Source organism: Ananas comosus, linkage group 2 (genome assembly GCF_001540865.1).
Source record: "Ananas comosus cultivar F153 linkage group 2, ASM154086v1, whole genome shotgun sequence".
Taxonomy (NCBI): Eukaryota; Viridiplantae; Streptophyta; class Magnoliopsida; order Poales; family Bromeliaceae; genus Ananas; species Ananas comosus.
Window position 1 is genome coordinate 11,133,174 of NC_033622.1, and position 72,089 is coordinate 11,205,262.

General features: G+C 32.9%; 4 protein-coding genes across 6 annotated transcripts; 2 read left to right on the top strand and 2 right to left on the bottom strand.

The window, feature by feature from the left end:
* Positions 4,247-7,986, top strand: LOC109723545 (F-box/kelch-repeat protein At1g57790-like). The gene is made up of 2 exons (XM_020251965.1): positions 4,247-4,340; positions 6,740-7,986. The coding sequence occupies exon 2, from the start codon at positions 6,762-6,764 to the stop codon at positions 7,872-7,874; it is 1,113 nt and encodes a 370-aa protein (XP_020107554.1). The 5' UTR covers positions 4,247-4,340; positions 6,740-6,761; the 3' UTR covers positions 7,875-7,986.
* Positions 12,853-13,641, bottom strand: LOC109727644. Its single transcript, XM_020257809.1, has one exon. The coding sequence runs from the start codon at positions 13,639-13,641 to the stop codon at positions 12,853-12,855; it is 789 nt and encodes a 262-aa protein (XP_020113398.1).
* On the top strand, positions 23,266-27,852 carry LOC109706790. Of its 2 annotated transcripts, XM_020227780.1 has the most exons (4): positions 23,268-23,541; positions 24,253-24,405; positions 26,688-26,863; positions 27,240-27,848. In XM_020227780.1, exons 1-4 carry the CDS (start codon positions 23,386-23,388, stop codon positions 27,334-27,336), a joined length of 582 nt encoding a protein of 193 aa, XP_020083369.1. In that variant the 5' UTR covers positions 23,268-23,385; the 3' UTR covers positions 27,337-27,848. The 2 variants fall into 2 exon arrangements, with proteins under 2 accessions (XP_020083370.1, XP_020083369.1); XM_020227781.1 differs by lacking the exon at positions 24,253-24,405 and having other exon boundaries at positions 23,266-23,541; positions 27,240-27,852.
* LOC109705297 (LRR receptor-like serine/threonine-protein kinase ERECTA) lies at positions 30,327-56,862 on the bottom strand. Of its 2 annotated transcripts, XM_020226030.1 has the most exons (28): positions 56,849-56,862; positions 38,429-38,893; positions 37,504-37,642; positions 37,322-37,393; positions 37,050-37,121; positions 36,809-36,880; positions 36,653-36,724; positions 36,512-36,583; positions 36,303-36,374; positions 36,146-36,217; positions 35,987-36,055; positions 35,763-35,834; positions 35,495-35,566; positions 35,020-35,091; positions 34,862-34,933; positions 34,698-34,769; positions 34,547-34,618; positions 34,288-34,359; positions 34,119-34,190; positions 33,973-34,044; positions 33,796-33,867; positions 33,628-33,696; positions 33,448-33,519; positions 33,255-33,328; positions 33,017-33,145; positions 32,434-32,826; positions 31,522-31,892; positions 30,327-30,856 (listed from the first exon to the last, which is right to left on the bottom strand). In XM_020226030.1, exons 2-28 carry the CDS (start codon positions 38,526-38,528, stop codon positions 30,488-30,490), a joined length of 3,009 nt encoding a protein of 1,002 aa, XP_020081619.1. In that variant the 5' UTR covers positions 38,529-38,893; positions 56,849-56,862; the 3' UTR covers positions 30,327-30,487. The 2 variants fall into 2 exon arrangements, with proteins under 2 accessions (XP_020081619.1, XP_020081626.1); XM_020226037.1 differs by lacking the exon at positions 56,849-56,862 and having other exon boundaries at positions 32,434-32,778.

Sequence of the window (72,089 nt, forward strand, 5' to 3'; positions counted from 1 at the left end):
CCTCCAAACGATTCTCTGAATTCATTTGGCATGTGGAATGCTGCGAAAGTGCCATCAAGAATGGTGCTGGAGAGCAGAGACACTCGAATGAGGCGAAGAAGACAAAGAAGGGTGGCGGTGATGATAGAGGTCGCAGCAACAGCAATGGCGTTGGTGGCGATCGTGTTGGTGGCCTCAAAGAATAAGAGATAAGCGTCATGTTCAAAGCAATGAACCCCGGCTCTTTCTTTAAAAATTTCTTTCGTTCTCGTGAAACTTTCCACTCCAACGCTCTGTTTTGTTTTCCTCTTTTCCTTTTTCTGTCTCTTTTAAAGGGGAAAAATGGGCTACATGTATGCGCTGAGTGGAGAATGGGCTTTGTAATCGTTTCCGAAATGCTTTGGGATGAAAGAATCTAATTTAGAATGAATAGAGTTCAAATTTTATTTAAATTATTCATAAATCAATCAACGAATTAATAAATTTTATGAGTTTTTTTAAAAGATTTTGATTGATGATATATTATAATTAAATGGGCTACATGTATGCGCTGAGTGGAGAATGGGTTTTGTGATCGTTTCCGAAATGCTTTGTGATGAAAGAATCTAAATGCTCCGTAATCAAAGAATCTTTCTGGGCAAACAATGATTGCCTAATGCACCTTAGGTAGCATATTTATTCTTTTTTAAAAAAAATTATCTAATAGTAGAAGACAAAGTGGCTTGTTTGTTTTATTCCTTGTAGATGCATGACTAGATTTAATACAAAGCTAATCTTATCCATTTGATTGTACTATTACCTGATTGTGCATAAAGTACTTTGTGATTATTGGGATAGAAAAGGGATTATTTGTAGAAACTAAAAGTCGAAATCTGAAAGCCAGGATCAATTCAATAGTTCTTGATCTGATGCAGCTTCAATTCAGAGGACCATGTGATGATGATTATTCAGCACAATTACTACTAAAAAGGTTTGTGGACCTTATCATGGTTTATTCGATTCGAATGTATGATAAAACAAAAAGATAGTGATTTGTGTGTGCATGTTATTAAGGGACCATTTTGTGTGGACAGAGATAGGATTGAGAGAAGTATAAGTTGAATACATCTAATTGAAGCAGCATTAATGGATTCTCTGTTTAAATCTCTTTCATGTAGTTTCGCACTAAAGGCATAAATAATAGTTTTTCATTGCAGATATTATTTTGCACTTGTTACTTATGTCGGAAGCCGCAATTTTTCTTTTTATCTCAAATAAATGACTTCTGAATTTTGAGCAGCGAATATTTTTGAAGAACTATGCCATAGACTCAAAGAGGCAGTTAATATGCATCGGTGCATTTTTTTAATTTCTTCCGCTTAATGAGTATTAGTAGATAGAATAGAATATATCATAGTTTTGACAATTATTTATTTTGTTAACAATTCATTAAATTAGAAATTCAAGAGGACAAATTATTTGTGTATCTAAGTATGAAAAAAATACTACAATGCTGGTCCTGCCTGAAAAAAAAAACTCCAAGGCGTCGGGTCAGGAGGCACGGTGCTGCAGCTAGCACCAATGCCGGTCCGGCCTGGCCTGAGCTTCCGGGTCACGTTGTGACTCCCTGTTTAGGCCCAATGCCCGGGCACAACCCGGCTGGAAACCCGCTTGGGCCATGTCAGCCGGTCCAGCTTGCTCTACACCCAAGGAGCTCTCACTCCCACTCCCACCGTCTGCAGTGGCTGCAAACCTTGAGAATAGTTTTTGGTCCAATGAATCAAATAATTTTTATCCATTAAATCAAAATTACATTTTTTTTAAAAAAATAACACTATATATAATAATAATAATAATAATAATAATAATAATAATAATTTTATTATTTTATGATTATTTTTATAAATTTTAAATTTTTTAGTCAAAAATATTAATGTAAATAAGAATAATTTATTGTTCTTAGTTTTAAAATTTTATATTTTTTAAAAATAAAAATTATAAAATTAAAAGTGCCGGCCTGGATCATGGCCCGGCCCGATATGGCCCGTGCCTTTCGGCTTGGAGGGCCGTGCAAGGCCGGAGGTTTGCAAGCGCAGGTGTCGATGAGCCAGACTAAAAAGTAGCCTTTTGCGTTTTTATTACTTGGCCCTGCTACATTCCGCTTCTTTCGGAAACTTTATTACTCGGCCCTGCCACATTCCGCTTCTTTCGGAAACTTTATTACTCGGCCCTGCTGCATTCCGCTTCTTCCGAAAACAATCAAAGAAGGCCCATACAGAAGAATTGATCAAAACTTGTTTGCTTTTAGGCTCGTCTAGCATATTAATGACCTAATAATTGTCGTATGCCATTATTATCTTTATCTTGAATTATAACACCATAGAATTTTAAGATTTTTTAAATCTAATCAACAAAATTACAGATAAACTAGAAGTTAAACATACATCTCTTAGAAATTAGATTACAAGAGAATAATATGTTATATACTGTTTTTGTTACGACAAACGCACAAAAGAAAACAAAATGACGAACACAAAAACAATCAAACCACAAGCAGAAAATAAAGAGACACAGATTTACGTGGAAAACCCTTTTGCAGGAAAAAATCACGGGCGAGTGAGGAGAGGACTTCACTATGGAACAAAAAGGGAATGCAATGTTCTTCAGATTACAACCAACCACGATCACACGCCTCTAGGGCATAAACGATAAACGAAAAGAAAAACTCATAACGGATTTCGGATCCGATCTGTACCGCAGGGTTTTTTCTCCATAATTTTCTTTTCCAAATTGGTCGCACCGCGAAGCTGTCGGCGAGTCATAAACCCGAACCTAAATCAATAGTAGATTTCGAGTCACATCTAACAGTTTTTTTTCTAAACAATTAAAATAAAGCTTCAAATCCTTCCCTGAATATATATATAATATCTATATAGTATATATAATATATATATACTATATATATATATTATATTATATAATATATATATATATTATATATGATTTAGAAGAATAAGAATGGTAATGAATACACCTTTAATATGTTTGGAGACCCCTCACCTAAGGCCGATTTTAATGGCTTTCTTAATTTTATTATTATATATTTTTTAATTGAGACTGTCTTAACTTTATCTTTTCAAAATTAGTTAAATTTAGTTTCATCAAATTTAATTATTTTAATTATTTTTTAGTAAATAGATATAGATCATTAATAATTATTAGAGTCAAAAAAAAAAATTTAATTTAAATAGTTGAACTAGATACGATTTAGGGATGGGTAGAATCCTAATCTAATTGGACTAGCGTAATTGAAATCGCTGGGCGTTTTTTTTTGCTGAGTCCTATTCCAACTATACTATAATTTGTCTTTCCGATTAGGAGTCTAATTAAGATAATAATGCATCTATATATAAAATATAGACTTTAGATCCACGGGGATTGTGAAATTTAGCCGTGGTCCGTATACATCGAGAGTCGAGGCGGGCATTACCATCAGAGAGAGTCGAGCCACGTGCGAGTTTCTGTACCTAGTCCCTATTTTCGTTCCGGCTTCGTCTTTGGATATTGTTTTGGTCAGTACTTGAACCATAAAATTTTTACTTAGCTTTATTCTCTTCTTTCTTTCTTTCTTTCTTTCTTTTTTTCTCTCTTTGCCATGCACAATTTGTCGCTAGGTAAATATTTCGTTTTCCAATTTGGTCCTAAGGTAATGTGTATATTTGGATTTGCCATGCTTATTAAAGTGTAACATCGTATTTGTTAATAGCATACGTGAATGTAAGTAATGCAATATTTGATGGTTGTGTGTGTATATATATACAAAAAATTATGTTTGAGATAGGGTTTGGAACTTAAAATTTGAATTTGACTTTGGAAATTGAACTTGAATTTTGTGTTTCAAATTTTGAAATCTAATTTTGATTTCCTGAGTCAAAATTGACCTTAAATTTTTAATTTCAAATTTAAATTTAAATTTGTAACTTGAATCTAGAATCTAAATACTTAAAATTTTGGACTCATTATTTTGTAATTTAATCCGATAGAATTTTAAGATTTTATAAATCTAATCAATAAAATTACAGATAAATTAGAAATATCCTAACAAATCCTAATTAGAACGAATCCTATTAACATAGTTAGTTAATTCGCGAATTATTCGCGAATTTTTGAAATTCCGAATAAAACGTCCGTTTTCGAATTTTTGGAAAAAATTCAGAAAAATCACGTTTTATTGTATTTGCGAATTATTCGCCGAATCCAATTGGAAGCCCTCCTCTTCAGAAATCGAAGATCGAGTTCTTCACTCTTCAGAAATCAAAACCCTCGGCCCTCCTCGTCGCCTCTTCCTCTTCCGCTTCCGCTATCCAACGATATATAGATCGGTAATAAGGTGGTTCTTTACAAACCAAGTACGATTTGACTTTTCATTCTTTAAAGCAAAAATTGGAAGCTTTTAGTCCATCTGATGGATACTTTTTTTATACACAAATGCTTCGAGTGCTTAAATTGAATGTGTCCCTTCTCTGTTATGCACCTTAAATTGTTAAGAACTTAAGACCCAATTAACCTAGGGACCAGGAACTCTTGTATTATACCTAATCAATTTCATGATCTTGTCGACACTTGCAAAAGAAAAATTTTGTTGTGGTCTTTCATGGAAAATTTTGTTGTGGTTAAATCAAGAGTCGGAGTTCGCCGATTATAATTACTAAAACTTTCTGTGTTTGTATGCTCTATATTTATTCAAGCTTTTATGTATGTTTATATGTGGAATTATAAACTTTATGTATATTTTATTTGTTTACTGTTTAGACTTTAGAATTTAGATATGCTAGTATGCTGTTATGCACTATGCAAAGTGCCTGTTTCATCTTGGATTTAATTTCTAACTATGCTTGTATGTGAATCTTTTATATTTTACATTTAAATATGGACTATCTTGATCTCTTATTTGCTTAATTATTTATTTTTTTTTAGGCATAATATAGTTTATTATTTTTTTTTTTAATTTTGTAGCTCTTTATTCTTATATTCTTAAAAAATATGAATATTTATGCTAATAGCATAAATCTTGAGAGGAAACAAATTTAATTTAATAGCCGAATTTTTGATCCCGAATTTTTAATTGGTGAACGTATAATATCCGTATAAATCACGTATCCGAATAATTGACTAATCCGTTTTTTAGCCGATTTTTTCAACGAATTTAAAAATTAGAAGACGAATTTTATCCGAATTATACCCGTACCGAATTTTTGCCGAATCCGAATTAACTAACTATGATCCTATATATATACATAAATACACGCACGTAGCAGGCCCGCATACAGCGAGAGCCGAGTAGGGCAATCCGAGTATATCGATAGTAATAAAACAATAAAAATTTCGCCACGTTTCCGTTCATAGATATAGTACATAAATATTTATTTTTTATATTTTATTATGTTTTTGTGTCTCGATGAACTAATTTTATTCACTTTTTATGTTTTTCAGTTAGGCCCTAAGCTAATAAGCGTATCGGATCATGCAATTCTTGCTGAAGTTAATTGTCTTTTTTTTTTTTTTTGAGAGAAAGATAGGTAGCATGCTACCCGCTTCGTTTATTTCATTTATAAATAAACTTAGCTGGAAATATGAATCAACTAAGATTCGAACTTAGGTTTCGGGTACCAATCAGCAAGCCCTTTGTCACTTACTCTAGGGATGGTCGGTAATTGTCATATTTATTAATAGTAGATGTAAATGTAAGTAATATAACGTTAGATGGTTGTGTGTATAAAAAAATCACGTTTGAGATTGGGTACAATTGCTTTGCTTTTATCAACTTTCACTTCAGTCCATGAATTTTTAAGTTGAAAAATGACTACTCAAAATTTTGGAAGTATCGCTTGAGTCCTCGGCCTCATCTACTGTCTAAAGAAGATTGTTATATTTGAAGTGGTTTTCCTGTAGCAGTAGGCGTCGATATCAAACTAAGTCTCAATTCTAACATAAACAATCTAAAATTTGCAAAACCACACACAAACGCATTGACTTCCGAAGTTAAGTTATCCAAGGTGTCTATCCATCAATCCTAAGGTAAAGAGGCTAAATTGAGAAAATAATCCGTAGTCATTCACAGGTATTAGCAACTTAGCCAGGGGGAACTAGTAAGTATGCAGTGTAGGAATAAAAACTAATATTTGTGTTTTCTTTTTTTGTTTTTTTTTTCTATATATAATTGTTTTGGTTCTTCTAGATTTGTTAAACATGAATGCCTGGTTATAGAATTCATGTGTTTAACATAACAAATAACACTATTTGTAAGTGGATTTTGGCAAGAGAAGTTTGAAAGTTCAAGTGTAAATGTGATATCAAAATAATATATATATACTTAATACTTTACATGCAAATTGTATTGCATATAGCTTCCTTTTTTTTTTAAGAAATAGGAGTATGCACCCCTTTCTTTTCCAAGAAATAGGATTGAATTATAGCATGTACTTATTTCTTGTACCTCTGCAGTAAATTTTCACAATTCCAAATTTAGAGAAAAATCAAAGGCATAATCTTATACGACATGAATGATTGCAAATCTTGTAGTGGAAACTCTATTTGTCCAAGTAGGAATAAAATGTTATTCAAACCATTTCAATTGCGAGCTATCAATTTATATGTTTTTTTTCTTTTCTTTTTTTGGTTTTCACTCACTTCTTTTAAGGCGATAGTATCATATTATAAGTATTTTATTCTTCATACTAATTATTTATATACAATTTTGTTGGCTTTTTTTTTTTTTTAGTGTTGAGATTCTGATCCTGAAAATGGTTTTAGAAGATGAGAATGTGGCCTCAGTTGGAAGACCTTGGTCCAACCTTGCAACACATGTTCTTGAGTTGATTTCATCTCAGCTCTCTCCATCTGATCGTCCCCACTTTGCTTTGACTTGCAAGCACTGGAATTCAGCTGTTGGTCCTACTTATCCTGCTGATATATGTCCACTTTTGCTAAACTGTCCAAGATGGGGTTCTAATGTGATCCGGTACTACAGTCCTTATTTCAACAAGAATTTTGAACTAGATTGTCCCTTTGACTTGTCTGGTGCCACATTATGTTCTTCAAGCAATAGGTGGGTGATGTTAGGTTGGGAAAATAAGATTATGTTAGCTGACCCTATCACTGGCATCTCACATGAGGTACCATTGGAGGAGGTAATTCTTTTCTCTCAATATGGTTTTTTTTGGGATCCGACTACTTCGAAATTCCAAATCTTCGGCATTAGTAACGGTGGCTATGAAGATGTTGATATTGGTATTTTTGATGGCGAAAGTTGGTTCTGGTCTACATACGAGAGTGGTCTACCATTCTTTCTGTCTTCACACTCTAATCCAGTTTTGTGTCGAGGCAATTTTTATTGCCTAGGATCAGGAGGAGAGTTGGGAGTGTACAATCTAGAAGAGGATACTTGGACAGTTCTAATGACTAAGCCTAACAAGTTCAGTTATGAAGAATGCTACCTACTTGAGTCAGAGGGAGAGCTCTTTTCGGTACTCATTGGAAAGTACGGATTACCTCTTCATGTTCTTCGTCTTGATGAATGCGAGATGATGTGGGAAAAGGTTGAAAAATTAGAGGGGCGAAATCTTTTCTTGGGATCACTCACATCAGTTTCTAGTAATAGTACCACACTGGAAAGCATGGAAAATAAAGTGTTTTTTCCAAGGTTTCATGGTGATGTTGAAGTCATTCGCGCAGAAGTAAAGTACTCTAGTGGCCGCGCATTTTTTGTACCGAAGATGAATGGAGAGAACAAGAGAAAAGATGAATCTAATATATGTTGGTACTCATTAGCAGATGACAAATTTCATCTCAAATATTTTGTGTCCAAAAAATACGTGAACAGCATATGGATTGATCCTATAGTTGCAAGTGATTAAACCTGATGGCAGCCTTTTTATTTTTCGATACCTTTAGGACAGGTTTGCTATAGAATCTAAAAGCTTGGAATGTGAACAATTACGAAATAGTTTTTACCAGCCATTTCAATTTTATTTTATCACTAGTTCGATCATTTCAGGTCCAAAAATAGTAATACTGCATTTTAAATCTAGTACCTTTAGTAGTGCTATGTGTAAGAAGTGATGTAACTTTTTTTTTAATAGGAGAAAATAATACTAAGCTCAATGTGTACTATTCTTGCATTGTTGTTTGATTTATGCTTGTAAGCAAATGGAACTTCATAACTGACCTTGACGAAGTAACTTGTTTGGTCAGAATCTGATTGGATAGAATCAATTTATATGAGGTAAAGGGAATAAAGTTGTTTTTGGTCATAAATGTTCTCTTATGTTGCTTGATTTGTCATAAATTAATTTTGTTTGCAACATCAGATTTTCGAAAATCGGACTACGCTCTGGATGATGTCAAAGTCAATTACAAAAAAAAGCTATGAAAAAATAAGTAAAATTTTAAGTAAATAAATAAAGATGTGGGATAATTGCAATTTGAAAGCTATAGACTTCTTATCAAATAAAAAATAGTAGAGAAAAGAAATTTCTTGAATTTCAGTTTAATTGAAATTTATTTTCAACTTGAAAATTATTTATGGACAAACTGTCAAAACTTCATCTCCTTAATAATATTTTCCATTTATTTAAATAAAGCTCCCAATTTCACAATTGACACGGCCCTGGCAAAACACCCTATCCCTGTTTCAACTCCGACTTATGGCACTACCAATATTACATCTTTATTTCTAAAAACTTCTCCATTTAAGGGTCCCTGGCACACTCTATGCTCATTTCAGCTCGAATTTAGGCACCGGCTATATTACATCCTTATTTGATCATATTGGATAGTCTCAAAACCTCTGTATTGTGCTATTTTCGGACTACTACTTTTACAGGCATATTTTACGGAGTTGAGTGTTTAAATAAGTTTTAGAAATTTTTACATTATATTATAGCAAAATGCCTTAAACTCTATAAAAAAGAAGAAGACAAAAAGTAAATTAATAAAAGTTAGGAGTCAAATAAAGCAACTAAAGATTAAACATAAAACAAAATATTTATCAGCGGATGGAAGAACTCATTTACACGCAGCCTCTTCTCAAAAGTTAATCTAAAAGAAAGATCTTCTAATCTCTTCTCGAGTTTATTTTTTGCTTCACGCAGGGCACCAGTTTCATTTGCAGCCTACAATATTTTTGAAAACTTAGACTATCAATCTCTTTCTTGAAATATTCAAATATAAAAGCAACAAAGCATAGCCTTCTAAACTAAAGTAAAGACAACAAGCTTGAGCCACCAAGAGAAAAGACGGTAAATACATATACTAGCCAGACGATTTAATGTACCACAAAGTGCGTGCGTCAAATTTTACACCTATATATAGACTGTTTGTATATACAATTTTCTTACTGAGACTTATGATTAGAGGAACCTAACAAGTGGAAAAATATGCTTGTCCTGGCCTGATATTCCAAACAAAAATAATGTGACAAAGATGAAATGAAGATGAATATTACCATGCCCGTATACTTTCTTCTCCCAATCTACAGTTGAAATATTACATAACTAGACTAGAAGCATGCAATAAAATCAAGAAAACAACAGCAAAATATTGACCTTTTAATTTTATATTAAAAAAATTTAGTACTTGTTATGATTTTGTAATAAACAAATTAGCACAAACTCTTTGTAGGCGATAAATGTCCTAAACCGACCCAGAAAAAATATTGCAGCATTATCCAAAACCTCACTACGTCGCAAATCTAGCACAACAATCTGACCAACCCTGGGAAAAACTTTTGTCCTACCAAGCTGCATAAGTTAAACAGCATATGAAAATCCATTAAGAGAATCAATGCAGGTAAAATATATAAATCTTGAGTTGTAAAAATCTGTCTTTTTAGTAGGCCATTTTTTTAAACAAGGACTTGCATTTTGCGGTATATCTTATGAATTTGAGGGGCACAGAACATAAAAAAATATTTAATAATGGAGCAGCAAAATATTGAAAATTTTCAAGTTTCAGCTTCTAGAGAATTCCCTTTATCAGCGCCTTTTCATCATAATTGCAAATAAATTAAACAGTAAGATTCGTTAAGATGTAAAAGCACAAAAAATCACAAGTGTATTAAAAAAAACAGCATGCATATGTTTCAGAGTGGCAACCCATCAACATTAACAGAAAGAAAATGAATGTGCTTATTATGGAAAAGTCACATGAAGTATATATAAGTTTATGATGTAACTAAAAGCTCAAGGAACATAACATATAAATAATCAGTCTAAAATCACTTAAGAAAAATGCAATATGTTTACTGTTCCCATTAACCTTTTCTAAAGTGGAGTTTGGCAGCACTATCTATGTCATCCTCATGGTTGCTTGGAAGATCAGGAAATGAAGATTGATTATAAGCACAACATGGTATTAACTAATTCAAAAAGCTTATGATTTACAGACTAGGAATTCATGTGGGTTTCATAATAAATATTAGATGTGATCTGGGATGAGAATGTTCGAGCTATGAACGGTGCAAGTGATTGTGGAAGAGATAAAAAGTATGTTTTATGACAAGAGTGTCAAACCATGGATTGATACTGAGTCCTAATATTTTGTTATACATAAAAAAAAACTAACAAAAACTAGTTCAACAGAAGGTAGCTTTGTGCATGTTATTAGCTGGTCATTGCCTCTCCGTTAATGAGCATAAGAAAAGTTTAAATTCCGAATATGAATTATGTAAAAAATATTAGTTCTTTAAGATGTTGAAATTGATGTTACCGGAGACGATAGAATAAGAAATGCCTAATTCTGAGGATCCTGATTCTGAGGACAAAAACTCTGCGTTGCGCTACCTCCGGAGTTAAGTTATTTTTATCAGAGTTATTTTTACAGGTATGCTAAATTTATTACAGAGTTGACTGTTTGAATAAGTTTTAGAATATTTTACATTGCATTGTAATAAAGTACCTAACACTCTATAAAGAAAGAGAAAAAAAAAACTAAGAACTATTTAAACTTTTGAAAAAAAATATATAAAAAAAAAAATTTGAGACCTTAAAGTACCTATTTTAACTACGTACTTTTATTTATATTTATTTATAAAAATGTTATCTTTGTCTCTATTTATTTTCAAGTGTGTAAAAAAAATGCAAACTTTGTTTTTTCTAGATATATAATGAGAAGATTGCATTCAGATATCTAATGAAACATCTCTTTTTTACCTCTCCACATTTAATTACATGCATTATATTTCATCAATTAGTGAGCTTTGTAACACCAATCTACTCCCCTCCACCATTAATCCCCTCACCCCCTCTTTCTTGCATGACATGTTATTTTTCATGCAAAAAGAAACATTATCATCTAATCTCTCACCCCACACTCATCTCCTTCTCTCTATCTCATTGTGTTAACAAAGATTATGAGGATGATAAAGAAGAAGAACATGCGAAGAACGTTGTCTCCTTCAAAAAATATCGTCCTGTAAAGTCCAGCCGCGGCCCATATAAGTGCTCGCTGGGCTGGTCTGCACCGGAGCCGTCGCTCGCCGTGAACCGCCGCCGCCTCGGTTGCCTCCTCGCACGGCTCGCACGCGCCCGCAACTAGGCCGAGGGGAGCGCCGTCCTAGCCTCCTCTTCGCGACGACGTTGCATGAGAGCTCGCTTCTCAAGAATCGCAGGAACTTCTTGGTAAATCAAATTGTTTAAGAATAAGAATTTCTGTGGTTGATGTGATGGCAAGACTGTATCGGTTTAGATATCGCAGTTTGGTGATGCAGATGAGGTGTTTTTTCATAGGTTACAATAGAAATCCAGAGCAACTACCAGCTGAAGATTAAGAAGATGTATAAGATTTGGATGAGTAAGAGAAGTGCTCCAAAAAAATATTAATTTTTTTAAGATTGATGTTTTTTGTTTTATTTTCATATTATGATCATTTTTTTGAGTAGACACTGTTGTGAGCAAAATTTCTTTCGTAGATTAAAAAGTATGATGCGGAGATTGGAGTCTGAGACGCCAACTAAAATTTTCTTAAGCCAGATACGTTAAGTTATTATTTATGTATTTCATATGCTTCTAGCTATTATTTTATTTTTTTAACAACTAAATTTAGTCATACAAATTGACTGTGCTTAACATGATATAGCTTTCTATAAGCTGTAAATATAAATTTTATTAAAATATTAAAAATTTATTTTTATTATCTACCCGCTGCATTGCGCGGGTCTCTACGCTAGTAAAAATTTAATAACAACATCTTGAAGAAAAGAACTATTATCCGTTTATAGAGGCGGATATCATTAGAGATGAACGAAATTTCAATCTCAAACACTTTAAAACCTAGTCAAAATTTAAATATCATCAGCATAATTTTATCTCACATGATAACTAATCTATACTATATATAAACAAGTATATGAAAGAATATTCTCTACGAATGATTATCATCAATTTGTTAAAAAATATCTCAAATAAGAATGAACGATAATAATCAACCTGTTAAAAAATAACATTCTATAAATCTAATCCAATGAACAGTTATGATCAATTTGTTAAAAAATATCTCAAATGAAAATGAACGATTATGATTAATCTGTTAAAAATTAGTATTCATATCTATATATTTTACATTAAAATTAAATTTTGAGTTTAAATCGTGAATTTTAATTTGATATCAAATTTGAATTAATAATTAAAAAAATTAATTACAGTGGATCAATATTAAATTTTGATGCTTTTAGTTTAAACACATACTTAAATTTTAGATTCATCATAAATCAAAAAATATATAAAAATATTCAATGTATATAAAAAAAAATAACATAGAAGATTACAAAATTTTCTAATAAAATATAATAGACGTTCGGCCAACATAATATTGCTCAAATAATACATGAAGTTCCACTCAACTACGGGTAGGCATCATGAAGAAAGGCTCGCACCAAGAGACACTGAGATTCGGGCATGGATCGTGAGTAGCAATAGTCCCTTCTTCCATGTCAAAGATATGTAAGTATCTGTCATCGGAATTTACAAAATATATGCAATTTTTCTTAAAACCAAGCTCTCTCGCAGATGCGGCAAATCCTGATATTCTACTCACAAAGAACACCTGATCCCCTAGACTTTCTACCGGAAACCATGCCAGCTTTGAGAAATCCATCTTCCAGACACAGATATGGGCGATTGTTCTAGCACTGAACCTTAGAAACCAAAAAAATACTAGAAACAACTCCCCGCGAGACTCCAATAAATAGTGTTCAAACATATTACGGCCGGCTGGATCCTCGTACTTCTTTATAGGAAAAGTTATAATATTCGAGAATGGAGAAAATTCGAATATTTCTAGCTTCTCATCGCAAAGATCATAATGATAAATCCTGCCCTTCACAACAGCTATTCTATCTAAGTTTATCTTTGAGTAGCAGATATTCTTGTGTTTGACCCACTTGTTCTCTCCAGGATGGCAGTACCAGAAAATACTATTTGTAGGATCTATAATTACCACAGAACAGTTTGGGTCAGTAGGCTGTTCGGAGAGCAGGCACTTGCATTCTTTCGGCAAATTGAGCTCCATAGATGGTAGTCTAACCTTCCTTAAGGTTATGGGGTCCCACAGAAAAGTTTTCAACAATAGAGGATCGAGTAGAAATATCCAACCTTGAGAAGTCACCCAGTAACTAAGTCTTTCCATCTCATCTATTCTTATCCTTCGAATATGTAATCTCTGTTCGGATATGCTGAAGAGTACTCGATCTTTCCTACCACTCTTTCCACAAAAGAAGACCAACCATGGTGCCGTTAAAAATCCTGGAGAGATTGATCGCGAGATCTGTATCTCTTCCATCTGATAATTTTACACCTGCAATAAAGCCGCGATCATGAATGTTAACAGAAAAATTCCTCGGAAAACATAATGACTACTCTGTAGTAAGATTATTGAACAGATTGTAGAATACTAAAAAGATAAATTTCGGATAATTTATGTTTGAGTTTGAACTTGCATGGATAGCCTAGTAAATCGATAAATGAGTTGTCGTACTTTCCAAGGAACTATTACTAGTTGGCCACGTTTTGGATATTATTTATTTGGAGAACATTGAAGATATTAATATTGATATGTTTGTTCAGGTGCAGTTTACTCTGCCTTGAAGATTTTTATTCAAAATAAACTGCAATAAATGAAATAAGATGGTCTAGTTCATTACTACTCTATGCACATCAAGTTGAAACAACACAGGAAACAAAGCATCCAACTTAAAAGGGCAAATTGCACTAGTAATCTCGGATGAAGTTGTAACAAGTTGTCACTTATCATAACCTACTGCTATAAGAAAACAACTTCAAATATAACAATCTCCTTTCAGCGGTGGATGAGGATAAGTACTTACGGACCAAAGTGAAAGTTATAAAATAACAGGGTGTAAAAGGTAGAGAGAAATTTCACACAACAATCTAATATTGCATTGCTTACATTCACGTTTTCTATTAACAAATATGACAATAAACTTTTGCAAGCATTGGATATCCAGATCTGCACATTAGCTTAGGACCTAATTGGAAAACGAAACAGCTAAGTTAGCTGAGAAGATCTAATTTGTCAGATACGAAATATTAAAAAAAAATCAAGAAAGAATAAATAATGAAATATATAAATATTTTCGGGGTACCTGCATTCATGGATGAAGGCGGAGCGAAGATATTTGTTAATGTCGAGATCGTATTAAAAAAAAGAAAGGTAAAATTTCAAAAAAAACACTCATTGGTTTCGTACTTTTTTATTTTAGTACCATGTGGTTTAAAGTGTATCAAGTTAGTACCATGTGGTTTCGCACTTTCTCACTTTAGTATCCTGTGGTTTAAAGTGTATCAAGTTAGTATTATGTGATTTTATTTTTGTATCAAGTTAGTACCTTATGATTTTATTTTTGTATCAAGTTAGTATTCTGTAATTTTATTTTTCTCTTAATAAAATATTAAACCACATGGTACTAAAGTGAGAATGTGCGAAACCATAGAATACTAACTGGATATACTTTAAACCATATAGTACCAAAATAAAAAAATGCAAAACCATAGGGTACTAATTTGATATACTTTAAATCATAGGGTAAGTAAAAAAGAGTAAAACCACAAGAAGGGTTTTCCCAAAAATATATACTCGCCCTCTATTTATAGAGCCCAAACCCGGCTCGGCTCTCTAGGTCGAATACGACTCAAAAAAAGACTCCACGAATAGTATTATGCCAAAGCGGTCAATTTAGCACTTTTCACAAAGACAATAGTCCTAGTCTATAATTTCGTCTGGACCAACCTTAATTCGCATCGATTTTCCCAATGATCTAAAAATCGAGTCCAACAAACCAGCTCGATTGATTCGATCGTAACTCAATTTATAAGATATTTCGATTCAACCCTTTAAACTGGATAAATCAAAACATTATTTTAAACCATCCAAACAAGTGGTTCAACCATTATACCGGTGAACCGATCCAATTTTAATCAATCCGACTCAATTTTTTTATCAAGTCATAGTAAAATCTAACCGTTTTAAAATTAACTTAGCAAAACTTAAAAACTTATATCTATTTACCACAGTATGAAAATTAATATTTTATAATTAAGTATGATGCTAAAATAATAATATATATTTTTCATATAATAAAATTAAAAATAATAATTAAATTATTGGTTCAATATGTGATTGATTCACTGATTAAACATTAATGATCCTTGATCTAGTAATATTTTTCGATCGCTATTTAACCCAATTTTTAAAACATTACTATTTTCAATGGAGTTAAGATAATTATAAATTATGAATCATCTTAATTTTGCTTTATAAAATTTTAGTCCACTTCACAAATTAGTTTGGATTCAAAATAGACATATATATAATTAGAAGCTATATAAGACTCAAAATGATTTTCTTTACAATTTATTAATAAAAAAACATAATATGATCTCGCGTCTGAATAATAAAGAAATCGATGCTTTTTTTCGAGTATCAAAGAAAATTTTTTAGAGGATTTTTTTTTGTTTTTTTTTTGTTTTTGAAGAGAGAGAAAGAAGAGTTTTTTTATAGAGAAAAATCCTCAAGGATTTCTGTTACAATTAGGATTCCTAATCCTTCCTAAAGCGTATCTCAATTAGGCTATTTGTAGTAAAAGTGTATGTTGACCAGTCAACTCTTTTTATTATCTTTTTATTCGAGTTCTTATGCTTAGTTTGGTTAAAAATTTATCAAATTTTTTAATTAGTCTATGTTTATTTACTAAAAAATAATTAGAACTATTAAATTTGATGAAATCACCCATCAATTTGATAAAACTTTTTATTTTTTAAACGAAAATAATCTAATTTAAAAAAGTTAAAGTTAAAGCCGTCTTAATTTTAGGAAGCCATTAACAATGGGCCATAGGCGCCGGGTGGGGTTTGTTAACCCCACCCTGATATGAGGTTAACAAACCTCACCCCCACCCCCAAATGTTGCCGTTTGGGGCCCTTTTATTTTTGAACCAAACGATGTGTCAGGGCCTAATTGAAAAACAAAATATCTAATTCAATAACAAATTCTCTATTACGACAAAAGCAAACAAAATTAATTCATCGAGACATGAAATTATAATAAAATAAAATAATATAAATATTTATGCGGTTCGACCACTTACCTATATCTATGAATGGAAACGTAGCGTAATTTTTATTACTATCGATATGCCCTCTCGCTATAAGCGGACCTGCATGTGTTAACTCCACGAGGAGCTAACGTGCGTACGTGTATTTATATATATAGGCATTAGCTTAATTAGGATTCGTTAGGATATTTCTAATTTATCTGCAATTTTATTGATTAGATTTGTAAAATCTTAAAATTCTATCGGATTAAATTTCGAAATAATGAGTCCAAATCAGAGTTCAAGTCTAGGTGGTAGCAATTTACTATCATCCAAATTTGTCCCTGACCCGATTTGAATTTAGATGAAATCAGTGCAAGAACGTGAATTTCAAATTTTAATTTTATCTTGGGTTCAAATATTTAAATTTACATTTTGATTTTGGATTCTGATTTCAAATTCAATTTCAATTCCAATATCAAACTAGATTTTGTATTTAATTTTAAATTCAAATTCATATTTTGAATTCAATTTTAAAATTAATGTCAAACACATATTTTGAATTTTAAATCCAAAATGTAACTTTGAATTTAAATTTCAAATCGAGTTAGATTTGCAATCAAATTTTAAATTTCAAATTAAAAATTTATATTTAGATTTCGATCTTGAATTCACATTCACATTCACATTTTGAATTCAAAATTTCTTTTAAATTCTGATTTTGAATTCAAAATTTTAAGTATTTAGATTTTGATTCAACTTTGAAATTTAAATTTAAATTTAAATTCAAACTTACGGTCAATTTTGACTCCAGAAACCAAAACTAGATTTCAAAATTTGAAACACAAAATTCAATTTCAATTTCAAAGTCAAATTCAATTTATAAGTTCCAATTCAAATTTCTATTTAGTTTTAAATCAAAAATTATAGCTTTAAGTTCAAAGTCAAATTTTAATTTTATATTTTTAGCAATAAATTTTAATTGCACAATTGGTTCATAACCTTTTCAATTTTAATTTATTATCATAGCCTGCTATTATAGAAAAACTAATTCAAATATAACAATCTGCTTCAAACAGTAGATGAGGACTAGGACTCCAGTGATACTGACCGAAGTGAAAGTTGATAAAAGCAAAACGTTCAATGATGGCAGAGCAATTTTATCCTATCTCAAACATATATATATATATATATATATATATACACAGTCATAAAATAATTCATTACGTACATCCATGTCTGCTATTAAAAAATTCAACGGTATACTTTAGTAAACATTACATATCTAAATGTGCACATTAGGTTAGGGCCAAATTGAATAACGAAATATTTACCTAGCAACAAATTGTACGTGGCAAAAAGAAAAATATCTATTTTGTCGATTATAAAAATATGTTTTAAAAAAATCAAGAAAGAAAGAAAAGAATAAAGCTAAGTAAAAATTTTTATGGTTTAAGTAGTACTGACCAAAACAAAATAGATATTTTTCCTGAGTCAAAATTGACCTTAAACCATAGCTATATATTCAGTGAAGAATTTGAAGCCCTACTTTAAGCATAACAACACAGGCCCCAACCCGGCTCAGCTATCGGTATGTAGGAAGCAGCAATTGTAGTTGGAATACGACTCAACAAAGACTCTGACGAATAGTATGATGCCAAGCGGTTTATTTAACTTTTCCCATAAACACAACAGTCCTAAGTCTACAATTTTGTAGAGACACCGACCATCCCTAGAGCAAGTGGCAAAGGGCTTGGCAGTTGGTACCCAAGACCCAAGTTCGAATCCTAGTTGATTCACATTTCTAGCTAAGTTTATTTCTAAATAAAATAAACGAAGCAGGTGCGTGCTACCTATCTCTCTCTCTCTCAAAAAAAAAAAAAAAAAAAAAAAATTTGTAGAGACCAACTCTAATTCTTACTATCTATGTCCCAATGATTTAAAAATCCGGTCCAACCTGCTGGCTCAACGGGTCCGATCATAACTTAATCTATAACACAATTTAGTTTAACCTTTTAAACTGAATAAATCAAAAAATTATTTTAAATCGTTCAAACAAATAGTTCAACCATTGTCCTGGTGATCCGATCTGGTTTTATCAACCAAGTCGGATTCTTTTGTCAAGTCATATTAAAATCCAACGATTTTAAAATCAACTTAGGATTTTATTTTCTATTAGCACATATTAATCTTATTAATCTTATAAAAAGTGAAACTTAAAAACTTATATCTGTTTAATTTAATCTAGAAATTAATATTTTATAATTAAGTACGATACTAGAATAATAATATATTTTCTATATAATAAGATTAAAAATAATAATGAAATATTTATGAGATTATGCTCGTTCAATCAGTAGTTAATTTGTTGGTTAAGCATAAGTGATTCTTAATCCAGTAATATTTCCAAATCGCTATTTAACCCGATTTTTTAAAAATTACTACTTTCAATAGAGTCAAGACAATTATGAATTATGAATCCTCTTAATTTTGCTTTACAAAATTCTAGTCCGCATCACAAATTAGTTTGGATTCAAAATAATTCGAGACATATTTATAATTGGACTCAGAACGATTTTCTTTACAATTTATTAATAAAAAAACATAATATGATCTAGCATCTAAGTAAAAAAGAAATCGATGCGAAGAAAATCGCAACTCGTGTGTTTCGAAGACTATTCACCAAAATCGGACTAGATTAGATGCGAAGGGACTGGATGNTTTTTTTTTTTTTTTTTTTTTTGAGAGAGAGAGAGAGAGAGAGAGAGAGAAAAGGAGGAGTTTCTTTTTATATAGAGAAAAATCCTCAAGGATTTCTATTTCTATTAGAATTGTATTAGAATTCCTAATCCTAATCCTAATCCTAATACTTCCTAAAGAGTATCTCAATTAGGCTAGTCAATTATTTGACAATATTTATCTTGTAGTAAAAGTGTATGTTTACCTGTCAATCCCTCAACTCTTTTTATTATTTTTTTTATTCGAGTTCTTATACTTAGTTTGGCTAAAAATTTATTAAATTTTTTAATTACTCTACGTTAATTTATTTACTAAAAAATAATTAGAACTATTAAATTTGATGAAGTCACTGATCAATTTGATAGAACTTTTTATTTTTTAAACTAAAATAATCTAATTTTAAAAAGTTAAGGTTAAAGCGCAGTCTGAATTTTAAAAAGAAAAAATTAAAGTTGAGGAAGCCATTAACAATCGGCCATAGGTGATGGGCCTTCAAAAATATTCAACTATATTTTGTTAGGAAATATGCTATTCGTTTTGTTTATTTTTGAAAAATAAATTTAACTCAGCACACGAATTAAATTGAACTTGGAACTTCACATACCAACCATCAAATCTTTTACCACTTACGCAAGAAACTCTCAATTATTTTTAAGATTCTTACACTTTCTAAACTATAACTATATATTGCGCATGCATTTGAAGCCCTACTATAATTGTTTAGTAAACCGTAGCTTCATATTTGTGGATTTGAAGCTCTACTTGTTTACAGAAACGGCACAGAACATTATTATTCTCTAGTATTCTCTTGTAATCTAATTGTGTATTTTAATTTTTAGTTCATCCATAATCCATAATTTTATTGATTATTTATAAAATCTCAAAATTCTACAGTGTTATCATTTTCAGATGCCTAGCAATTTAATTTCTATCATCTAAATTTGTTCTTCCATACCGAATTTGGCTCTAGATGATCATATCAAACCAAAAACGTGTAGTGAAAGGTTGGTCGAAGGTTTTCCTACTAAGGGCACATTCTCATCTTCTAAAATTATTTTTAGTGAGAATCTCAATGCGGGAGAAAGAGGAAAAAAAAAAAAAAAAAAACTAAAGAATATAATTAACATGAAATCTATTTGGAGAATATTGTAGAACACAGTAAAAGTATTCGTTCATATCTTTTATACAAAATAATTCGTGCTAGAATGCGATGAGTTCCGGATCGTAGAGATCAATTCACGTATTCTCGGATCGTCCACGAAAGTCCTCTAAATTCTAACACTCCAAACTGGCAGTAGATCGAGTTACGTTCCAAATTCTCTAGAAGCAATAGGTTAATGGATGATGTGATTTTTCTCTCTTATAATATGGCGCACATATTTTTCATGAATTTTTGAATTTTTTTTTCTATTTTTTTCCTGTTCATAATAATCTGTATATTTATAAGGAATCCCAACAACTTAAGGAGTAGATAGAAGTTTAGACGGAATCGGTTTATTACTGCTATTCTAATATAACTAGAATATATCTCTAATTAATTTTTTAAATTAAAAATAAAATTAAATTTAGTCTATAATTAGATAATATAATAAATATCATAATAATTGTCTAATCGAGCTCGACTATGAACGCATTCAATACAGTTCGACCGGATGCCAACAAATATTATAAAAGACACGTGCCTATACTTATTTAGGTGCCATAGAGTTCACAAATAAATTAGAAAAAGATAGTCTAACTCGTAACCATATGCATATCAATTCGAATTTCGAAATCGGTTAAAAACAAAAATTAAAATTAAAAATTAAAAAAAAAATCAACTTACGACCTGAACGTCCAAAAGTTCATGCATGCGTGTACTAAATCTTTTATTTAAATTCATGGACAAAGTGAAAAATAATAAGCCAGGACCTAGCAACGTTTGCATGATTTTTCCCAATTTATTGTTTTGCTTCTATTAATATTTATTTTTAATAAATATGGTGATAAATTTTTGTACATATATTGTATTTTCTTATTCTATCATTGCAACCTCAAAATTCAAATCTCTTATGAGACCGAGAAATTCAAATCTCCCATAATCGGAAGAAAAAGGAGAGCCTGGGAATATATATTTAAGCGGCCAATTCTAGCATATATAAATTACAAAACGTCAAATTCGATTCCTCCTCTTTTCTAGACCATCTTCAAACCAGCTAATCCAATCAGATTACGTGTATTATTAAGTTATTAAACTTGGATACGAAACCACCTTCTAACACCCTAGCTAGTTCAAGGTAGGGTCCGCAATCTAACTAGCCGTTCGCAAGCCAATCCGTGTTCGGCTCGAAATGAGCTCGAGATCAAACTGCTCGTTTAGTAAATAAGTCGAATACGAACTGAATTTTTCAGCTCATTTAATAAATGAATCTGTTACGAGCCAGGGTCAGCTAGCTCGTGTTCGATTCGATAACAACTCGAATTCATATAATTTATATTTATTTATATATAAATAAATAATTAATTATATTTATAATTTAAATTTTTATTATTTAATTTTTAGTCCAATCTAAACATAAAGCCAAACCCTATTATTATAAAATTTAAACCGTTTGATCAAAGTCTAGCAGATAAGATCCAATATATTTATTTTCTCTCTCTCTATATATATATATATCATTTTTAGTTCTTTAACTTCTTATTCGTATGCCAGTTCTTATTTGGCTCATGTTCAGCTGCTCATTAATAAACAAGTCGAATATGAGCTGAATTTTTTGACTCGATACTTTAACAAGTCAACTCTTGTTCGGCTCGGTTATGAAAGTAGCTGCTCATGTTTGTGTCTTTGACACCCCAGGTCCAAGGGATAGGAAATTTACATCACGTACGGGTAATGGATTTACACTGCAACTTAGACCAGTCAGGAACGAAACCCAATGTCCAAACAATTTAGATTCGAACCCATCAAACCGACAGGCTTCCGTTCAACTAATAACTCCATCTGATTTTATAAGAACCGACCAGATTTTTTTTTATTATATAATTAAAAGTTAATTACAAATATATATATATATATATATTAGATTTTTAACAATATAGACTTTAAATATATGAATATTATACTTAGAATGTATTTTGTATTATACATAATATAATAAATAATAATTATAAATTTATGACGTTATGCTAATATGATTCGATCCAATGGTTAAATTACTGGTTGACCTAATGAATTATAGCCCAATAATAATTTGATGAATTATTTACTGTTTTTGAAAAAAAAAATTCAGATTATTATTGTCATTATGAAATTTTAATAGAATCGTTGATTGTATATAGGGGTGTCAACCAGTAATTTAACCATTGNTGGTTGCAGCTCGTGTTCGGCTTACGAGCTGGCCAACGAATAATAAATTAAATAAATTAGGTTGTATATATATAAAAAATAAATTTATAAAATTTTATCATTTTGTTCTAATGATGAAAAATTTATATATAAATGAGTTTTTTCATAATTGAGCTCGATTTTTTTTTATTTTTTTTGCTAAAAATCAAATAATATATATATAATTATCATTTATATATAAATATATATAAATATAAATTAAATAAATTATATAAATATAAAATATATATATTCGAGCTGTTATCGAGCCGAACATCAACTCACCTGTATTCCACTCGTTTATTAAATAAGTTAAAAAATTTAACTCATGTTTGGTTCGTTTACTGAATGAACGATTCCATCTCGAACTAATTTCGAGTGAAACACGAACTAATTTCAAGTCGAACATGAACTGGTTTGCGAACAAAGAGCTGGATTGCCACCAAATTGTATATGGGTTGTTGGGAATTTTATTTAGTTACGATGATTATATTACGGTTTTGTAATTTTTACGGAATTAAATAAAACAGAATAATATTTCTAAATAAATTTGTAAAAAAATTATTTAGCGAACTACAAAATGATTTAGGGGACCTCTCTCGCCTCTGGGACGCTCACCACCGCCTATTCTACTCCATCTCAATACGACAACCCAGAGTGAGCTCCCTCTCCGTCCCTCTCTCTCTCTCTCTCTCCATATCCTTCTCTTTTTTTCGCCATGGCGTCGCCGAGCTCGGGGATCGGCGGTAATGGCGACGAACCCAACGAGCCTGCCTCCATTGACGAGCTCTTCAACATCAACTTCGTCCCCTCCGAGCTCTTCTTCAAGTTCCGCAAAGAAATCGAGGGTCTCCGCGTCGGCGTCAACTTCGAGGTCGCCAAATTCCCCCCAATCCCCCCTCTCCACTTTCTTTTTCGATCAATTTTGGTTCTAATTTGGGAGAATTCTCAGCGAGGGTTATTGGAGATTAAAGGGCTAATTTTCGGAATTTTCGTCTTCTTTTAGGAGAATTTTTTTAATGATTTTTAGGTGTTTTATTTGCTAAATAATGGCAGATTCAATTCTGTTGTTCATGAGAGGGAGTTGATGGAATGTTCATTTAATAGATGCTGTGAATTTTATTCCAAAAGAATGTTGTGATTTTATGATGAAATGCATGCTTCGCTATTGTATACATGGAAATTGAAGAGCATGGAGATGCCAACTCAGGTTCAAGTATTTTGTGCTTTTTTCAAGGTTCAAGCCCTAATCTGTTCTAAAGTAATGCCTGTGTTCATTTAATCAGTTCTTGTAATGAGCGAATTTTTGTTACGGTAATCTATTGCGCTACATTACTGTCGTGTTCAACCATTAAAAGTAAGGGATTGATTAATTTTGTTACATTTTCCATGTGATATCATCATGTCAGCAAACATCCTCCAAGAATCCAAGGCGTTTTAATAACTAAACAATCTCTTGTCCTTAATACATCATGCACGGCTTTAGTATTACTATTCAGATTCATATTTGAGATTTGTATTGTTGAGATTCTGGTGAGAAAGCATGTTTCTTCAATGTATTTATATATCTTCTTTTCCTCTCCAGTTCTTTAATTATCAGAGTAATGAATACGAGGCAAAATTAGTTCTAAAACCATTAGCTCCTGATCGGAGGTGGAAGTTCTCATACCGGCCCATCCGTGGGGATGTACAGCTACTTTCCAAAAAGATACCAATAACCAAATTTCTTAATCTCCAGGTACTGGTGCATTTTCTTGTTATTATCATATGAATTCTGGCACATAATCATAGTTCTTAATATCAATTTTCTCCTGGAGAGCATCGTAGGCTCAAAATACCTAAGAACTTATTGAGCATATCATTCAAGAGGTGGGGACAAAAGAAACCATCATGACATTAGGCTGGGCAAAATATGATCTATCCCTATCTAGAAGGGGCAATAAATTAGTGGGTTTGTATCATTTAAATATATAAAAAGTGAAGTTGTCACCCTTTCAAAATTGGCTAGCCAAATTGTTAATCAGCTAGTTAGGTAAGTATACGCTAGGCTTCACCAATAGAAATCAAGAATCTCTAATCCCAGATTATATTTCGAGGATCCTGTAACCCTAGATTATATTCTTAATAGGCCAAGGGATGGCTGAATTCGTCGTCCATCTTATATTTGATCACATGGCAATCACTATTTTCCGGTCTTGAATATTTTAGCTAGCATTTTAAATTTTCTTGTTAATTTTAATATACTCTTTAATGCTGTTTTTAGACACCACGATATAACTTGTATGCTTTCTGTACATGATATTTAATCACAGCCAATAGGAAAACAGAACAATTGTTAATGTCTAAAATTTGAGTTTTTATATGTAAAAGCGAATCATGCTTAGTGGTACCTACATGTTTGTTTCATAGAATATGGCAATGTATCAACTCAAGGTGCAACCATGAGCAGGCAAAAGGAAGCAGACTCTTGCAGAGATTCAGAAGAGAATGATGTAGGACTGAAAAGACAGAAAGATGTTATATAGGTTTAAGTACAGACACATGAATGAGGTAGTTTTACCATTTAACGACAAGAAACAACATTTCAGTTGGTGTTGCATCGCATAGATTAGCAGGTGATGGCTAAAGAAAATGAAAAGATGTAATGATTTAGAGTGAGCTGGAAGTGTCGTGATTAAGTGTTCTTCAAAACTTTGAGCTTATAATGAACATGTGTTTTCACTACTAATAGTATCTCATTAATTACTTGTGTAAAGCTTTCAGACAATTTGGCTTTCTTTTAGTTTCTTCTGGTACAGCAAACAATGTATTTTGAGATGTTGTCACTTGGTGGTATGTGTTCCAATCTATCGCAATCTTGACTTCTGAAGGTGATACCAAAATTTGACTTGTTATGAGTCGAGTAAGATTTAATTACTGATATATTTTCGGCCTCGTGAATTAGCTTTTACTACCTTTAGGGAGGGAAAAAGGAACAAGCATGGCTTTCTAGTTACCAAGATGAGTTTTTTAAGGGCCACAGAAAGGAAGAAAAACAAAATGGATCTTTATTCAATTCAAAAGGCGGGGTTATTCTCATTGTAGTTCTCTCTTCTTCTTCTTTGCTTTTCTTTTCTTTTTTGGTTATTGAGGTAAACCTTTTCTTATTTTTGAGTAGATTAACTTCTAAAAACTTAATTTCGGGTATATGTTGGCTGAAATGTTATGATATTATGAAAATATATATAGAAACTGGTTCGAATTACTTCATATGGTTATTTCCATGTTCAAGAGTGCAGAAATTTTTAGTGTTGCGAAAAAACGTTTTTGATCAATAATTCTAAAATAGATAGTGAGTTATAAAAGGATAGAAACAGTTCGGGTTGAGATCTATATAGTATTTTGATGAAAAGCTAGGCCGTTTCTTCTTTTTCCCTGTGTATCTTTTGGCTTTTTGTATTGGATGAAAGCTACTAAAGTTGTAGAGAAAAATGATTGCTCGCATTTATCTCCTCAGTACTGTTTGTTTCTCTCTTTTGCTTAAGAGGTCTCCTGCCCCCAACTAGGATTTTTAATTATAATTTGATTATGTGAAAAGAGTCCTAATCTATAAATGGTTTTTTGGAAAGATTTTCATGCCTAGTTTACCAATCTTATATGTGATCGAGAGGGACATGGCGGGCCTAATGATTCATCATGGAAAATCAGTTTAACTTTCTATAGTAGGAACCTGCTTCTATAGTTCTCTCTCATCTTGTTTGCTTTTTCTTCTTTCTCCGCTTAGCATTTACTCTTTTATCTACCTTTTGTGCTATTTCTTGAACCATCAAGTTCCTTGAGTGAACCTGAACTATTAATCACTTCCTCTTTTGATCTTTTCGGTTGCTGATCATAAAGTCCTAGTTGTTGATAACATCATAGTACATGTAATGCTCTTACCATACTAGCTAGCGTATGGCGAATTCTTGATTAATGTGAAGATCTTGCGTGATAGAATGTCTCTTGAAACTAAGTTGTTCCATGTTCATCATTATAATGCAGGTTGGCATTGGCCACAGTTTCCAAATGAATGCAACAGGATGGAAGTGGAAGCTCTCTACTAGCTTTGGCGGAGATGGTGTTTCCCAGATTAGAAACAAGACATCTATTGGCTTGTTTCCAGGTTTTGATTTGAGGATTGGTTGGAGGGCGGAGTATGTCCTTCCTGAGATTCATGGGTAAGTCCTACTTGCACTGCTAACAATCATGGATGGAGGATCCTCTGTTATAATGAATATATCTTTATAATGAAAATTCTACGTAAGTGTATATAACAAAGTTAATATCATTTATAGAAATGATATTAGTAGCTATGAGATCTAGTGAATTTTTCTGGCATATATGCTTTCTTCCACTTTTTAACTTTTCTCTTAACTCCATTACATATATCCCTTGTTATCTCTTTTTCTACGGCAGAGTTACATTTTCCTTGGTGAATTTTGCTTTGACATTTTGGAAGGCCAACAATGTATTTTCATCGACGCAATCTATTCCTATTTATGAGTTGGTATATGTATAATCGACTTAAAAGGATGTCTAACCTACTCGTGGCAGGGCTGTGGGCACAGGAGAACCCGTTTTCAATATGACCTATGGTCGCTTGCATGCATCAATCGATCGGGTGGAGACCATTTTGACTCATGCTTCTTAGACCTTCTTATTTTAGTTTTGATGAGTCAACAGGCTTCGACCAAGCAATTGGGGCTAGAAAAGTGCTCATCATGATAAAATCGGGAAGCTGCGGAGCTTGTGAGGTCTGTGATTGGAGAATTTTCATGGCTAGTGCTCCATCCTTTCATGCAAGGTGCATCCGCGTAATGTGTTGTTTGCACTTTCTAGTTTGGGATATCTTCAAATGCCCATCCTGCGGTTTTCTCTGTGTCCTCTTTTATTGCATTTAACTGGCAGTGGTTAATGTTTCACTGAGCACTTTCCATTTGGGGTAATTTCTGATCACTGAACAATACCACAGGGTGCTTGAGTGCAATAAATGAAACTATAAGGTAGAAGAGCAACTGTGCTAAACGGCAATTGAAGTTATTCCTATAATTATGGTTATGAAGTTGAATTACTGTACAGTATACAAACAACCACATCAGATAGTTTATTTGAAGGGGTTCTGCATAGTAATCGAACTTGAATTTGAAACTAAATTTCATTGCATGTTTCTGTATTCTCCAATTATCTTGTTTCATGTGTGCTTTTGTTCTGTTTTTCTCAGTCTTTCTGTCCCATCTGAATCTTCTATTCCTATCCGATACGATTACAAAATCACTTAATGTTGCCAATAAGTGTTAGTTATATCCGTGTCAGCTTAGGATCCACAGTGATTTAGGGGTGTAAACGAGCCGAACACGAGCTGACTCGTTAAAGTATCAAGCCAAAAAATTCAGCTCGTGTTCGGCTCGTTTATTAACGAGTCGAACACGAGCTGGCCAACAAACAATAAGTTAGAAAGAATTAGATTGAATGTATATAAAAAATAAATTTATAAAATCTTATTCATTAGACTTTGATCTAATAGTTAAAACTTTACATATAAATGAGTCTTTTTATAATTAATGCTTGTATTTATATTTTTATTTTGCTAAATTAATAAAATAAATTATTATGTTATATATAATTATTATATATTCAGAAAATAATTAAATAAATTATATAAATATAAAATATATGTATTCGAGCTGTTATCGAGTCGAACGAGAGCGAATTGATCCTAGCTCTCGTGTTCGGCTCATTTATTAACGAGCTGAAAAATTCAGCCCGTGTTCAGCTCGTTTACTAAACGAGTGATTCGATTTCGAGCTCATTTCGAGCGGATCACTAGTTGGCTCGCTAACAGCGAGCTGGATTGCTACCCCTACGGTGATTGCAACGTATTACCTCCGCAGTGAGCCAGCGATAGCCCTAATTTATCATGCTTCCTTTGTTTTCTGCATGTTGATTGGTTTTAAAAGATTTATTCCGTAGTCGTGTACTTATTCTGCAGCAACACTGCTTGATTATTTTATGCACCGAGTTCTCATGCTTCGCCATTAGTTTTCTTATCTTTAATCGGATCCATTTTCAGTTTGTGATTCAAAACTGATTCGGTCGACCTCATTTCATGCTTTGGATCCAAGATTCAGGAGGGTCGACCTTGCTTTGTAAATAGGCTTGACCCAACACTTTTGGGCTCTGGAACAGCCACACACGATTATCGGTTGAGCCTTCCTATGAGGATAAATTGTGTAAACTTGGAAATAGGAGAATATATTGCTTGCTTAGCCTTGATAGGTTCTTATTTGCTGTGTTTAGTTTGCGCAAGAGTATGAAATAGCAGAGTTACTTCTGGTTCCAACTTTGTTATACATATCTTTCAACATTGCTATCCGAAGATCAACTTTTGCACCCTACTTTAATGACTATTTTTTTTGGAGGAAAAGTCTATTTTTGCCGATTTGGTGAGCCGAATAGCACCACTCTTTCTGTAATACCAGAAGAGATAATCTAAATACTGGAATAGGGTGTTGCAAGAATTACATAACTAGAGATGACGTACAAGTAGTATTATTTAATAGTGAAATTCATGGTAATCTTTAGGTTGGAAGAGGGGGTGGAATTGTTAATCTTATATAGTGATGTCTCTCAGGCCCACCATTATTTAGCTCTCTCAACAGTTAAAGCTTCATGCTGCTTTACTAAGAGCTACTTTCTCTGAGGGTAACCCACAGAATGTGGAGAAAATCAATCTTTAGCTAAAATCTCAGACCGCAAGGCATAACTTGCACTAACTGTACTTGAACTTTCAATCGAGTTGTATTATGGCTCACAAGCTTTTAAAGCTTAGCATCCAACGTCCTAAATTTTTAGGACTTTATGTTAATCCTCACAATAGTCTAATGTTGAGGGGAAAAAAATCACACCTACATCTACGCTCCAAGCACAGATTTAAACCCAACTGTCCTTTTTTTTTCAAGTGATGCTAAGCCCTCGAAACTCAAAATATAAGGTAAGATCTAAATCCAAGGATAAGCATCCATGGACCTTGCTATGCAATGTAAGCCTACAACAACTTTTCCTCGCACCAAATAAAAATAACAGGTAGATATATCTTCAATAGGTGGGAGTCTACAATGTCTACATTATAAGTTGAAACGCCACGGTATTAAACGGATCACATGGATGCTCTCTTATGTCTACAATAACAATAATAATAATAATAATAATAATTTTCGATCGATCATGCGCTCAATCAACCGACATTCCCAAAGAGGTCCCCAAAGCAGCCCACTTTCCCGCTGGGACCAGCAGCAGAAGCACCTTCAAAAAAGGCATTCCGAGAAATTTCCAAATCCCCAGAATTTAAAACCTCATAACCTCTCCAATTTACGAGCCCCAGAATCACGAGGATGGCTCCGCCCCGTGTCAGAGTCCAAGGACCACAAACGCACCCCACACACTCATCAATCATCGCAGGTCCCCCACAGTATACAGCTAAGAGACCCTGCCCCACTCACACACCCAATTATTAATTCTCCACTCCCCCCTATCGTTGCAAAACACCAACATCCTTTTCTCTGCCACGTACATAACACGCAACAATCGTACCGCAGACACATTTGAGACACCCCAAGTGACCCTCTGTCCTCGCTCCCGAAATAAGCAAAACAGCCAACCAGCTTTCTCTGATACTATCCAAAAACTATTTAATACAGTTCACATGATCCTGATGCTACAAAATATCGAGAGCAAATAAAACCAAGATCACCGAATTTACAAAGCCGCTTTCGTACTCCCGTCGATAATAATTTTACTTTACTTCAGTCGGTGTTCTGTGATATCACCTCGCCGAACTTGAGGAAGAGCTGGGCGTCGGAAGAGCTCATCGATGCGGCGCAGGTTAGGGCGCTGGGGCTCTTGAGGTTGGAGTACTCGTCGATGTAGCTGGGGAGGGACTGCGGCGGGGGTAGGGTTAGGGCCTGGGCGGGCTTCGGGGACGGGAGGGGCCGGACGAGGCAGCCCAGCACGCGGGTCACCTCGTGCATGGTGGGACGATCAGACGGCTGCCGCTTGGTGCACAGGAGGGCCAGTTGAAAGACCTTCTTGACCTCCCCGAGATCTTTGCATGTGGAAGAGACGTCCGGATCCACCGTCTCCATCACCGCATTGTTCGTTGCTTTGGAAAGTATCTGCCGAACAGAATCAGAGGAGAGCTCATATCAGTGTTAAATGGTGGTGACCACAAAAAGCTGTTTCATGCTATTGGCACTCTGTCGCCTAATAAAAAGTACTACTGTACCCCCATGAACACATCCACATGATAGGTTTCAGAGTAGATGGTCCCACTAAGGATCATTGTATCATGAGCGAGAAGAACTAGACGCAAAAGAAACTAGGATAGATCATTTTTACATATATATCTATATATATATATTTATACATATATATATATATAGGGAAAAAAAAAAACGGCCCCTCTTTGAAAAACCCTCTACAAGACTAAATTTCTCCTATGAGTTTGATGATTTGCAACCGAAGAGGAGTTATTTTCGCAATTAATTCTGCATTCAAGGGTCCTAATGATGCTTTTGCAGGGTCATATAAAGAAAAATTGAATCTGCAGGGACGTACATGAAAAACCCTCTGCTATTGGCAGAGTAACCTAATTATAATTTTGTACTGCAACACGACAAATAATGAATGGAAATGTACACGTAGACGGCCACATAATAAGGGTTTTCAAGTATTCAATCACCCCATTGAATTATTGAGTAGAAAGACCCTCTAGAGCACAAGAACAATTGGAATAGAAGAACAATTGGAATAGAAGGGACCAAAAAGTCTAGTTTGTTACCAGGTGATGTAGATTGCACTCGTTATCCACTGCCTTTTTACCAGTTAAGATTTCAAGGAGGACAACGCCATAGCTATAGACATCCGATTTCTCATTGAGCCGGGAGGTGCGTGCATATTCGGGATCAATGTAGCCAATGGTGCCCATTACGTAAGTCGACGTGTGAGTCTTCGACACGCACAGGCTCTTTGCGATGCCAAAGTCAGTGAGGTGAGCTTCGTAGTCCTTGTCAAGAAGAATGTTTGAGGACTTCACATCACGATGTATAATGCGGGGACTGCAGTCATGGTGCAGATAAGCCAGGCCTTGTGCCGCTCCCAAAGCGATCCGGAGACGAGTGTCCCAATCGAGCTTTTTCTTCTTGGTCGGGCCTGCACAGGCAAAGAATGAAAAAGAATGTCAAACAGCTTAGAAGAACGAAATTTTTGATGAAAATTACTAGCTTATAAAGAAAATTATGTTCAATGATTACAAAATCAAATCATTTGATTTTTCTTTAGTGACAAGCTGATTGCGGGTTCCTAGAATTGAAAAAGGTCTGGATCTGTCTGCACGATGTCATCTTTATTATAATTGAAGTAGAACAAATGGACCTAGCTCACAAGCATACCATAGAAAACTGCACCAAGTTCTGTTATAATCAACAGGTTTTGTCAAAATGATATTATATAATACTTTGTCAAGTGAGAGAATATTGTGTTAGGACTTGGATACAGAATATTTGGTTAATATAGTTAGATATACATTATCTTACGATGGAGAGTATTTCAACAAATATTGAGTTTGGGAAAGTCAAAATTTTGAAGTTTAGGTATCCATTTTAAAATATGCTATAGTTTAGCAAAAGTCTGTATGCTTTACCCAAAAAGTGATGTACTGTTCATCGTATCACAGAGACAGAGTCTAACATACCATGCAGAAGATCCCAGAGGCTGCCATTTTCCATGTAATCATAAAAAAGCAGGTTGCCGGATGGGGACAAGGAGTATCCTTGTAGGCTGACCAGGTTTCGATGCTTTATACTCCCAACAGTCTCTAATTCAGTCTCGAATTCCTTTGAGCTCTGTGGATAGTGGGAGTAGAGCCTCTTTATCGCCACTGGCTTACAATTCTTGAGCATGCATTTGTACACAGTGCTTGATGCACCATAGCCGATTATGTATTTTTCACTCAAGTTCTCGGTCATCCGCATAATGTCTTCATACACATGAAGGGCCATGTTCATATGCAGTATCACAAGCTTGGGTGTAACATTCACTGCAAAGAAGTCGAGTATTGGTTTAATAAGTAGTTGGTTGTTGTTCCCTGGCATTAGTAGATTATATCAGAACCATAGATGTTCAAAAGATTGGCTCCAGTGCAAGCGGAAAAATTAGCACATACTCATTGGCAAGTTAAATGAAACCAAACATAAATGCAAGAATAATAGTAGCTATCATAACAACACAACATCATCAAGTAAGGCTTGTGAAAGAGTGATGACACAGTAAATGACCTGGTTTGGTTATTGAACCATCTGGGAAGGGGGGAGGATTGTGCGGCCTGCAAACAGCTACCAAGATCATTAATAGTATTACAAGGCCACCCAAGGCAATTCCAAGGATTGCGGCTTTTGAGATTGGAGCTGCATTAGTTATTGCAAAGAAAGATCCGCATATGAGTATTCTTATCGAACAAGAAGTGTGTTTTTTCCTGGTCACAGTATAGCAAACTGAAGTTGCTAAAATATTTACCTCTCTCTGCTGGATGTGATGAACGACAAGATGAACTTAGCCAATAGCCACAAAGCCCAGGATTGCCTATAAAGCTGCAAAGGAAAATCAAGCACTCATAACACCAAAACCAACCATAACAATTTAGCTGAAAAGGACAAATACGACAACTTGAGTATTTTTGCAGAGATACTGCAATGATTAGCAATCCTACCTATCAGGTGAAAATCGTGAGAAATTGTTGTCTGTGGGAATTTCACCAACCAAATTGTTGTATGATACATTCCTGCTCGGTTTCCAACATGACAGGAATTGTCAGCTCCAACAGCAAAAGAGCAGCTACCATAGCAAATCAACTGACAATCTATAAGATCATGAAAGATTATAGACTTACAGCACAGTAAGACTGAAGCAGTTGGTGAGAGATATAATGTCACCTGACAAATTGTTACTCTCTAATTTTCTGCAAAAGAGTGTGGCATACAAAAGAAATCAGATGATTTTAAAACTTCAGATAATTAAATATGTGATTCGAGAGAAGGGTGTAGAATACAAGACTCACAGTAAGAAGAGATTTTGTAGCAGACCAAGTTCTTGTGGAATTAGGCCAGATAATTGATTATGAGATATATCACTAGAACATTGAATTTCCGATGAAACATTCCATGCGTAAGCTAAGTATGAAATGAATAAATGTAGCTAAGCAATTGAAGAGTTATAAATGGTTGGATATCCTTACATCTCCATGATACTTCGTAAATTTCCAAACTCCCCAGGAATGTAGCCAGCTAGATGGTTGTCACTCAAGTTTCTGCAGAGCATAAAAGAGAGATTTTACAAAAAAACAGAAATTGAGAAAGAATGTCGCTGATTATAAAATCTTACAATTTTAGAAGATGCTCTAAAGAACCAATAGAGGATGATATGGGACCGCTTATTTTGTTACATGAAAGATCCCTGCATAAAATGTGTTGATATTGTTATAAAATATCTAGCGAAAACAAAGGTAGTGTTCACGAAGATCAGAGAGTTTTATTTGTCCATCTGCACTTACAGAGTATCCAAATTACCAATTCTCGACAGTTCAATAGGAATAGGACCCTTTAAATTGTTTGATGATAGATTCCTGCAACAGGAAGAAAAAGCATATGCTAAAAGTCAGGCTTCATTGGTTAGAGACTCGTAAGTTATGATATATCACCTCAGCTACATACCAACAAATACACTTTTACATGTTCGAACTTGTTTACTCAGGAAAAAGGAAAATAATGCAGAAGGCCAATTTTTTATAGAAGCTATAAAGGTAAACTCACAAGTAAGTCATGCTTTCGAGCTTTTTGAACGAACGTGGAATGGTTCCATTCAGCTTGTTCCCATGTGCATTTCTGTGACAAAATCAATAAATGAAAATTCTACTTTAACACACATACTCAGCAATGAGGGAGGGTGAAAACTGATACTTACAAACTATTGAGATTGACACATGAGCTGAGGTTATCAGGAATCGGCCCTTCAAGATAGTTGTTTGCGACATTCCTGCAAAACCATCTCAGAAGAGACAGGCTAGTTTCCGTGCTGAACTGCTGAACTATACTTAACGTCAATTAAAGGTCAGTAAAAAAGCTTACAGGTCAAACAAATCGCTAAGTTTCCCAAGCTCAGGTGGAATGCTCCCAGTGAGCCGATTATCATTAAGCTCCCTGATGGTTTACAATTCATAATCTTTTAAACTGTTGATATCTGTAAGAAATTAATAACCAAGAAGCAGTGAAATATTTATCCTCACAAATAATGAAGTCTTGTCATGTTTCCAAGCTCTGGCGGGATGGGCCCTGTCAATTTATTTCCTTGCAGATACCTGTAATATAAGACGAGCATTTAGTAGCTGTCACATTAGAAAACACAAAGTGAACTGTGTTTCATAAGAACACAGCATTTGTTAAGCTACAGTATACATATATAAGACGACTACTAGTTGAGAGATTTTTACATACCAAATTGGTGCGAGTGTTGGTGAAAGTCCTTAAGTTGTCAGTATGAACTATACAGAACTATACAGAGGACTACAATCAACTTAAAACTACTGGCATTCTTTTATGAGCGATAGACTTCACATTTATAGTCGACGTATAGTAATAGATCAGGAAAACAGTGAAAGAAAACACTACTTAAAGAATAGCAATTAACAATCATACATTTTATCAGGCGAGTGTCAGAATTGAGGGGGGGAAAAAAAGAATCAATCAGAATCACAAACTTACAGTTTTTCAGTGTAGGTCAAGTTGCCTAAGATAGGTGGAATGGGACCACTTAGAAGGTTACAGCTTAGATCTCTGCACCAATAAAATGTAAGCCTTCTCAATCTAACAATACCACATGCTTGCACAGGAAAAAGAATTTCATGCACAGAATGCCCACTATGGTAATTTAGCCAAACGGCATAATAAAATGCAAGCAATTTATTAATGAACTACTTCCATCGAAATAAAGCCCAGGTTAAAAAATTGGTATAAAATTTGTCGAACTTACAACACTGCAAGAGCCTGCATAAGACCAATCACAGATGGAATAGGCCCGGAGAACTTGTTCCCTTGCAGCGACCTGTTAAACATTGCACAAAAATTTTTTCGTAACTCAAATGTTTTCGTTAATAGAAAATAAACATGTAAATTTGATGCAAAAAATAAGAAACAGATCAAGTAACTTGTCTCCAAATATAAAAAAATAATAATAATAACTTAACCACCACATACAAAGTAGCAACTTGCAAGAACCCAATGTTGAAGGGAATATCTCCAGAAAACTGATTGTACGATAGATCCCTAGCAATGCAGCAATAAGCAATTATAGCCCACTTTGCATCTTGAGGAGGATTAAAAAAATTAGTTTGGATGGAGGGCTGATATACGTACAAAACCTGAAAACTTGTACAGTTCCCAATACTCTGAGGTATGCCCCCTGTCAAGCTATTGTTCTTAACATCGCTACAAGGTACACCTATTATTAGAGACTAAAATGCAGGAATATGCAGAGGAAAGCGGAAAACAAATATGGAAACTGTAGACTTACAAGTACCACAACCCAGTCAACTGGCACATATCGGGAGATAGGATTCCCTCCAAATTATTCCCTCGCAATCCCCTGTTTAATATATATAGCTTGCAAATCAATACCAAATAAAAAATCTCTAGGTACATTGAAAACCTATAAAATGAGTTGTAAAGAAAAAAAAAATGTGGCCAAACTTCCGGTAGAAGTCACTGCTAACAATTACTCACAGATACTGCAGAACTTCATTCCAATAAATAAGCCTCGGAATTTCCCCACTCAACTTGTTTTGAGCCAAGTCTCTACAGTGAGATGGAGTTAGAATTACCCAAATCAAGATGTAGCTGATGAAGGAGAACAAATATACTTACAGAATCTTCAAATTTGGTATCTGAGATAGTGTTGAAGGAATAGGCCCGATCAATTGGTTGTTTTTCAATATCCTGAAACAATCGAAAATAAGTCATTGTACTGTTAACTCCTCGTACGTACTTAAAATCACTGCAGTATGTATCCACAAGACTTACAAGTTCTCCAATTGCTTTAATTTAGAAATTGAAAATGGTATATCACCAAAGATATTGTTGTATGATATGTCTCTGCAAGACCCCAAGAGCAAGATAAATAAAATTACAAACAAAAGCTTAATAGTTGTCTACAGAAAAACTTAAAAAGTGAAACTGGTCCCTTGCCACTTCACCAAAGCTAACATAGAAAAGTTTATAAATGGTGAAAAATGAAAACTTTCATAAGAATACTCGGACTTACATCACTTTTAACGACGGACAATCACCAATTTCATCTGGAATCTGTCCGGAAAAACGATTTGCTTTCAAGTCTCTGTCAAATTACATTGCAGAGAACTAATTAGGAAAGTATTACTACCAAGGTAGGTACTGCCTGTCTCTCCAGCCAAAAATTTCACAATCAGACCCAAAAAGCATATTCAACTTTTAGCTCAGTGTTACTGTTATTGAATTAATTTCAGAAAATAACAGCAATAATTACACTAGAATGAGACAATGCTTATTAGACTATACATAGAGATTAGGCTCTTCAGGTTCCCAATTGACGGTGAGATCTCCCCTTCAAGATTCAAGCTTGATAGGTTTCTGAAATTCATCAAAGCAGCATTAAACATATTTCATGCAACTTACAAGGAAAATGCAAAAACAGTGTCTTAATTAGAAATAAAAACTGGATAAAAACAATATGTCCTTACAGGGCAATAACATTGAAGGTTACATTGTCGCAGATCACTCCTCGCCATGAGCAGTAATCGGAGATCGAGGATTCGCTCCAGTCATACAGTATATTATCCGCATTGCGAAACGACTTCTTTATCTCCAGCAATGTAGCACCTAAATAACAAGTATTACAACACAAACTTAGACAATATAAGTGAATAATTTTAAGCATAGAGGTGTTTTAAAAAAAGCAAGATTGAGGCTGTTCAGAAATGAAATTATGAAGCTCTTCTCCGTTTAATCATGAAAACCTATTTGAATGTAGGGCAAATTAAATAGAATAGGTGAAATGGGCCAAATTTAAATTTCAAATTAAAGAATTACACTGTACACAAACATCAAGATTCAAACTTTCTTTTCACTCAAGTACACTGAAAAAAAAAATAGAGCCCGAGATAAACATATTGTATAGCAAACGAAGCCAAAAAAACTGACTTAAAATATGTAGAAATGGGGAAAAAAAACCCCACAAAACATAAGAAAACAAAACAAAGAAACCTTGTTATCTCTAGCTGGAAAGATGAGGGAAGAGACGTTTAGAGGGGGCAAAGAGAAATAGAGATAGAGAGAGCGAGGTGTTTGCTAAAGAGCCCCCAAAAAAAGTACTTTTTCAAATAATAAAATAATAAGATTGGGGGTGTGATCCCATCTTCTATTCCAACAGGAAGAGGCTTAGAATAAAAAAATCAGAGCACATACATCACGTATATAATAATAACATCATCTCCTAAACACTTCTCCTACTAGATTACAAACACAAACACATCCACTACAGAAACAACAGTAGCCATAAAAAACCCGAAACAAAAAGCAAAAGAAGGAAAAAATCCAGCTAAAAAACGATAGAATAAACGAGTTTAATCCGAATCTAAGACCCCTACATTGCATCTCTACACTTACCATCTCCGTCATTCCCACCACAAACCGATCTAAAACCCCCACACAGAACCAAAAATGAGGCGACGAGCAGTAGCAGGTTTCTCCTCCGAGGATCCTCCATGGCCTCCTCCTCCTCCACTACGCTCCTCCTCCTCCTCCTCCACTACGCTCCTCGTCTGAAGGTTCTAGAAGCTCCGACCCGACACTCCCAACCCATCCAGAACCCACTCTAGAAAAAGAGAGAGAGAGAGTAGTAGTAGTAGTAGTAGTAGCCGTAGTAGTAGAGGCGCTAGGGAGAGCTCGTCGCCATTGTTGTTCCCACCACTGAGCTCGTAGGGAGAGAGTGAGAGAGTTGGGGGGGAGTATGTAGGGAGAGAGAGAGAGAGAGAGATGGAGGGAGGGGGAAGGGAGATGGGGATCACGAAGGGCTCGCCCCTGACCCGTCACATCGATGAGGCAGCGTCTGTAAATACAATCCAACACCCTCTTNAGAGAGCAGAGAGGGTGGCAGAGGTGTTCTTTTCCGCTTTCATTTGTTTCTTTCCCCGGTTTGTTCGAGTTTTTAACCGATTCGAGATTAAAAAATTTAAAAAACTAAAATTAAAAAAACCCACTACAAGTACATTTGGAATAGCGGTACATACAATGTAGTAATAGTGCGGGGGCGGAGTATTATTATTATTATTATTATTATTTTATTATTATTATGGATTTGATGAGTGGAGTGATGAGTGTACGGGAAACGGAGTACGTGAGAAACGACAAAAGCTGGGAAACGCCGTCTTCGGGATGAATTATTATTGCCTGCTCCTAACCTATCCGTACGCGCCATGCACCTCATTAACTTTTGACCATGAATGCCTTAAATTTAAGAAATAATAGCGTGCTAACCATATAAAATTAAGATACTATAAACTTTTTATTTTGTTCTTTAAAAATGCTACATATATATTTTACTGCTAGGGCTACTATACTGTTATGAGCATAGATTTTTTTATATTTATAAATTTTCTATGATTGGATGAAGAGATATACAATTAGAATGAGATGGTGGTCTCCGATTATGATGATAGTGGTTCTCCTAAAATTGAGTCGGTGGTTGGTTGAATAATATAATCTAACTAGTGACAATGATTAAAATAGTATAGATCAAATGGCAAAAAACTTACGAATATAAAATGATCTATACTTATAAGAGTACAATAATCGGACTTTATATTTTACAGTACTCTTAAATCTTATTTTTAAAAAAATAATAATAAGATTAGTGGATTAATTTTATCTACACAAAATCTAGAATGTAAGATTTACACTCTTTTTAAACGTACAAGTAATATTATTATAATTCGTAACTTTAAAATATCTAAACTTTAAAAAATTATATATTTTTTTTGGAGTCAAAACTCATCAAATTTTCAGAGTAATAATTTTTTTTTTCTAAGTGTGATCAGCAACCGCGAGATTAAGCTCTATCACCCAATGTGATCAGCAATGGAATATTCCAATTTTATAATAATTTTAATTATTTATAACCCAATAAATATCATTCTCAACATCTAAATAACTGATATATAAAATTACAATATATCTAAAACTATATTACTAAAGCATCAAGTAGTTTTGATAAACTTTTACACCCGGTGCAGGCAAAATTTTCTCCATTTTGAGGTGATGGGTGCGTGTCACGTCGTGTCTAATTAAGTAATTAAGTGCTCTGATACTGTGATGGTGAGAATTAATGTAGTTTATTATTCAGGAAAATATAGACTTCTCCTTTTCATTAATTAATGAATAAGTAAAAAAGGTATGTTCGTTTTTGCACGTGATTAGAACTGATTATTAATTAGAGACTCTTTTAGGCTCAGGAGAAGTGTTAGTGTTGCAATCATTTGGTTGACTCTGGATCTTATTATATTATATCCAAAATACGTTAGTTGGTTTATTATTTTTTTGACTAAATAATTGCAAAATACACCCTTAACCTTTCAACTTTTTGTTTTTTTAAGCAGAGACGCATAGGTGATCGTCCGTAGATACAGTTCCCACAAGACATAATTAAATTAGATAAAATTGCAGTATAAAATTACTGCAGATTTAAAATTTTAGAATAATTATTAAATCCCGGTATAAACGAGTTATTATTTTATTAATTTTTTATATGCAACTAATACTGGATGTGCCGATGTGCATCAACACCGCTCAATGTAAATTTGATAAGTCTATACACACATTTTTTTTTATATACCAGTATGAATACATAAATATAATTGATATACAACACAAGTGACTAGTGCCAATCATATCACACCATACTGGTAGGTATAATAATTTCTCGACTAAAGCGTAGGTTTTTGGATAATTTATTTAAGGAAAAACTTTAAAAATTTTCCATGTGATTTTATAGTTTCTTATTTTATCCCCTGTAATTTAAAATGTATCAAATTGCCTTCCTACGGTTTCGTTTTTATCTTTTCGGTAGCTTTTTCGTTAATATTTTTACCATTGATTTAAGAAAAAAAAATAATGAAATTGATAAGAAAAAGAAAAAAAAGAAACCAAGGAGGGGGCAAATTGTTACATTTTAAACCACGTGGGGGCAAAGTGAGAAACTACGAAACCACGGAGGAGGTTTTTGAAGTTTTCCCTTTATTTACTGTGTGTATTGAGTTTTATCAATACTATTCGCCAACTTATTTATATAAAGTTTTGCACTAAAATCTACTTTTTTTTAATTCTATTTTACACGTGTTAATTAAAAATTTGGGTTCGCCCGGTAAAATTCTCTCTCAATTTTTTTAAGTATTCAGCATAAATTATTAATTATTCATGCCGAAAGTATAGTAGTTTTGTTTAGTTTTCTTATTATTATTACTATTCCAATCGAAGGTAGTAGCAATAGGTTCTACATTTTAGCCAAATGTGGAGGTAAAAGCAACGGCAAATTTAGAAGCAGCCGAAGTGTTAGCAATTTTATCATCTTTCGAAAGTTCCTTTTCTTTCAAACCAAACGTCCACCGAGCTCATTCATTCAAGTTCGGCACAAATCAAGCCGCCAAACACAACGTACTTTATAATCAGAGACTGCATATTTCTCCTAGAGTTTGGGCCAGTCGGAAAATTAGAACTAAATCCAAAGTATTTTGAGCTTTCTTTTTCTAAGCCAGGAATTAACTTAATCAAATTCGTCAAAATTCAGCCCAAGCCAAGCGGACGAACGTAACGTGATTTCGTCAAAATCAAGTTACACTGGAGCTCAAGACCGAAACGTCTGAGCCTACCGAGCTTTGTAATTTTTTTTTTACTTTTCTTCAATAAAATGTATTATTTTTATTATTACTATTTTGTTAAAAAAAAAGTACTAATAAGAGATATAAAATAGGTGAAATTTTCCAAACCGCATTTGTAGCAAGCAGTTAATTGAAGAAACATTTCCACATGTGAATACATGATTATGACTACTGAACCAAGTTCAGATATATTGGTTGGACATTCGCCTGTTCCACGTGGCTTGTCCATGCTACATGCCGGTACATTCATGCATGTAGAAAATGTGTACAGTGTATGCTCATATATACCTCGTTTGCTGTTATTACTAGTTTTTTTTTATCTTATAAAATATTAATCATATATAGTTTTGATATATTAATAAAAAAAAATCATTTTGTACCTTTTTGTTAGTGCTTAAAGCTTATTATTATAATATAATGCACCTCGACCAAATGTTAAATGTCAATTTTATAAATATAAATAAAGGAATATTACTTATATATATTTTTTGAAAAATTTCACACTTCTTATTTACCTCGTTTAAAAGGTTTCAAATTCTTTTCAATGAATTTTTTGAGTTACATTCTATTAAAAACAACATTTATTTATGTGAAAATACTATTTTGCCCTCTCAAATACATGTCATTCTATTATTATCAATTTTTTTAATTTATCATTAAGTTAGGGATAAAAAAAAGATGTTTTGATTTTTTACCTTTTCAAATGTATCTTTTTATCATCACCAACTTTTCTTATTTGTCTTTAAGTTAGGAATAAATGAGATATTTTGATTTTTTTTTTTTAAACTTTGGTAGAAATTGAACTTGGATTTAACTGGAGGTTACTTACTGACGTATTAATAGTAAGGTTATTTTTGAATAATAAAAAAATATATGATAGATATATTTAAAACAAAAAAAATTAAAAATATATAAGATATTTCAAAATTTTGAGAGATATATAAATAATTATCCATATAAATATATATTTGGTCTCCCAATCTTTATCTTAATTTTTCTCGAAGCTTAGATTTAAAAAATGCCCTCCATCGCAATTGGGCCTCATTTTGATTTGTTAACAAAGTTTAAACTTTAGCCCTTTTCTAGTTGTGAGAAAAATTTAGAGACTATTAGAATAAAAACTATTTCCACAAATTCGAAACTGAGATTTTAACCAAATTTTGCCAAATAACCAAATCTCTCTCTCTCCTTGGTCTCACTTACTCATGTTTTTATTAAGGTTTTTTCCTTTTTTTTTACCAAATAAAACTTGGCATTTTTCACGTGGTTGTCAATTGGTTCATTTTTTGCATTTTTTAAAAAAAGAGATATGATTTTGCGTTTTAGCATAGTTAACTATTGGCTTTACCACAGTTCATATTGTGTGAATTAATATAAGCTAGCTCTTACGATCCTATTAAAAGCCATTAATTAGGTTTCACGAGCTAGGTATCAACATGGGGTCCATTGGGACCAAATTTAGTGATAAATAATAATATGTGAGATAAAGAAGAATTTACTTAAAAAAGCAATGCTGCTTCTGCACCTTTTTTTGGGGGGTACAATTCAATTTGTGCTTCTGTGATTTAGTTCATTTTTGTTGGTGTCATACTTTGATTTAAAGAGTTACACTTAACCACTGTTCTATGCATATATTATTGTTATTAATTAAGGGCAATACTACTAATGGAAACATAAAAATGTATGGAGATTCCCTCAAGTATAGGGTTTTCTGAAAATGTCCCCTAAATTTTTGTTTTTAGGTAAAAAATTTACAAAACTTATCTGAACTATGGACAATTTTAATTTCGTTATCTAATAATTTTAAAATTTTAATTTTTTACCAAATCTTTCTATTTGTTTGATTTGATTTAGTCAACGATACTTTACTTTAAACTTTTGATTGTACTATTTATCCTTAGAAATTTAGTTATAATATTTTATACAATTCTCGCAAGTATAAATTTATTATAGTAAGTAATTAGTTTAAATTTTAAAGTCAAAATACCGTTGACTGATTCAAATCGAACAAATTAAAAAGTTGGTCGCCCCAAAATGCGCCATAATTTAGATAAGTTTTGTATACTTTTACTTTATTTTTAAATATAGATCCCTCAACTTCTGAATTTTTTAGAATTGACAAATTTTTATTAAAATAATTAAATCAAAAATATCACCAAATTAACTGATAGCATCATGAAATTTAATAATTTAAATTATTTTACAGAGAAGAAAAGTAGATTAATTAACTGCTAATAACTAATTAAGCTGAAAATTTTAATAGGCTTTGTTAACTTAGTTAACTACAAAAATTTCAAATTGGAAATTTTGAAAGTTAAATAGTGAACAAATTGACAATAAAATTATGGGTAAATTTCAATTTGCTTGCTGTGGTTTTAATGCATCTTCACTTTGTCATTTTGTATTTTAAAAGTTATATTTAGTTAATTTTTTATTTTTTATTTTTTTTTGTCACAATGACCTACTATTAAATAAGATAGTAAACAAATACATTTCACAAATCATATACGTACCTCCTAGCCACTATCCAGTATACTATAGCTGGATTAAGAGGTTCTATGCTTTTATGCTTTATATGTAGAACCATTCTAAATTTAAAGATGTTAAATGATGTACATACTAGGCAGAGACTATTTTTGAAAGACCAAACCCCTACCCCACCCTCCTCTCCTTTCACTTCCACCACCACCAAAACAACAACAACAACAACAAAGCAACTATTTAAGCAATTTAATAGGAATAGTTTTCATATTCATGCCGAAAGTAAACTAGTAAAGTAGCTTAGTTTAGTTTTTATTTAGGGGCAATTGCCTATATATTCCTAAAATATTTTCGATTTTCTTATTTACCCCTCTTAAATGCTAATATTAAAAATACCTTTTTTATGTTCCAAGTCTTTCTAATATATTCCGAGAGTTAAGTTCCGTTAGTGAGCTGCCGTTATCTCTGAAAAATTACCATTTTGTCCATTTCAATATACCCTTCTATCGTAACTAACTTTTCTTATATACCCTTTATATAGCAAATACTTTTCTTATTTGCTCTTCAAATATTAATTAATTAATTAAGCACGTCGGGAGCGAGCAGATGAACGGATGAGATCGATCGCAGCTAAACTAACCTTGGTGGCTGGAGGCATAGTTAGTTAATTCGGATTCGGCAAAAATTCGGTACGGATATAATTCGGATAAAATTCGTCTTTTAATTTTTAAATTCGTTGAAAAATATGGCTAAAAAACGAATTCGGTAGTTGTTCGGATAAGTGATTTATACGGGTATTATACATTCACCAATTAAAAATTCGGGATCAAATATAATTTTTATATATAATTTTTAAAATTCGGTATTATACTATATATATTATTATTATAATATTTATATATAGATTAAATATATTTAAAATTATAATAAACATATACTAATAATAAATAAGAGTTATATATTTAAAAATATTAATAAATAATTACAAATTTATAATAAAATATTATATAATAATATTTCTATATATAAATAAAATACTATATGTATATATATATTTATAAATAAAATTATATATATACATATATATACATATATATAGAGTCCGGCTACTATGCTATCAATAGCACGAAGCACTTGATGCTACCAAGTTTTCCACCGTTAGATCCACCCCTTTGATCATTTTCACCCGTTAGATCATACTATTCAACCAACCACCTACTCAACCCTAGGGGGCCCACATCATCCTAACCACACATCTCTCAATCCAATGGCCGAAAACTTGGTAGCACCAATGATTTGGTGCTATTAATAGCATAATAGCCTAGTTCCATATATATATACATATATATATATACATACATATATATATACATATATATATACATACCGTGGACCTCCCTTTCATCCAGTGACCTCGTGGACCGTGCACACCCAAGGGCAAGAGCGCGCCGCGCTCCGACGTCTGCGAGGGCAAGAGCACGCCACGCTCCGGCGTCCGCAAGGGCGTGGGCGTGGTGCGGTCGGGCGTGGTGGGGGAGGGGTGCTGGTTGCGGGCGACCCAGATGTCTATGATCTTGCGGGCGGCGTCGGTGCTCTCGTGCATGAGGCGGACGACCTCTGCCTTGGGCAGGCGCAGGCGGAGCGTGCGGGCGCCATCAGAGTGAGCGTGGGCGTGGGAGTTGAGGAGGGAGAGGTCGGAGGAGGAGGATGACGACGACGATTCAACAAATCCATAGGCTTCCGGCACCGGCCAAGGCGGCGGAGGAGGAGAAGAAAGACGAGAGCGGTGAGAGGGGTAGTGGTGTGGGAGGTGGTGGTGGTCTGGGAGGAGATGAGGCGAGGTGGAGGCGGAGGAGCCGGCGAGGTGGAGGCGAAGGAGCCGGCGATCACGTTGGGAGAGAAAGAGAATAACTTAAGAAATTAGCATAATAAGGTAGAGGTAAAATAAGTATTTTATATAGGTTTTAACTTTAGTATACATTTAACCCATGTTTAACTCGAGTTAAACTAACTGAGGATAACTGCGGGGGTATTTTGGAATGACGGTGGAGCATATGAGGGGCATTTTCGAAAAAAAAAAAAAGTAGAGGTAGATCGGATATTTTCAGACGCATGAGGGGTATATAGGTAATTATTTCTTTTATTTATTATTATTATTCCAATTAAAGATAGTAGTAACAGTTTCTAAATTTTAGCCAAACGTAGAGGTAGAAGCAACAATAGATTTAGAAGTGTAGCCGAAGTGTTAACTGTTTTATTATTATCTTTTTGGCTATCTGTAAATTTTGGCCAAGAAATGAATTTTTCGAAATTCTTTTCCTTCCAAGCCAAACATCCAAAACATCCACCGAATCCATTCATTCACGTTCATCACAAGTCAATCGACCGAACTTGACGTACTTTATAGTCAAAGCCTGCATATCACTCCTGAAGTTTGGGTTAGTCGGAGAATTACATATAAAATGTAGATAATGGGATGATAAAATATTATACAATATTGCCTGTGATTTTAAATAGTATTGTTTTGCTTTTCCATTAAGTGATAATTATTTAATGTAAAATTAAAAAAAACTACAAAGTAATCAAATCAAAATTTTTGAATAATTAATGACAAAATAACAATGCGCTAAATTATAGAGGAGCAAATTAAATTTACTCTTGAAATTAAAGTCGAGGGTCTATTCCAAAATTCCGTAACGAAAAGCATAGCTGCGGTAGTCCACAACCCACTTTGGTCCTCAAACTATGAGGCGCACGGTATTATTTCTCAAACTTAATTTATAATAATTTTTTATTGAAAATTTATAAATTATTATAATTAAACTTTACAATATAATTTAGTTGATTAAATAATAAATATTTAAGGGTTATTAGCATAAAAGTAATCTGACAATATTATAATTGATAATACAGTAATAATTAAAAATGCATGTGAAATCATTTTAACATCAAAGATATATTAATATTTAATTAACTAAATTAAATTATAATTTTTAATTATAATAATTTAAAATTTTGAACAAGAATATGGTATAAATTAAAGTTTGACTATCAAATTATCACGGTCATCATAGTTTGGGGATCAAAAGCAAATATGCTTGATTCTCGTTTCCCACATCAAATTAATTTTTATCCTTTGCTTCCACTCCACATGGGAAAGGAGTCTTCTGTTTGAAGTCGACGATTTTCGTGCTATTAAATTATTTTGAATGTCGGGATTTTTGAGTCGGCCATCTGTTTCAGTAATTAAAAAGTTCAAAACTAATAACTAAAAATTTAAAAATTATAAAAAGCAATGATATATATATAAGACTAAAATTTTTAGACCAAAAATATTAATATTCTTTTATATAGAATTAAAAAATTTCTAAAAAATTATTTATAAAAAATAATAATATAATACTAAAATTTCAGATGAATGATAGTGATATTCTTTTATATTAGTATAAAAATAAAATCTCTTCCTAACTTAGATGTTTCAACATCATTAAATTTTTACACGACTCGTCACAATTATTAAAATAATTAATTTTGAGCCTCTCTTATCACGAGTTATATACTATCAAAAAATTATAAAATTTATTCTCTTAAAAGTTTAGATATGCTAGATGAAGTCCAATTGAGCTGTTTTGAAAGTTTCAATATTGAAAACAAAGTGATAACACAGATATTACTGTATTTTTAAAAAGTATAAACTTTAAATACCATCCATATGATTTCGCACTTCCTCATTTTAGTACCCTATGGTTTAATAAAGTGTATCAAGTTAGTGTCATGTGGCTTCATTTTTATCTTTTAGTCTACTTTTTTGTTAATATTTCGTTAAATTATATACAAAAAACTTCAGATACCCCATTTAGATTTATCGAATATTCACTTTAGTACCCTTTAGTTTTAACTTTGTTACTAATTTAATGAAAAAAATTAGTGGAATCGATAATAAAGAGATAGAAAAAAAAACACAGGGCACTAAATTAATATACTTTAAATCACATGACATTTAAATGAAAAAGTGTGAAATCACATGAATGATCTTTGAGTTCTGCCCAAACGTGGGAGCCTAACTTGGGGACAAAATTTTTGTGGGCATCCGTCCCCAAACAAGTTGTCTGGGGACGAAGCCGATGGGCACCGCATGATGTACGGGCACCCATCATGACCACCCCTTTCCACCATCGGCTTCTTTCTATCTCTCTCTAAAAAATCGGCGCCCACAATTATTTTTTTTTATTTCATTTTTCAAGGTTGCGATGGACGCCGCACACGGCCTCGTCCCGAAACAAATTGTTTGGAAAGGATGNTACTTTAAATCACATGACATTTAAATGAAAAAGTGTGAAATCACATGAATGATCTTTGAGTTCTGCCCAAACGTGGGAGCCTAACTTGGGGACAAGGCCTACAACCGTTTAGTAATTAATCCCTGTACGGACGTGAGAAAAATAAAAAAAAAATCGCCGAATGACGTCACCTCGAACCATGGGACCCACACTCTTCTGACATCGGGGTATTATTGGAGAGAGGAATTATTGCATGCAACGAGCGCATATATTTTCTACGGATATAATTAAGGGTAACTTCAAATACCACGTCACCACAGTCCCGCACTTTTTTATTTTAGTAAATTGTGATTTAAAATATATCAAGTTAGTACTTAATACTTTATAAATTTTTTTTTTTTCCGTCAATTTTTTATTAATTTTTTTAAATTATATATAAAAAATTTTAGATATCCCACCTAGTTATAGTTTATCGAATATTCACTTTAATACCCTTTTGTTTAATATTATTATTGATAACGAAAAAAATTAGTAAAGAAGACAACAAAAAAAAATCACATGGTATGAAAGTGATACACTTTAAACCATAATTAGTTAATTCGGATTCGGCAAAAATTCGGTACGAGTATAATTCGGATAAAATTCGTCTTTTAATTTTTAAATTCGTTAAAAAATACGGATAAAAAACGGATTCGGTAATTATTCGGATACATGATTTATACGGATATTATACGTTCACCAATTAAAAATTCGGGATCAAAAATTCGGCTATATATTAAATATATAATAATTAATATACTTTATATATTATTATTATAATTTTTATATATAAATTAAATATATTCATATATTAATAATAAACATATATTAATAATATATAAGATTTATATATTTAAAAATATTAATAAATAATTACAAATTTATAAATAAAATATTATATAAATATTTCTATATAAAAATAAAATTATATAATATATATATATATATATATATAGTGAGGCTACTATGCTATCGAAGCACGGAGCCTTCCGTGCTCCAGCTCGTTTTCGATTGTGGCACTTTCGAATCGTCGATCGGCTCCGTTAAACTTGATCTAGAGTATTTGAAGTACCTAGAAAATAAATTTTATAATTTTACGATATCATTTGCCTAGTGAACGAGGGGCTCAAAATCAACGCTGAAAATAAAAATCTTACAAAATGTAGTAATATGACATTAAAATTTTAAATCAAAGATATTGATCTTGTTTTATATAGTATAAAGAATTTTCTATCAAAATTTCACGTGATTTGAATATTTCTACACCGTTAAACTTGCAAACGGCTCACTACGGCCATTGAATTTGTTGATTTTGAGCCCCTTCGTTCACTAGGCAAATGATATCGTAAAATCATAAAATTTATTTTCTAGGTACTTCAAATACTCTAGATCAAGTTTAACGGAGCCGATCGACGATTCGAAAGTCGCAATATCGAAAACGAGCTGGAAGCACGGAAGGCTCCGTGCTTTCGATAGCATAGTAGCCTCACTCTATATATATATATATATAAGAGAGGGAGGTCCGCAGGTCCACTGTGGACCTCCCCTCATTCGGTCCACGAGGTGGAAATGGCCTCGTGGACCGCGCGCACGATCCATGCCTCATGAGTCCCGATTTTCTTTTCTGTTCATCTTCTATTTTTCTGCGAAGACGAGACGGGATCCGCAGCATGCGTTGCTCCCGACACTGGCGAGGGCGGCAGAGGACGACGATGACGTGAGCGGCGACGAGACAGGATCCGCAGCCGTGGCCCTTGCTCCCTGCGCCGCCGAGAGCGGCGGAGGACAACGACGACGCGAGCGGCGACGACGCGACCCTCGGCCGATCGCTGATCCCGAATAATCATTTTTGAGAAAAAAAAATCGCATTTTTTTTCTAATTTTTCGGAAAAATACAGGACGCCCCGTTTAATTCGTATTTTTAAAAGTACGCGAATAATTCGCGTATTAATCGCGAATTAACTAACTAGGCTTTAAACCATAGAATAAGAAAGTACGAAATCATAAAAATAATATTTTAAGTTTTTTTTATAATTAAATATATAAATATATGTATTTTTTATATTTATAATTATACATATAAGTTATTTTCTGACAGCAGTTAAAAAAAAAATTTATTTGATGTGAAAGATAATTCGTCACCTGAGATCTAAATAATTTTAGTTTGTTCGGACGATAATTAAGTTTGTTTCATTTGTGCACCAAATTGTAGAAAAATAGCTCTCGATATACTCCAGAGGCTGCACATCTCAACCCTAAACTTCTGTATCTAAATAATAATTGACTGATTAAAAGTTTATAAATATATTTTTTAATTAGTCAAAAATACTCTATTTACTTTAAGAATATATTTTATATTTATTCTTCTCATTTCTTATCAGATCAGTAATTAATAAAATATACATGTCATTGGACAAACAGAAGCAGTAATTAATAAAATATGCATGTCATTGAACAAATAAAAGCAAATCAAATGGACTTGATTTAATTAATGATTATTTAGGGTCTGGTTTTACGTTTCGAATCAACAACGAAGACAAAAAGATCACCATACTATTTTATCAAATATATAGAGCTAAATTATATAAAACTCTTCGGTCAATATCCGTTTTTTTACTTTTTCTTTCTGTATCTTGTAAAATCAAAAATGTTCATAAGGTATTACGCTGTTAATTATAATGACAAAATGACCAATTTGCCTCTCAACAGGCGGCAATATTAAGGAGCAGACTGAGGGTATTTTTGGTATAAAAAAATATATAATAATATTTTATAAACAGAATCCTAACAGAGCATTAATGGTAAGGAGTGAAGTGAATATTTTTTATTTTACAAGGGGGCAAAATGTAGGTTTTTAAATGACGGGGGAGGGTATAGCTACCATACTCTTACGAATGTGAGTATAGCTACCATACTCTTACGAATTTAGAGCATTTCATATATATAAAGTGAGAGTATAGCTACCATACTCTTACGAATTTAGAGCATTTCATATATACTCATAAGTTGTTTTTAATGATAAAACTTTCGAATCGATGATTCACTCCATGAAATATAATTTAGAATATTTGAAACGTCTAAAAAATAAATTTTGTAATTTTTCGAAAACATAATAAAGTTCATTAAGCAGGCATAAAAAAAGGGTCAAAATTGAACGACGTCTTAAAAATAAATAATCGAATCCTTCAATTTAAAATCGAAGTTATTAATCTTTATCTAAATAGTGAATATAACTTTCTATAAAAAATTCAACTGATTTCGATTCTTTTACACAGTTAAGCTAGCAAGTATCCAATACCGGCCGTTAAAAATTGTCAATTTTGAGATCTTTTCATCGCAAGGTAAATGATGTAAAAAAATTGTAAAATTTAATTTCTAGAAGCTTTAAATGCTCTATTATCGAAAACGATTTATAAGTACGAAGACAATCGCACTCATAAGAGTATAGTAGCAGGCCGAACTCTCTCTCTCTCTCTCTCTCTGTTTCTCTCTCTATATATAGAGAGAGAGAGTTGAGCTAGAATACTATCGATAGTAAACGAGCCGTTTTACTACCGATTTATTTTCGATGATAGAGCTTCCAAATTGACGATCGGCTCCGTTAAATATGATCTAAACCATTTAAACTACCTAGAAATCAAATTCACGCACTTTCGATATTGTTCTTTTATCCATCAAGTGAACAGAAAAATGAAAGGCTGAAAATGAATACTCTTTAAAAAATGATGATAGGAAGTCTTGTAATCAAGATCAAGAGTATAGATCTTATTTTAAATAGTTTAAAGAATTTTCTAACAAAAATTCAATTGATTTGAATATCTTTACGCCGGTAAACGAGAAAACGCCTCTTATCGACCATTAAAATTACAAATTTTGAAACCCTTTGATCATTAGGTAAATGATGTCGAAAAGATTTGAAATTTAATTCTAAACACTTTAAGTGTATAGATCATGTTCAACGGAGCTGATTGTCAATTTGGAAGTTCTATCATCGAAAATAAATTGGTAGTAAAACGGCTCATTTACATCGATATATTCTAGCTCAACTCCAATATATATTATATATATATATATATATATATATATATATATATATATATATATATGAGTTGGACTGGGCTACTATTATAGCAAAATCCTATTTTGCTATCAGTTTTGTTTTTGGATCAACTCTTTATTATTTTTAACCATCGGATTAAATACTATAATCCCACTCAACCCTAGGGACACTCAACCTAACCGACTAATATCATCCTGACCCTATATTTTTCATCCAAGAGTTAAAAATTTGATAGCAAAAAAAAACGTTTTACTATTAATAGATTCCGGCCTAATTTTATATATATATATATATATATATTATATATTATATAATGATGGACTGGGCTACTATTAGTAGCAAAATCTATTTTTGCTATCAGTTTTTAGTTTTGGATCAACTCTTTTTATATTTTTAACCATCGGATTAAATACTATAATCCCACTCAACCCTGGGGCGACCAAACTCACCTAACCGACTAATATCATCCGACCCTATAATTTTTCATCCAAGAGTTAAAAATTGATAGCAAAAAAAAACGTTTTACTATTTTAATAGTATCGCGCCTAATTTTATATAATATATTAAATCTATAATACTATATATATATATATATATATATATATATATATATATATATATATATATAAATTGAACGACTCTGTATCACATTCCAAACTTTTGTATTGAGCAGAATGATTTGCTCAGTACTTCAAAAACAATAATTTATTATAATTTAAGGGGGAATTTAAATGAAATGCTCCCCCCCATTTAAATCTTTTTTCCCAAGAGAGGGGGGTGGTGGTTGGGTGGTAGGCAGTTATTCTGGGGGCATGGATAGGCCTCATAGCCCTCATCTTTCCTGCATGGCATCAGCAGGAGCTCAGAAGGGTTTTGCTGCAGAGAGAGAGAGAGAGAGAGAGAGAGAGAGGGGTCGTTTTCATGTTTGAAAGCAACAACTTGAGGTCCCCAAAACTCTATATATTAGTAGTTCTTCTATCCTTTACTTTTCCCTCGCTATTAAAGCCTTTTCCTTCAGCAGCTCTCTACGGATCCTGGATTCTAATTCCATCCAAACCCCCCTTTTTTGAGCTCCTTTTAACTCCTTTGGAATCTTGTTCACTTCCACCATGCATGTGCCCCCATAAAGAGTTTCTATATGAATATATTATTGTGTATCTATTTGGTGCACTTTGTAACTACTGAAGTCCACATGTTTCATTATATTGTTGGTGGTTTAAATGTGCTTTTAAATTTCAGAAATAAAGTTTTTTAATTTATTTTGAACAGATAAATTGCTTGTTTTGAATAGTACTTTTGTAGAAATTCCAATTAAAATAACAAGTCGTCAATGTTTTCTAAATATTTGCGTGTAACTTGTGAAATTGTTTTCTTATTTCAAGAAGCAACTTTGTTGAGTACTTCCTCACCTCCAAAAAAAAAAAAAAATTTATTCTGATGTACTAAAATTTGCCTTTTTGGTTCAATCAATTTCAAATTTCTTTTTGTTAGTTTTCCTCTTATAACTGATAATTCTAAATTCTAAATTAGTCTAATAAGAGAGAAAATTTGAAAGACCTTACATGAAAATCAAACCTTTATATTTGAATAATTTCACTATTTAAGGTATTAACATTAAACATTTGGCAAATAAAAAGTATGAAATATTTGTAGTTTTAAAAGATTAAAAATATGAACTATTTTGATTCGATAATCTAAACTTTTTGAAATTTTGATCCCAATGTCTAATCTTTCAAATTTTATTTAAATCATTTGACGGCTTCTTCGAAACGAAATAAACTAATTATTTATTTTAATAAATTTGTAATTAGTATTAATTATACAAAATATAATAAATCAACTTATAATGATGAACGCAGCATTGAAATTTTGAAGTCAAAAATTAATTAATTAGTTCTACTTAAAAAAATAAAAAATTAATCAGTGAGCTTAAAAATATAAATGAGTAAGAGGTGAGATAAATCCTAACCATTTTCACGTGCGAAATACGCGTGAAGGCACAAATAAATATATTTCCGTAATAGGCTTTTTTTTATAAAAAAAAAACAAAAATAAAATAATAAGTTGGAGTGCTCTAGCTAATATTCGCTCTTAGTTAATGTACCTACGGAAGTTATTATGCGGCCATACGGACGATGGGACGACGACGACGACGCTGTCTCCGAGGAGCTCGCGCGACGATTTTTTCGCGTGCTACGATGCGATCAGATCGGCGATTCCCCGATCTTTTCTCATCCCGCCGCAGCTTTTGCGAAGCGCACTCCAGTGGCTTGTGTACCCGAGGTGCGATTTCCGGTGCCCAAGTCAACTCGATTGGACGGTTGCGGAGCGAGGGGAACATCCCCATGAACGGCCAGGATCCGACGCAGCGGGTACGATGGGAACTGCGTGCGCCCCGTCTATACATATTCTAATGTTTGGTGATGGATAATGTTTATGTACAAAAAAATCTGAATTGGAGGGATATAATTTATAGAGTTAATACTTAATAATATGGGTTAATTTTATATAGATTCCTATATATATATATATATATATATATATATATATATATATATATATATATATATAGNCTTCTGTGCCGCGAAAAAAAGATATATCCGAAATCTCAAATTTATGTGGAATCTATTTGAGTGGGCGTCCGGGAATAGGATTAATAAAGAGGAATCTGAATTGTTTTATATAGGGAGTAAGGGTGGAAAAGATGATAGACTCTCTGGTATCTTGCAGTGTTAAATTGGCAGTTTGCCCTTGAAATATTTGGGTCTACCGTTGACGTTTAGAAAGCTTAAAAAAGAAGATTGGATAGGTGTCATAGATAAATTTCAGAGGAGGATCGACGGTTGGCAGGCTAAACTCCTTTCTAGAGGCAGTCGTTTAACTCTGGTCAATTCAGTTCTTTCTAACCTACCAATGCATTTTTTCGCTGTTTTTAAAGCACCCAAATGGGTCCTGAAGCGTATGGAGGCGTTGCGAAGGGACTTATTTCGGAGCGGATGGGCGAGTTATACAGGGGGTGTCCACCTAGTTGCATGGAAAAACGTGTGTATGAGTCGAGAGGAAGGAGGCCTAGGTGTGAAGGATTTGACTACCATGAATAAAGCTCTAATGACCAAGTGGTGGTGGCGTTTTTTCACCGAAAGAAGCCAACAATGGGTCAAGTTGATCAGGGGACTTTATTATTTAAGAAGGCGACCATTATTTGAAGGACGGACTTTTCGACCAGCTTTGCAATGGTGGAAAAATGTGTTAGAAATGAAAGACGTGTTCAAAAGCGGACTGTGTTACAAGCTTGGAGACGGAGTGCTCATCGATTTCTGGTCCGATAGATGGTGCAGTGAAATTTCTCTTAAGGCGTGTTTTCCTGACATTTTTGCTTCCTGACATTTTTGCTCACGTCGACCTGAAAGAGGCACTAATCAATGAGTTTTTCTCTGTCTCTGGCTGGAGGTGGCGGAAGATTTTGAGAGGGGTGAGTTCTAACCCTCACATTAGTAGGCAGAGAATTTGGGAGCTTAAAAACACGATCGCTAACGCCCGTGTTAGTAATCATCCTGACATTATCCTCTGGAGATGGAATTCTGGTAACAATTTTATTGTCAAATCAGTGTACTCACTCATTAGGACGGGGGGTGTAAAAGATGTCGTGACGCCTGCTATTTGGAAGCTGAAAATTCCGGCAAAAGTTAGAATTTTCCTTTGGTTAGCCTTAAAAAAGAAGTTACCTACTATGGACAATCTGATTAAAAGGGGATGGTCGGGAAATAACAAATGTGTCTTATGTGCCGACACTCTAGAGTCTGTAGACCACATGTTGGTGGGTTGCGTTGTTAGCAGATTCCTTTTTATCTCTCTCCTTGATGCCCCCCACACTCTTACCTCCATGGAGGACGTCAATACCGTTTGGGAGGCGCTGGCAGGGAAGGGGGCACAGGGTGACACCGCATTGACCTCGACTCTTGTGGCGGCCATTTGGTAGACGATTTGGTGGACGATTTGGTGCGAGAGAAACAATGTTATTTTTCGGAACCTACAAATGGATACTGTCTTTTCCGCCCACCGTATTGGACTTTTGGTGAAGGAGTGGGCCGAGTTCTATAGAGCTGGATGAAGCTGGTGTGAGTCACACCCCTTATTTTTGTTGCTCTTTTTGTTGCTTTCTCTTTTTCTGTACCAGGTTTTTTTCTTTCTTGTTATCTTTTTCTGTTGACTTTTCGCTCTCTCGAGGCCTCGGCTGCCTCACTCTTTGTAGCTTAATTTACTTACTTTATGAATGAAACAGGTAGCGTGCTACCTTTCTCTCTCAAAAAAAAAATTATTTGGTTACGTTACTTCTGAGGTAGACAATCCCATCTAAATTAAGTGAAGACCAAAACATTTATTAATCCTCCAATATACACATACTAGTGACCAACGCCAGCGACACTGCAAACACTTAAATAAAAGTACAATATAAAAGTTGATTGATTTAGTTATACATTATAATATCCAATTTTAGGGCTTAATTCTTAGTAACTAATTAAAAAAAAAAAATCATCCACAAAAATGATACCCTTGATCAATTTGTAAGTTAGTGTGATTCTCTTCGCTTGAGCCTATGCATTTACTCTCCAAGACTTAACTCTTTGAGAACACTCGACTATCATATATATATATATATATATATATATATATATATATATATTGAATGTCAAATACATTGTTTCTATAAAATTTAATTTTTATATATTTTTTCTATAAAAGTTCTGATATTTTAAAATATGTCATGCCGTTAGAATTTGTTAAAAAAATTTAGTCAACCATAGGTTAAATATTTAATTCTGGTTAATTTTTAATATTTTTATCCCTATATTATAGGGTTATGATTTTTGAAGGGACATATTTGCCATGACAAAATTGAAAATATGAATATTTCTCTAATAGTTCTTTAATGGTAACAAATAGAGAGACATATTTGAAAGTATCAGAACTTTTATAGGTATAACATATAAAAATTAAATTTTATAGAAATATATTTATCATTACTATATTTATAGGGACCTATATGAAATTAACTCTAATGATAAAATCAGACTGTATGTTAAAAATATATAAAATTTTAAAATTTATTTTCTAAGCATCAAATAGACTAAAAATTTTATAATAAAGAAAAAAAACTACTGCCCAGTTTCTAAAAATATATATTTAAAATTTAAGATTTTTAAATCTACAGTACTTTGAATATTATGATTATAAAACATATTTTATAAACAAAAATGCTAACACGTGTTTTAGAAAATTGTCTTTATATGTAATTGACAGATTAAGCATCCATAATAAATTTGATTAGTTTATACATTTTGTCTAAATGTGTCATACATATTCGTCACCACATCAGCAATATATATAAGAATAATATTGTGAAGAATCCAATATATTTTCTTGATAAATTAGCCTTTTATCTTGAGGGTTCAACGATAGAATTTTAAGCCTTATTTATAATCACTTTTCTAAAAATATCTAATTTTATATTTTGAAAGGTCTAAAATATTTAAAAGTATCGTATATATTTGTCAACATATCAGCAAAATATATAAGAATAATATTGTGAAGAATCCAATACATTTTCTTGATAAATTAGTCATTTATCTTGAATACTCAAATGCAGGATTTTAAGCCTTATTTATAATCGTTTTCCTAAAAATATCTATTGTTGGATACCAATTGTCGGAACTGGTATTTGTGTTAATACCGATTATATAACCGAAGATCTAAAATAGAACAAAATAATATAGAGAAGAGATATTGGAGGAGGAAGAAGATAACTAAACTAATACTTTACTAATAAAAAGCAAATAATTACATCTGAGACGACACCCTTGGCCATGTCTATTATGGCTTATTCATCTAATTAATCCATGCCTAAATATATATAGCCATCAAATCAACAGATGATAAATCCAATATTACTTTGGATAATTACAAATCCTAACCATAATCAAATAAAAGATTTAAACTTATCTATAACTATATTTTAATTAAGTTTGGATTATTATTTCCCTTAATCCAAACTTCATCTTCAAGCCGCTCTTGAACTCCATGTAACGCGCACTTTGATTTTGCAATTTCTGTCGCTGTTGTTGTCGTCGTATTCGAGTTGTACAATATGACGCCTATCCAATGATATTACCATAGTTGAAATCTTTGCCAACTGTAGTCTTGATTATTCACATCATCCTTAAAGATCTGCGGATTCCGAGGAGAGTTTGATCGACGTGAATGTTTGTTCAATGCATTGATCTTGATTTGTGCATTTTCATCTTCGAAGACATCAAAATAATGGTAACTTTCTCCCTACTTTGCTGCATAATTTTTTCATCAATAGAAATTTCTTTAATCATATCGCCATTGTGAATTTTTCGTCGATCTGAATTGCACCGTTTTGATCATCAACATACTCTTCACAAATATAATCTTCTTCATGATTTTGATCAGACTTTTCTTTCCAAAATTCTTTGCAAATTGGAATTTCAATATCATTACTATTGGGTCGAATTTCTTCTTCTTCTTGAATTTCATTCTCTTTCTGCAAATCTTCTCCTCCAATTTTCGATAGCATTCTTCACACTTCTTCTCATGCCGTCTTAATCGTTGAAATTTTTTCAACTAACGATAGATCCACTGCTTAAAAAATATATGATATAACTTCTCTATCTCTTTTTCTAGATTCTTCTTTACCAAATTCTTTGTCATAATTTTTATTCTTCACTACATCCCACAAATCTTGTGATTCTAAAAAACATCGAATAATAATTTTCCATCGTTTAAAGTTCGTTCCATCGAACTTTGGTAAGCCAAGTTAAATAAACCAATTATCTAAATCCATAATAAAGACTTGAAAATTCGAAAAATAAGTTTCAGATTTGTACCTTTCTGTTTGGATGACGTTCTTAATTCATCGAGATCTCGCCGAATTTTCTGTATTTCAGCTTGCTTACCTAGCCCTCCTGGCTATCTAGTCAAGTTTTCTTGGATCTCTTCAGGGGCTTTCCTTGCTTTCTCTTCGTCAAGTGTCACAACCACCTGCTGTCGTGTGTTGTGCGGAGGCCAATTTCTTCAAAACAATTCATTCGCTTTGGTTTCACCTAAACGTCACCTTCGTTGATTAGCTACGAGTCGCTTGACTTTGACGTAGCTATCCGGTACATTGGATCTATATTCTTTTCAAATATGCTGTCATCTGGTTAATAATTTGTATGGTACTTTCTGGCTCTCTTCGGCTCTGATACTAATTGTTGGAAGCGTGATTTTCTCTGATACCAATTGTCGGAACTGGTATTTGTGTTAATACCGATTATATAATCTAAGATCTAAAATAGAACAAAATAATATGGAGAAGAGATTTTGGAGGAGGAAGAAGATAACTAAACTAATATTTTACTAATGAAAAGCAAATAATTACATCCGGGACGACACCCTCGGCCATGTCTATTATGGCTTATTCATCTAATTAATTCATGCCTAAATATATATAGCCATCAAATCGTAATAGATGATAAATCTAATTTTACTTTGGATAATTACAAATCCTAACCATAATCAAATAAAATATTTAAACTTATCTATAACTATATTTTAATTAAGTTTGGATTATTATTTCCAACATATATTTTACATTTTGAAAGATCTAAAATATTAAAAAATATCATTTTTTTTCTTCTCAAACATAATAAAATTACAATAAAAATTGTTATTAAAGAAGCACGAATTTGTGTACCAAAGTTTTGTTTTGTAATAACAGAGAAAAGAAAGATCGAAAGTGATTTTATTATTATCTAAACACGGTAAAATATAAAACTTGATGCTTTAGTCGCCGGTGCACGAAACTAAATTTTTTTTTTCCTCAAATACTGTAGAATTATAGTAAAATCGATCACTAAAAAAACGCGTTTGCAACCATAATTTTGTAATATAGGAAAAAGAAAAAACCACTGAAAGCACTTTTAAATTTTTTTTTTTTTAGATCTTTCAAAATATAAAATCCAATAATTTTAACCGTACCAAACTAGATGTTACCAGGGCTCACTGCATGAGGTGCATCTACTACACACCACGAGCGGGATCTGAAATAGTATTGGTGGGTGGGGACCAGTCGGATCGATGGACGTATCGATGGATGGAAATGGTTAGCGGCAGTAGGGCGGTGCTGACGTTTTGGGGAGTACGGAGGACAGACTGCTGGGGGTCCACCGCCAAATAATTTATTGCAGCCGGCCTTCGCTTTGCCTTTTGCATCTCTACGGGTACGGCATGTCGGGCTAACCCAACCCACCCAAACCAAACCAAACCAAACCAAACCCTCACCGCATAATACTGTACTACTGTATGTCATTTCTTACTTCTCTGTAGTTACTGACTGTTCCTAACATAAGTGGCAAAAAAAATTTAGTGATTGATATTTGAGATTTTAAATTTGAATTTTAATGGATTCATATTTTCAGCTAAGTTTATTTCTAAATTAAATAGCCAAAACGAATAATAACATGCTGCCTATCTATTTAAAAAAAAGAACTTTATATGTAGTTTTCCCACTCTTTCGGTTACTATACAATGTTTGGCGGGTAAAACTTCCACCAAACCCTGATCTATTATCATATGTCAGTTTTATCTTCCTTCCAAAATTTATTGGTTGTCTTTTAATATTTAAAATTTTTTTAAAAATTTAAATTAAATAATAATAATTTTTGGATAGAAATAAAATCGACATGTAGCAGCGAATGGAGGGCGCCTCATTAGGTCACTGCTATGTAGGAAAACTCTAAAAAATTATTTTCTAAAAAAATATAAAAATATTATTTTTCGCAGTTTAAGTTTTTTAATAAAAAATTTTAAAAATAAAAATAACAGTTCTTTTATAAAATTTTTGATTTTTTTTTTTTCATATCTGAGAACTAAATAGACAGGAAAGTATTTTTCAATTAGAAAATTATTTTTTGACATATTTATTAGGAAAGAAAACACCCCTCTAAGGGTGTATTTGGAGAAATATTTTAGTTTATTTGATTAACAAAAAAGTTTTTAAAAAATATTTTTAAAATATTATAAAAAATTAGGTTTTTGTTTTTCCAATTTTTTATCTTGAAAACTAAAAAGAGTATTTTTTGTGATTTTTTTAAAAAAAATAGTTTTCTATGCTTTTCTTAGGAGCCAAACATCCAGAAAATTACACTGTTGCTCACTAAATTGGTAAAATTTTATTTGGTCTCTGAAGCTTTAATTTATTCCAATTAATTTTGCTGAACTTTAGTTTCTATTTTAATTCAGTCTCTATTCAAGATTTGAGCTTGTTATTTTTCTAGCATATGCTAGTGATATTGCAACTAATTCAATTACGAAGAAATAACATAGTAATTACTACTACATCATTTTAAATTTATTATTGTTTAACTGCTACGCCATTTGAACCAGGTGAGTTTACAAGCGTTTTAGCAGTTAGATCGCTTCCCGGAGATAATAAATCAATATTGTCACTATTATTTAGAAAAACTTGCTTATAGGCCCAAATCAAGGATCTTATTTCCGGATTTTTTTTTTTTTTTATATTTATGAAAGTCGAAGGCATTGAGGATTGAACTTAAAAAGCTTTGAGAATCAAATAAAATTTGGCCGAAAGTTCAAAGACCAATAGTACAGTTGACAGTAAAATAATAATAATAATAATGCTGATCCTCCAGGATATTAAGGGGGTGTTTGGCCTAACTTTTAAAAAGCATTTTTGAGCTGAAAAGTGATTTTCGGTTCAATAGAGTGTTTGACAACTCACTTTTAAAATTTGATTCTGCTTTTTAGAATCAGAAAACTGATTTTGAAGGCTCCAGAATCAGAAGCAGAAAAAAGCTGCTTCTTGAAATCTGATTCTGATTTCAGATTTAAATTTCAAATTTTTATTTTTATTTTAATTTCAATATTTAAATTTAAATTTAAATTTAATTTTTAAATTTCATATTTATTTTTGAATTTTTAAATTTTAACTTTTAAATTTTAAAATTTGAAAAATAGATTTCAAATTTTACATTTTAAATTTTAAATTTTAATTTTAAATTTCAAATCTCAAATTTTAGATTTTCAAATTTCAAATTTCAAATTTCAGATAAAATTTAAAATTTGACATTTTAGATTTTAAAATTTAAATGTAAAAATTTAAAATTATAATTTTTAATCTTCAAATTATAAATTTTAAAAAATTAAAATTTGAATATTTAAAATTTTAAATATTCAAATTTTAAATTTTAAATTTTAAATATTCAAATTTAAATTTTAAATTTTAAATATTCAAATTTTAAATTTTAAATTTTAAATATTCAATTTTTAAATTTTAAATTTTAAATATTCAAATTTTAAATTTTAAATTTTAATTCATAATTATTTTAAATTTAAATTTTAAAATTTAATTTTTAAATTTAAAATTTATATATTTTAAATATTAATATTTTATATTTCATAATTATTTATATTTTAACATTTAATTTTAAATTTTAAATTTTAAATTCTAAATTTAAAGTTTGAAATTTTAATTTTAATTTATATTTTTATATATTAAAATTTTATATTTTAAAATTCATAATTATATATATTTTTAAATTTATATTTATATTTTTAAATTTTAAATTTCATAATTATTTTAAAATTTAAAGTTGTAAAAATTTAAATTATTTTTAAAATTAAAATATCAAAATTTAAATTTTGTACAATTTTGAAATTTAAAAATTTTAATTTTAATTGAAATTTAAATTTAGATTTTAAATTATTTTAAAATAAATTTAATAAAAATATTAATTTATACAAAATCAAAAAAAATTTGCCAAACAGTTTTTCAAAATCACTATAGAAAAATTATTTTTATCTAAACTTCGCCAAACGTTCTACAGCTTTTAACCAAAATCACTTCTCCAAACCAAAATCACTTTTTCATAAATCACTTTTTCATAAGCTCGGCCAAACAGACCCTAACACACCTTTAAAATATGACTTGAGTTTTACACTTGATTCATCGGCAGATAAATACTTATTTTATATTAATTAGTAGTGATATGTAGAACCGTTTGTAACCATGAGATGAGCAATTATGAAATTGGTAAACTAACACTAAATAATTACCATAGGTGCTATTTAGGAGGCTAAGTTTTAGGAAAAAAGAAAAAGAACTTCCTAAAAACGAAGAAGAAGAAGAAGAAGAAGAAATGATATTAGCTAGAATTTCCAAAGTGGGTAAGAAGTGGATTTGAATGATCTTATTAGGTTGGTGAATATATGGATCACATTTTGACTTTTGAAAAATTACTACAGATTTAGTTTTGCTGTACCTTTTGCCAAAGAGTGGCTTTTTTTATTTTGAGAGATAGGTAGCACGCCACCCGTTTCATTTATTTCATTTAAAAATAAATTTAGCTGAAAATGTAAATTAATTAGGATTCAAACTTGAGATCTCGAATATCAACCACCAAGTCTTTTGTCACTTGCCAAAGAGTGGCTTGATTTGGTTAATGAAGCACTAAATAACCTTTTCTTTTAGAGGCAATAAAACTTATCAATTTTTTGGCCATTATACAGCTAATGTTTATATATTTTTAAAATTCTGAAGCTAAGTTCAACTTTAGACCACAACAAATGCTAATATTACTGTTGCCAAATTTTGATTTAGTTATGCTAAAAATAGAGAAATTATTTCACAAATAGAGGCCATGCGCTGATGCGCATGGCCACGGTTAACTTGGTTAAGAACAAAAAATTCTCTCTCTCTCAAAAAAAAAACAAAAAAACAAAAAATTCTCTCAATTTTAGATATCCAAACTTACTCTTAATTTCATATATAATAATTTGCTAAGTATTAATTATTTTTGGTACAGATGACAAATGACTTGGTAGTAGATATTCTAGGTATTCAAGATCACAAGTTCAAAGCCTAATTATGTTATATTTTTCCATCTAAAATAAGAAAAAAAAGCTAAGTAAATCTCCCGATGCTTATTGCTATGGAAAAGTCTACCTGTACTCCTATAGGAAGGTGTATATCCTACAACTATCAGATCCAATGGCTGATATTAATCCACTAGCATAGTAGCTTCTAACCTCACACCTTTTTTACTTCTTACTAAAGCTAACTTAAATTAAACCCTACTACACTTCTCTCTCCTGCACAGCTCCTCTCGCTATCTCTGTTTCTCGCTCTCTCTCGCTTCCTCTCTTTCTCTCGCTCCCTTGCCTCTCGTCATCTCGCGCTCTCCCCTTTCTCTTTCTCTCACTCTCGCTCGCAGGGCACTCCACTCCATCGGGCAGAAGTTCGGCAGCGCTCGTTCCACACATCTCGTGTCCGAAGCCGTCTCGAAGGTGTCTCTCGGCCTCGCCTTTCTCCATTGGTAGGAGGTCGCCTCTCAACTGCTCCCCTGTCCATCCCAGTACCTGTGACGCATTCCTTCAGTCGTGAGCGTCCGAAATTGGGAACGATTTCGGAGCTAATTCGGCCACAACCGAAACAGATGATTCAACTCAAACAAGGCATTTTTTTAAAATTTCTATAATCTTTTATTTTCAATTTTTAATTTAATACAAAATGTATATTTTGAGGGTTTAGGGTTGCAGCTGCGGATTGTCTTTGCGTGCTCCGATTCTCGTCGCGAATAGGTGATTATTTTATTTTAGGACACTGGTGGATATTTGCTGGTATATTATATTTATGTTGCATTTTTAAAATAAAGAATTTTTGGATTAGGATTAGAGTTTAGAGTTTACAATGTTCATATGCCCGCTGATAGGAAGTGTTCACAATCAGTGCATTGTGAATTCTATTATGCAAGCTGTGGAGTTTAGAATGTTCTATTATAGGCCACGCTGATAGGGAATATACAATCCATGTGACAGGTGAGCAGTTCATTGGATTTAGGTTGAATGTTTTATTGACGTCACTGATAGGTTAGGAACTAGGAGCTCTCATAGACGTAGTTTTTATTCGCGCCTATAGGTGCGTCCGTTCCGAACATGTATATGAATTGCAATCGTATCCTCTTGATGACATAATATAACAATCTAGGGCATAATAGAACACTCCTTTCAGCGTGCAGAATTATGAATACTTTGATTCTAATAATAGAATAGATGTAAATGGTTAATAGGAAACTCTAAATAAGTTTATAGTTGTGAACACACTGTTTTAGATTTAGAAACATTTCTTTCCTTTAGTCAAAGGAAATTTAACATTTTAGTAGGGCTGCTCAGCGAGGGAAAATCAAATAGATGCAGAGCAAGAGTGTAAAGTCGAGCACGCTTGATAAAATATTTCGATTGGTGACTATCGGCATGCGATAATCGAAATTTAAGACATATTTTGACAGTAATTACATAAATGTAGGCCAACCGGGATTTTCTATGCGACTGAGTTGGCGTGAGTTTGATGCCTTTCACATTATATTAGTTGTATCTATTTTGTTTTCCTGTTCTATTTAATCTTGTTTCTGAACATGCTTTCTTGTTCCGCATACTATACGTCAACGTATTATATTAATCCAGTAACAACTGATGTTTGTGAAGGATATAGGCATTTGGGATCAGCATCTATACGTCACTTTCTGGATGAAATAAAATACACCAAACCTGCAACACTCTGTAGATATTTACTTATTCCGTTTATATATCAATTGCGTGGGCTATTTGCTGATCGATTGATTTGAAGGAACGGCCGTTTTAAAGAGTTGGAACTCTTTGTGCGAGCCACAGCGGGCCAACGACGCGACACAGCTGGCTAGGTATTATTTTATTATCTCAGTAGAACAAGAGGTTTTAGTTATTTATTCTACAGCGACAGTAACATCTACTATCTAACTTCGTTGAATATTAATTAACCCTTTTTTTTTTGTCTTGGAAAGGCGAAATGGGTTGACTTTTCTATTTTGAGCACAATTCCTTCATAATCACCTGTCGCGCTTCCTGACGTCATATTTCACATAAGGACAGTGTCAACAACAAGGGTTCCTCGAAGTTGATTATGGCATGTACACAATCCTTTTTTGGCCGCAAAGAATCGTTAAGAAAAACGGGCCTCCCCGATCTATCATTGCGGTACGATAATGCCCTCCCTTTCTTCCTGTACTATCAATGGTCAGATGTCGATCTTAAAGGATCCATATTAGTCTGACATATACTTCTATGATTGAGTGCATATGTCACAAAAAGATGATGTCTGAATGTTATAGGATTTTGCAATGTTTACTGGTACTGCTACAGTGCTGTTTATATATTATTGTGCAATTGTGAAATGGTACTGCGGCAATTTGTGTATATATATGATTGTGGAAGTACACAGTAGTGCACATTGTGAGTGGTCGTTCACAGAATTTTTCATATAATGATTGTGAATGGTGCAATCTGTGAATTTTTATGAACTGGTAATCTGTGTATTTTTGCTTAATCATATTCTGATTTTATTTCTGTGTAACTTGGAGTTGTTGATAAGAGCTCTAGTTAATTTTCTATGGACATGTAATATGTCCAATTTACCGTGATGTCAAATTTCTTCTCGCGATTTATTCATAGATTGAGAATGTTTCCAAGTTTATTATGTTTGCAAAATATTTAATGAGAGTTATCAGTATCGGAGATAAGACATTCAGAAAGTGCATATGGCACCTGTTAGATTGATGAGTCCCTGCGCCGGTTTGAGGAGGCGCAGGTAAGTATTGAGTGTCGTCGCAACTATCAACAGACAACGAAAGAGTCAACACTCACCTTCTGTTAGCGCTCAAGTCCTACCTTAATCACTTTAATGGGTGTATCTTTAGCCCTATAGATGTCCCAGGAGTGGTCAATAACTTTCTATTTTAAGCTATAACAGCACAGTAAAGGTACCATATAGAAGTGGTAATAAGATTGGCGGTATTTGGGTGGCTCTTTAGTCCTACAGATGTTCCGCGGTGGTGTGATATAACTATTCTCATTTTAAGCTCTAAACCGCAGCAACCAAACTACCATATTAGAAGTAGTTAGATAGAAGTGGCGTATATGGTGTACTCTCTAGCCTACAGATGTTCGAGGAGTGGTTATAACTGTTCTTTTTAGGTTCATAACAGCACAGCAAAAGGAGACCATATAAAATGTGGACATATAGAATGTGGCAGGTATTGGGTGTGCACTTTACCTCAGATGTTCCGGGGCTGTGGAATAACTGTTGCCATATTAAGGTTAACCGCACAACCAAGTTGCCTTACCATATAGAAGTAGATATGATAGAAGTGGCGCAGTAATGGTATACTCTTTAGCCCTACAGATGTTCCAGCGGGAGTGTATAACTGTTCTATTTTAAGCTATTGAACAGCAAAAGTAAATGCGTATCCATATAGAAGTGGACATATAGATTGTGCAGGTATTTGGTGTGCTCTTTAGCCCCTGCAGGATTTTCGGGGTGTGGTATAACTATTCTGCTTTTAAGTATAACCGCACAACCCAAGGCTACCTATATAGAAGCGTAGATAGACAGAAGTGGCAGGTATATGGCGATGCTACTCCTTTAGCCCTATAGATGTTCCCAGGAGTGGTATAACTGTTCTATTTTAAGCTATAACAGCACAAGTAAAACGTACCATATAGAAGTGGACCTATAGATGTGGCAGGTTTATGGGTGTACTCTTTAGCCCTACAGATGTTCCGAGGAGTGGTATAACTGTTCTATTTTAAGGTATAACAGCACAAGTAAAACGTACCATATAGAAGTGGACCTATAGATGTGGCAGGTTTATGGGTGTACTCTTTAGCCCTACAGATGTTCCGAGGAGTGGTATAACTGTTCTATTTTAAGGTATAACAGCACAAGTAAAACGTACCATATAGAAGTGGACCTATAGATGTGGCAGGTTTATGGGTGTACTCTTTAGCCCTACAGATGTTCCGAGGAGTGGTATAACTGTTCTATTTTAAGGTATAACAGCACAAGTAAAACGTACCATATAGAAGTGGACCTATAGATGTGGCAGGTTTATGGGTGTACTCTTTAGCCCTACAGATGTTCCGAGGAGTGGTATAACTGTTCTATTTTAAGGTATAACAGCACAAGTAAAACGTACCATATAGAAGTGGACCTATAGATGTGGCAGGTTTATGGGTGTACTCTTTAGCCCTACAGATGTTCCGAGGAGTGGTATAACTGTTCTATTTTAAGGTATAACAGCACAAGTAAAACGTACCATATAGAAGTGGACCTATAGATGTGGCAGGTTTATGGGTGTACTCTTTAGCCCTACAGATGTTCCGAGGAGTGGTATAACTGTTCTATTTTAAGGTATAACAGCACAAGTAAAACGTACCATATAGAAGTGGACCTATAGATGTGGCAGGTTTATGGGTGTACTCTTTAGCCCTACAGATGTTCCGAGGAGTGGTATAACTGTTCTATTTTAAGGTATAACAGCACAAGTAAAACGTACCATATAGAAGTGGACCTATAGATGTGGCAGGTTTATGGGTGTACTCTTTAGCCCTACAGATGTTCCGAGGAGTGGTATAACTGTTCTATTTTAAGGTATAACAGCACAAGTAAAACGTACCATATAGAAGTGGACCTATAGATGTGGCAGGTTTATGGGTGTACTCTTTAGCCCTACAGATGTTCCGAGGAGTGGTATAACTGTTCTATTTTAAGGTATAACAGCACAAGTAAAACGTACCATATAGAAGTGGACCTATAGATGTGGCAGGTTTATGGGTGTACTCTTTAGCCCTACAGATGTTCCGAGGAGTGGTATAACTGTTCTATTTTAAGGTATAACAGCACAAGTAAAACGTACCATATAGAAGTGGACCTATAGATGTGGCAGGTTTATGGGTGTACTCTTTAGCCCTACAGATGTTCCGAGGAGTGGTATAACTGTTCTATTTTAAGGTATAACAGCACAAGTAAAACGTACCATATAGAAGTGGACCTATAGATGTGGCAGGTTTATGGGTGTACTCTTTAGCCCTACAGATGTTCCGAGGAGTGGTATAACTGTTCTATTTTAAGGTATAACAGCACAAGTAAAACGTACCATATAGAAGTGGACCTATAGATGTGGCAGGTTTATGGGTGTACTCTTTAGCCCTCTAGATGTTCCGATGAGTGGTATAACTGTTCTATTTTAAGCTATAACAGCACAAGTAGGGTACCATATAGAAGTGGACATATAGATGTGGCAGGTATTTGGGTGTGCTCTTTAGCCCTACAGATGTTCCCGGGTGTGGTATAACTGTTCCATTTTAAGCTATAACCGCACAACCCAAGACTATCATATAGAAGTGGATAAATAGATGTGGCAGGTATATGGGTGTACTCTTTAGCCCTACAGATGTTCCGGGGAGTGGTATAACTGTTCTATTTTAAGGTATAAGAGCACAAGTAAAGGGTACTATATAAAAGTGGACCTATAGATGTGGCAAGTATATGGGTGTACTCTTTAGCCGTACAGATGTTCTGAGGAGTGGTATAACTGTTCTATTTTAAGCTATAACAGCACAAGTAGGGTACCATATAGAAGTGGACATATAGATGTGGCAGGTATTTGTAGTGCTGCTTTTAGCCGTATGAGATCTTAACCACGAGTGTTATATATGCTTTTAGGTATTGCTCTTTTCCCCTACAAATGTTCTGATAAGATGGATATAAGCAGTTCTATTTTAAACTATAACGCACATACATATAGAAGGGATTACATTAGAACAAAATTTTTCTTTACGCCATAAGTTGTAATACAATATACAATAAAACGTAGAATTTAAAGCCAACAAACCTATGGCATCAGGACTATTGATAATTATAAAGTCTACCACAAAACTACAACATGTTATATTTGTACAACACAACGACTAACATAACAACTCTATTTTTTGATTATTACACCTGCATGATACAGTGGTGTTCAACCCTTGCCACACAAGTTATAGCAGGATGACCACATTATCCCAACTACTTCCCATACATGACAAAAACACGTCAATTTATCTTTTTCTTTTTGCTCAACTGCGGCTTCTTCGCGCAAACTTATTATTGTGTTTCTAGTAAACTATTAACCATTGAGATACTCCGGCTCGTAAATTGTGGTCGTGATCCGACCAAAATATACAAGCGTTACTCTCGTGCATTCTGAAAGATAAGACAAATTACACATAAAATAATGTCCATATATGAATCAACAGGTTTATAGTAACTAGCTTTACCCTATATCTGGACAGCCATAAGATCTCGACCTGGATTGTTTTGTGTCCAAGAGGTCTTAATCGTACTAGGCAATCCACTAATGGCGCAGAGCGGTTGGATTTAGTTGCTTCGACTGCGTTCGAAGTTGTAAAGCCTTGAATCCATCTAACTTGTAATATTATAAAAATAAGAAATGCATACAAACTGACGCAATATTACGACAGATAGTTAGTACAAATATGATTATAAATCGGCACATACCTAAAATAATTTAAAAACTTTAAATGCCATAGTTATGTTACATAACATCAATAGCGGAGCTTATTATCTAAAATATTACTATTCTAGGTGCGAGAATCAACAAAAATTATCATCACTATCACAACTAATATATGTCCTAAATCAGTCGAGGTTCACTATGCACAGTTCTCTTCGTTCGAAATATTACACTGTTCTATTGGAGGTGAATCAACAAAATTGTCGTCGCTGTCACCGGTATCAGAGATTGTAGTTTTTGAAACCACGCTCACTCGTAATTATTTACACTTGTACGCAAAGCACATTTTCGGTCCGTACTAATAACTTAGAGTGCGATTCTGTTACATTGCTTTGAAATTCGTCCTACAATATTTAGGATCAATTACACAATGCTTACACTAGGAGTCGGTTAACGAGCCGAACATAGAGCGAGCTGCGGTTGGCTCGTGTTTCGGCGAGCTGCTCCTTAAAGTATCAGCCGAAACATTCAGCTTGTGTTGCTCGCTTTATTAACGAGCCGAAGACGAGCTGGCTCACGAGCCGAAACATTCAGCTCGTGTTTTCCATGACGAGAGCATGCGATTATTACATTATATGCCTTGCCATCTGGGCATTTTTTTGTCCTCTTTACACAACTGCAAATTCTATTTCTTGTGCATAATGCTTATAGAAATTAAAAAGGGCATCAAAATTGATAAAAGTCAGTCCAATTTCTGCTGCGATATATTTACATCCCTAACCGCCACTGTTTCTTTCTCATCCATCTCAAAAATATTAAATCCAAATAATCACTCAACTAAACAAATTTAAGTAAATTGCCTCACCTGTAAGACATTATATAAGATTGGAATACTAAATTAGAATATTAGTGAGCATGAAATACTAATTTGTCAAAATTTAGACATCTAAAGATTCTACTATGCCCTAAAAATATATTATCTATTAACATATAGATCATACATCAAATCAGTGATGAAATTAATCAAATAATTCATCACAATTAAAAATAAATAATTTACTAAAAAATTAAACATCTCATACCTGGTTATATATGTGGCAGTGTACGAATCGTTGAGCTCGGGGT

What these genes read in the sequence shown, in the direction of transcription:
- LOC109723545 (XM_020251965.1), top strand. Translation starts at nt 6,762, where the DNA reads ATGGTTTTAGAAGATGAGAATGTGGCCTCAGTTGGAAGACCTTGGTCC.
- LOC109727644 (XM_020257809.1), bottom strand. Translation starts at nt 13,641, where the DNA reads ATGGAAAGACTTAGTTACTGGGTGACTTCTCAAGGTTGGATATTTCTA.
- LOC109706790 (XM_020227780.1), top strand. Translation starts at nt 23,386, where the DNA reads ATGGCGTCGCCGAGCTCGGGGATCGGCGGTAATGGCGACGAACCCAAC. An exon ending in GCGTCGGCGTCAACTTCGAG is followed by an intron (nt 23,542 to 24,252) that starts GTCGCCAAATTC and finishes TTTCCTCTCCAG; the next exon opens with TTCTTTAATTATCAGAGTAA. An exon ending in CCAAATTTCTTAATCTCCAG is followed by an intron (nt 24,406 to 26,687) that starts GTACTGGTGCAT and finishes ATTATAATGCAG; the next exon opens with GTTGGCATTGGCCACAGTTT.
- LOC109705297 (XM_020226030.1), bottom strand. Translation starts at nt 38,528, where the DNA reads ATGGAGGATCCTCGGAGGAGAAACCTGCTACTGCTCGTCGCCTCATTT. An exon ending in TTCTTGCAAGTTGCTACTTT is followed by an intron (nt 35,835 to 35,986) that starts GTATGTGGTGGT and finishes AATGTTTAACAG; the next exon opens with GTCGCTGCAAGGGAACAAGT. An exon ending in ATGACAAGACTTCATTATTT is followed by an intron (nt 34,934 to 35,019) that starts GTGAGGATAAAT and finishes GTAAACCATCAG; the next exon opens with GGAGCTTAATGATAATCGGC.